Source organism: Triticum urartu, chromosome 4A (assembly GCF_056163025.1).
Source record: "Triticum urartu cultivar PI428250 chromosome 4A, HENAU_Tu73, whole genome shotgun sequence".
Taxonomy (NCBI): domain Eukaryota; kingdom Viridiplantae; phylum Streptophyta; class Magnoliopsida; order Poales; family Poaceae; genus Triticum; species Triticum urartu.
The window spans coordinates 480,380,677-480,452,450 of record NC_141876.1 but is presented as its reverse complement, the minus strand read 5'-3'; the positions used below and the strand labels follow the sequence as shown (position 1 = coordinate 480,452,450).

Below are 71,774 nucleotides of genomic sequence, written 5' to 3'. Positions count from 1 at the left end.
AATACTAACGGTTTAGAATTGTGGCACCAAAGACATTTTTGAAACGTCGCAGAACATATGAGATGTTCCAAAGACTGAAATTGGGATTTCAGACTAGTGCCCACGTCAAGAGGTATGAGACCTCTGACAAGTTTCTTAAGCCTGCAAACTAGGGGAGAAAAGCTCAATCGTTGAGCATGTGCTCAGATTGTCTGAGTACTACAATCGCTTGAATCGAGTGGGAGTTAATCTTCCAGATGAGATAGTGATGGTTCTCCATAGTCACTGCCACCAAGCTATTAGAGCTTAGTGATGAACTATAACATATCAGGGATAGACATGATGATCCTTGAGCAATTCGCGATGTTTGACACCGTGAAAGTAGAAATCAAGTAGGAGCATCAATTGTTGATGGTTAGTAAAACCACTAGTTTCAAGAAGGGCAAGGGAAAGAAGGGATACTTCATGAGACGGCAAATCAGTTGCTGCTCTAGTGAAGAAACCCAAGGTTGAACCAAACCCGAGACTAAGTGCTTCTATAATGAGGGGAACGGTCACTGAAGCAGAACTACCCTAGATCCTTGGTAGATGAGAAGGCTGGCAAGGTCGACAGAAGTATTTCGAATATACATTATATTATTGTGTACTTTACTAGTACTCCTAGTAGCACCAGGGTAATAAATACCGGTTCGGTTGCTAAGTGTTAGTAACTCGAAATAAAAGGCTACGGAGACTAGCTAAAGGTGAGATGACGATATGTTGGAAGTGTTTCCAAGGTTGATGTAATCAAACATCGCACGCTCCCTCTACCATCGATATTGGTGTTAAACCTAAATGATTGTTATTTGGTGTTTGCGTTGAGCATAGACATGATTGGATTATGTTTATCGCCATACGGTTATTCATTTAAGGAGAATAATGGTTAATCTGTTTACTTGAATAATACCTTCAATGGTCTTGCACCTAAAATAAATGGTTTATTGAATCTCGATCATAGTGATACACATGTTCATGCCAAAAGATATAAGATAGTAATGATAGTACCACATACTTGTGGAACTGCCATTTGAGTCATGTTGGTATAAAACGCATGAAGAAGCTCCATGTTGATGGATCTTTGGACTCACTCGTTTTTGAAAAGATTGAGACATGTGAACCATGTCTATTGGTAGATATGCATGAAGAAACTCCATACAGATGGATCATTTGGACTCACTTGATTTTGAATCACTTAAGACATGCAAATCATACCACATGGGCAAGATGACTGAAAGGCCTCGTTTTCAGTAAGATGGAACAAGAAAGCAACTTGTTGGAAGTAATACATTTTGATGTGTGCAGTCCAATGAGTGTTGAGGCACGCAGTGGATATCGTTATGTTCTTACTTCACAGATGATTTGAGTAGATGCTGAGTATATTTACTTGATGAAACACAAGTCTGAATTATTGAAAGGTTTAAGTAATTTCAGAGTGAAGTTGAAGAACGTCGCGACAAGAGGATAAAATGTCTATGATATGATCATAGAGATGAATATCTGAGTTACGAGTTTGGCACACAATTAAGACATTGTGGAAATTGTTTCACAACTAATACCGCCTGGAACACCATGGTGTGATGGTGTGTCCGAACATCATAACTGCGCCCTATTGGATATGGTGCATACCATGATGTCTCTTATCAAATTACCACTATCGTTTATGGGTTAGGCATTAGAGACAACCGCATTCACTTTAAATAGGGCACCACACAATTCCGTTGAGACGACACCGTATGAACTATGGTTTAGAAAAACCTAAGCTGTCGTTTCTTAAAAGTTTGGGGTTGCAACACTTATGCGAAAAAGTTTTAGGCTGATAAGCTCGAACCCAAAGCGGATAAATGCATCTTCATAGAATACCCAAAATAGTTGGGTATACCTCCATTTCAGATCCGGAAGCAAAAGTGATTGTTTCTAGAAACAGGTCCTTTCTCGAGGAAAAGTTTCTCTCGAAAGAATTGAGTGGGAGGATGGTGGAGACTTGATGAGGTTATTGAACCGTCACTTCAACTAGTGTGTAGCAGGGCACAGGAAGTTGTTCCTATGGCACCTACACCAATTGAAGTGGAAGCTTATGATAGTGATCATGAAACTTCGGATCAAGTCACTGCCAAACCTCGTAGGTCGACAAGGGTGCGTACTACTTCAGAGTGGTACGTAATCATGTCTTGGAAGTCATGTTGTTAGACAACAATGAACCTACGAGCTATGGAGAAGTGATGGTGGGCTCGGATTCTGACGAATGGCTCGAGGCCATAAAATCCGAGAGAGGATCCGAGTATAAAACAAAGTATAGACTTTGGAAGAACTACTTGATGGTCGTAAGGCTGTTGGGTGCAGATGGATTTTAAAAGGAAGACGGACAATGATGGTAAGTGTCGCCATTAAGAAACCTCGACTTGTCGTTAAGATGTTTTCCGACAAGTTCAATGAGTTGACTACGATGAGACTTTCTCACTCGTAGCGATGCTAAGAGTATGTTGGAATTATGTTAGCAGTTATTGCATTATTTATGAAATCTTGCAGATAGGATGTCAAAACATTGTTTCCTCGACGGTTTTCTTGAGGAAAGGTTGTATGTGATACGACCAGAAGGTTTTGTCAATCCTGAAAGATGCTAACAAGTATGCAAAGCTGCAGAAATCCTTCTAAGGACTGGAGTAAGCATCTCGGAGTTGGAATGTACACTTTGATGAGATGATCAAAGATTTTGGGTTTATACAAAGTTTATGAGAAACTTGTATTTCCAAAGAAGTGAGTGGGAGCACAATAGAATTTTTGATGAGTATATGTTGTTAACATATTGTTGATCAGAAATGATGTAGAATTTCTGGATAGCATGTAGGGTTATTTGAAAAGTGTTTTTCAATGGAAAACCTAGATTAAGCTACTTGAACATTGAGCATCAAGATCTATAAGGATAGATCAAAAACGCTTAATAGTACTTTCAAATGAACACACACCGTGACAAGATTTTGAAGGAGTTCAAAAATAGATCGGCAAAGAAGGAGTTCTTGGCTGTGTTATAAGGTGTGGGTATTGAGTAAGACTCAAGACCTGACCACGGCAGAAGAGAGAGAAAGGACGAAGATCGTCCCCTATGCTTTAGACGTAGGCTCCAAAGTATTCTATGCTGTGTACCGCACCTAAAGTGTGCCTTGCCATGAGTCAGTCAAGGGGTACAAGAGTGATCCAGGAATGGATCACATGACAGCGGTCAAACTTATCCTTAGTAACTAGTGGACTAAAGAATTTTCTCAATTATGGAGGTGGTAAAAGAGTTCGTCATAAAGGGTTACGTCAATGCAAACTTTGACACTAATCCGGATGACTCTGAGTAGTAAACCGGATTCGTATAGTAGAGCAGTTTTTTTTGGAATAGCTCCAAGTAGCGCATGGTAGCTGCATCTACAAGATGACATAGAGATTTATAAAGCACACACGGATCTGAAAGGTTCAGACCCGTTGACTAATAACCTCCCTCACAAGCAAGATATGATCAAACCCCATGGGTGTTGGATTCATTACAATCACATAGTGATGTGAACTAGATTATTGACTCTATTGCAAGTGGGAGACTATTGGAAATATGCCCTAGAGGCAATAATAAAATGGTTATTATTATATTTCCTTGTTCATTGTCTATTGTTCATGCTATAATTGTATTAACCGGAGACCATAATACATGTGTGAATACGTAGACCACAATATGTCCCTAGTAAGCCTCTAGTTGACTAGCTCGTTGACCAATAGATGGTTACGGTTTCCTGACCATGGACATTGGATGTCGTTGATAATGGGATCACATCATTAGGAGAATGATGTGATGGACAAGACCCAATCCTAAGCATAGCACAAGATCGTGTAGTTCGTCTACTAAAGCTTTTCTAATGTCAAGTATCATTTCCTTAGACCATGAGATTGTGCAACTCCCGGATACCGTAGGAATGCTTTGGGTGTGCCAAACGTCACAACGTAACTGGGTGGCTATAAAGGCACACTACGGGTATCTCCAAAAGTGTCTGTTGGGTTGGCACGAATCGAGACTGGGATTTGTCACTCCGTGTGACGGAGAGGTATCTCTGGGCCCACTTGGTAGGACATCATCATAATGAGCTCAATGTGACCAAAGAGTTGATCACGGGATGATGTGTTTACAGAACGAGTAAAAGTGACTTGCCGGTAACGAGATTGAACGAGGTATTAGAATACCGACGATCGGATGTCAGGCAAGTAACGTACCGATTGACAAAGGGAATTGTATACGGGATAGATTGAATCCCCGACATCATGGTTCATCCGATGAGATCATCGTGGAACATGTGGGAGCCAACATGGGTATCCAGATCCCGCTGTTGGTTATTGGCCGAAGAGTTGTCTCGGTCATGTCTACATGGTTCCCGAACCCGTAGGGTCTACACACTTAAGGTTCGATGACGCTAGGGTTATTAGGAAGACTTGTATGTGATTACCGAATGTTGTTCGGAGTCTCGGATGAGATCCCGGACGTCACGAGGAGTTCCGGAATGGTCCGGAGGTAAAGATTTATATATGGAAAGTTGTTGTTCGGGTTCCAGGAAAAGTTCGGTTTTTTCCGGTATTGTACCGGGAAGCTTCCGGAAGGTTCCGGAGGATTCCGAAGGGGTCCGGAGGTCCGGAAAATGTTCCACCACGTCCAATACAGCAGCATGGGCTATAGGGGGGATCCCTAGCCTTAATGGGCCAGGGGCACCAGCCCCCCCAAGGCCCATGCGCATGGGAGAGGGGAAACCCTAAGGGGAAGGGCCTCCACTTGACTTGGGAGGCACTCCTCCCCCCTTGGCCGCCGCCCCCAACCCTAGATGGGATCTAGGGGGGCCGGCCCCTCTCTCCCCACCTATAAATAGTGGAGGGTGGGAGGGCGTCCATACCCTTGCACCTGGCGCAGCCCCTCCCCTCCAATACCTCTCCTCCTCCGCGTGAGCTTGGCGAAGCCCTGCCGGAGATCTGCCACTCCATCACCACCACGCCGTCATGCTGCTGTTGGACTCTCTTCCTCAACCTCTCCCTCCTCCTTGCTGGATCAAGGCGCGGGAGACGTCTCCATTCCATACGTGTGTTGAACGTGGAGGTGCCGTCCGTTCGGCGCTAGGATCATCGGTGATTTGGATCACGACGAGTACGACTCCATCAACCCCGTTCTCTTGAACGCTTCCGCTTAGCGATCTTCAAGGGTATGAAGATGCACTCCCTCTCTCTCATTGCTAGTATCTCCTAGATTGATCTTGGTGACATATAGGAAAATTTTGAATTATTGCTACGTTCCCCAACAATCGGTACATCCACTATCAAGAACCCATTCCTTTCCTCCAGCCATGTAGACGCGAAGATTTTCCATAAGACCAAAATGTCTCATATACTCATCAAGATCAAAGTCACTATCATCATCCTCATCTAGTATCCATGTTCAACATCGTCTTGTGATTGATCAATTCCTAGAGAGAGTGATTCATTAGATAAATGATCATCACAATGTTCCTCTTTATGAATTCTAATGGCTTCGGAGATGATATTGCTAATGATTCCAAAATCTCCTTTGGCACGTATGAGGTTACTAAGCTCAAATAAACAATCACCAAACTTAGGATCATTGGAATTCATCTTACTCAAGGCAATAGACTTATGAAGAATCTCATCTAAGTTTTGCAGGGAATAGTTTGGAAATTGTTCCTCAAGAAATATCCATATGGTGTAGGCACAATCAAGAGCAGGCAAGCAACTAAACAAATTTCTAGGCAAACCTCTAGTAATAAGATTGACAGTTCTAAGGTTACGAATCATGTCAATAGACTCATCAAGGGTAGGATGCAAAGGGTCAACAAGGGGCGCATAAGGGCTAGTAATGTACTTGTTCAAGTGATATTCATAGAAAATCTCAAGCATCTCATTTTTCCACTCATGAAAGAACTCTCCATCAAGTATAGGCACTCTATGTCTAAGACTCCCCAACGTAGACTCATCCATCTTCCTCCAATGGTGATTAAACCAAAGCAATCGAGAAGAGGTGGCTAGAGGGGGGTGATTAGATACTCAACAAGGAAAAGTAGCAGTTTTTAATTTCTTTAAGTTAAGGTGGAGCTTTAGCACAAGTTTAAACATTCACAATACATTTCAAGCAAGCATGGCAGGAGTATATGAGCAACGGAAAGTAAAGCATGCAAGTTGCAAGAAAGTAAAGGGTTAGGATTTGAGTGTGCAAACACAATTGGAGACACGGAGATTTTTTGCGTGGTTCCGATAGGTGGTGCTATCGCACATCGACGTTGATGGAGACTTCAACCCACGAAGGGTAACGATTGCGCGAGTCCACGGAGGGCTCCACCCATGAAGGGTCCACGAAGAAGCAACCTTGTCTATCCCACCATGGCCATCACTCACGAAGGACTTGCCTCACTTGGGTAGATCTTCACGAAGTAGGCGATCTCCTTGCCCTTACAAACTCCTTGGTTCAGCTCCACAATCTTGATGGAGCCTCCCAAGTGACACCTAACCAATCTAGGAGACATCACTCTCCAAAAGGTAATAGATGGTGTGTTGATGATGTACTCCTTGCTCTTGTGCTTGAAATGATAGTCTCCCCAACACTCAACTCTCTCTCACAGATTTGGATATGGTGGAAAGATGATTTGAGTGGAAAGCAACTTGGGGAAGGCTAGAGATCAAGATTTTTGTGGTTGGATTGGAATATCTTGGTCCCAACACATGAGTAGGCAGTTCTCTCTCAAAAAATGAATGGTGGAAGTGTAGGCACGTTCTGGTGGCTCTCTCCACTAATGGAGGATGGGTGTAGGGGTATATATAGACTCCACACAAAAACTAGTCATTACACACAATTCACCAAACTCGGTGAGACCGAATCGAGAAACTCGGTCAGATCGATATGGTTCAAAATGTGAACATTAGAGTTTTTGGTGCGACCGATATGATCAACTCGGTGGGACCGATGTGCTAGGGTTAGGGTAAAACCTGAACTCGGTTTGACCGATTACACAAACTCGACGAGATCGATTTTGGTAATAAGCAAAACAGAGAGTTGGTCAAGCAAACTCGATGGGACCAATTGAGTATCTCGGTGGGATTGAAATAATTGCAATCGGCAACAGAGAGTTTGCAAGCCCATCTCGGTGAGACCGAGATCCCATCAGTGAGATCGAACTGATTAGGGTTTCTGGCAGTGGCTATGTCAAGTGAACTCGGTGGCGCTGGATAGATCAAATTGGTGGGGCAGAGTTTGACTTTTGGTTTGGGACATATGTGGAAATGAGAAGGTGGTTGAGGGATTTGGAGCATATCACTAAGCATTTTGAGCAAGCAAGCCATTAAGCAACACCTCATCCCCTTTTAATAGTATTAGCTTTCCTATGGACTCAATGTGATCTTGGATCACTAAAATGAAAATGAAGAGTCTTGGGCTTTTGCCAATCCTTGTCCTTAGCATCTTGAAGGGGTTCCACATCCTCTTGTCCAAGCCACTCTAATGTTGAACTCATCTGAAATATATTAGATAAAAGTATTAGTCCAACAAGAGATATGTTGACATTAATTACCAAGATCACCCAGGGAGCACTTGTGGTTTCAACTTTCAAGGAGGGCGTACGGTACAAAGAGCTCACATTGATATTTGGTCGCTCCAGGGCCATGACTCTGAATCGGATGATGGAGATAGCCACTCAGTATGCTAATGGTGAAGAGGAAGATCGACTCTGCAATGGCAAGGGGAAGACGGTCGACCAAGACACCGGGGGTGGAAACCGCAATCGAAAACAGAAACGTAAGGCCGAAGCCACTGGGCAGGCCAAAGCAGCAGTTGTGAATACACAAGGGAAGTTTAAAGGAAAACCGAAGGGACCGTGGGTGCCCAAAAAATTGAAGGATCAGTCCGGACAGGACGTTCTGGATTTGCCATGTCACATTCACACGAAGAAGGATGAAGAGGGTAACTTGATTCTGCCCAAGCATACCACTCGACGGTGCAGACTCCTGATTTAGCAGTTCCAAGAGGGTCAGCCCAGTGAGAAGGACTCTGATAAGGACGAGGATGAGAAAAAGGATGACGGTTACCTGAAGGTCAATGCTACCTTGGTGATTTTTGCTGACGTTGAGAGCAAAATTCGACTGAAAGTCATAAATAGAGAAGTGAACATGGTTGCTCCGGCAACTACGACGTACCTGAAGTGGTCGAAAACTCCCATTACATTTGACCAATTAGATCACCCGGTGCAAGTAGCTACCCCGGGCGGCAAGCGTTGGTGATCGACCCAGTCATTGGGGGCACCCGACTGACTAAAGTTCTCATGGATGGTGGCAGTGGTCTGAACATTCTGTATGCTGAGACCCTCCGGGGGATGGGCATTCCGATGTCCCAACTCAGTGAGAGCAACATGTGGGTCCACGGAGTCATCCCTGGGAAGAAAGCAAAGTCACTCGGGCAGATTGCGCTTGATGTGGTTTTCGGTGATTCAATGAATTTCCGCAAGGAGAAGTTGACGTTTGAGGTAGTGGATTTCCACAGTGCCTATCATGCTATTCTGGGCAGACCCGCATATGCTCGTTTCATGGCCCGTCCATGTTACATGTATCTTAAGTTGAATATGCCCGGACCCAAAGGTGTGATTACTGTCACTAGGAATAGGCAGAGAGCGAAGGAGTTCCTCCAAAAAGGTTCCAAGATTGCTGATGAGCAAATGGCGGTGGTGGAGCTGGAAGAATACAAGAAAAATGCCGATCCAAGTGATTTGTTGCGAGCAAAAAGCCTGCTTCAGAATCCGCATTTCAGTCGGCCGGTGAAACGAAGCCAGTCCACATTCACCCGGAAGACCCCTCAGCTGCTCCGACCCACATCTCAACAACACTCGACAGCAAATAAGAACCCGTGCTCATCTAGTTCCTCCGTGAGAACTGGGACATCCTTGCATGGAAACCATCAGACATGCCAGGTGTACCAGGGGGCTAGCTGAGCACCGTTTACGTGTCAACTCAAAGGCAAAACATGTCAAAGAGCATCTCCGTCGGTCCGCCACGGAAAAGAGGAAGGCGATTGGCGTGGAGGTGGCTTGGCTCCTGGCAGCTGAGTTCATCCATGAGATATACCACTCCGAGTGGCTCGCCAATGTCGTCAAGGTCCCCAAGAAGGATAATTCACTTTGTATGTGTATTGACTTCAAGCATATCAATCGGGCCTGCCCGAAAGATCATTTTCCGCTCCCCCGCATTGATCAGATAGTCGACTAGACTGCGGGATGTGAGCGTCTGTCTTTTCTGGATGCATATTCCGGGTACCATCAGATCCAACTGTACCGATCCGATGAAATAAAAACGGCCTTCATCACCTCATTCGGGTGTTTTTGTTATGTCACCATGCCTTTTGGTCTGAAGAATGCTAGCGCCACATTCATGCGCATGATCCAGAAGTGCCTGCTCACTCAGATCAATCGAAATGTGGAAGCATATATGGATGATATCATGGTCAAGTCATGCAAGAGTTCCGACCTGCTGACTGACCTCGCTGAAACTTTTGCTAATCTGAGAAGATATGACATCAAGCTGAATCCGTCCAAGTGCACATTCAGAGTTCCCGGAGGAAAGTTGCTCGGTTTTCTCTCTTCCGAACGAGGGATAGATGCAAATCCTGAAAAAGATTGGTGCAATTCTCCGAATGAAACGCCACGTGCGCTTGCACAACATTCAAAAGCTTACAGGTTGTCTGGTGGCATTAAGTCGATTCATTTCTCGTCTCGGAGAAAAGGCATTGCCTCTTTACCGAGTGATGAAAGAGTCTGATACATCCGAGTGGACTCCTGAAGGCAAAGTAGTGTTTGTAGAGCTCAAAGCCCTTCTTTCCACCCAGCTGGTGCTTGCTGCTCCAATCAACAAAGAGCCTCTACTATTATATATTGTAGCCACTAGTCAAGTTGTCAGCACAGTGCTCACAGTGGAGCGAGAAGAAGAAGGCAAGGCCTATAAAGTTCAACGCCCAGTGTATTACATTTCTGAAGTCTTGGCTCTGTCCAAGCAAAGGTATCCACATTACCAGAAGCTTGCCTACGGAATTTATTTGACTATGAAGAAAGTTGCACATTACTTCCAAGACCACTCGGTTTCAATCGCCAGCGACGCTCCATTGTTCGAAATCTTAACCAATCGAGATGCGACCGGTCGAGTGGCTAAGTGGGCAATTGAACTTCTTCCTCTGGATATCAAGTTTGAAGCAAAGAAGGCAATCAAGTCTCAAGCAATCGCAGATTTCTTGGCCGAGTGGATTGAGCAACAACAACCGACTCAAGTTCACTCGGAACACTGAACCATGTTCTTTGATGGATATAAGATGTTAAACGGTTCTGGCGCCGGAGTGGTCCTAGTATCCCCAAGAGGTGACAAATTTAGTTATGTCCTCCAGATTCACTTTGATTCCTCCAACAATGAAGCTGAGTACGAAGCACTTCTCTATAGGTTGTGTATGGCCATCTCACTCGGCATCCATCGCCTGATGGTCTATGATGACTCAGACTTGGTGGTTAATCATGTGATGAAGGAGTGGGATGTCAGGAGCCCTGCCATGACCGGATACTGCAATGCGGTGAGGAAGTTGGAAAAGAAGTTTGAAGGGTTGGAGCTCCACCACGTTCCCCGACTCAAGAATCAAGCAGCTAATGACCTGACAAAAATAGGTTCCACTCGGAAGCCTATTCCCAGTAATGTGTTCGTGGAGCATCTCCATACCCTGTCTGTACAAGATAGGGATGAAAATGGAGTGGAAAGTTTCCATTTTTCCAAAGGAAAAGTGGAAACGGAGAGGAAATATGAAAACGGAAACGGAAATTTGCAAAATGAAAATGGAAGTGGAATTTTTTATGCGGAAACAGAAACAAAAATGGAACGATGTTTTCCGGTGGAACAGACGCGGAAACGGAACTTTCCGTTTTCGTGAATATGGAATTTCCGTTTCTACTATAGGCCCATGGCTGCTTTGTAGCCCAATTACCAAACAACACACAATGACACAATGAGCATACTAGATCATTTGAGGACCAACTTTTACTTCCACACACATTCTCAAGTAGACACAATACGGAATTGCCATGTACTATTACAATACTGCCCTATGTCACCAACACAACCATATTATCATGTAGCCATGTTAAAAATTTCTTAAATTTCTTTATTTTTTGTGTGTATTTCTCTATGATTCAAGGGGGTTTTAAGTTCCGGTCAACACACCGTTCTGTTTTCGTGTCCGCTCTGTATTCGCTCCATGTGTGTTTCCGGTAGCATTTGTTTCCGTATTCATTTCCGGGGTTTCTGTATTCATTTCCGCTTCTGCAAAAAAAATGAAAACAAATATGGTAACACCCAGTTCCGTCCGTTTCCACTCCGTTTTCATCCCTAGTACAAGAAGATCCCTTTACTGAGGAACCTCCACAAACAATAAGTTCTACCAATCCGACTGAAGTCGAGGTGCCCGCAGTTGTCGACCTAATTATGGAGATTTTGGTAATCACCCCCGACTGAACAGTGCCATATATTGCATATCTGCTCGGATAGGAGCTTCTAGAGGATGAAGTTGAAGCACGTCAGATCGTCCGCAGGTCCAAAGCCTTTAGAGTAATAGGTGTACAACTCTATCGAGAGAGTGTTACTGGCGTGGCTTAGCAATGTATCTCTCCAGAAGAGGGTCGACTGATCTTGAATGAAATTCACTTGGGGACCTGTGGTCACCATGCGTCCTCTCGGACCATCGTGGAGCAGGATTCTACTGGCCACGGGCCAATGAAGCAGCAAAGGAAATAGTTGAAAAGTGCGAGGGTTGTCAGTTCTACGCAAACAAGTCCCACACAAGCCCGCATCTGCCTTGAAAACCATTCCACTCGTCTGGACGTTTGCTGTGTGGGGTTTGGATATGGTTGGGCCTCTCAGGACTGGCAGGAGTGACTTCACTCATCTGCTCATAGCAGTCGACATGTTCACCAAATGGATTGAGGCAAAGCCTATCAAGAACTTAGACTCAAGCACAACCATCAGTTTCATAAAGGAGTTGATATTCCGATATGGAGTTCCACACGGCATCATCATCGATAACAGCTCAAATTTTGACTCTGAAGAATTCAGAGAGTTCTGCGCTTCTTAGGGCACTCGGGTGGACTACGCATCCATTGCACACCCGCAGTCCAATGGGAAAGTCGGGAGAGCAAATGGCATGATCCTCCAAGGGCCGAAACCCCGGCTCATGGGCGACCTTGAACATGCGGCCGGGGCTTGGGTGACTGAGCTACCGTCTGTCTTATGGGGGATTGAGGACAACTCCCAACCGATCCACCAACCGAACCCCCTTCTTCATGGTATATGGGGCTGAAGCTGTGTTACCGAGTGATCTGTATCACAATGTGCCTCAAGTGGAACTTTATTCAGAGTCTGAGGCAGACTAAGCGCGTCAAGATGCAGTAGACCTTCTGTAAGAAGAGCGAGAAATAGCTTTGATTCAGTCGACTCTTTATCGGCAAGATATTCGTCAGTTCCACGCTAGGAACATCAAAGGCCGAACATTTCAAGAAGGATACCTTGTGCTCCGAGTGGATCAACAACGGCTTCACAAGCTTGCCCACGTGTGGGAAGGCCCCTTCCTCGTCACCAAGGTGCTGAACAACGGAGCTTATCACCTCTACAACTTCGCAAAGAAGATTGACGAGCCACATGCCTGGAACGTGGATCTGCTCTGCCAATTTTATACTTAACACTCGCATCATCGAGTTGTAATAAGAATACCTTCATATTGTTTATCAAGACATGATTCTTGCAGTCTCATAATGATTGTTTTCGCATAAACATATGTTCAAATCCCCAGTGGGTGGCTTAGCCGCGAACCTGTTTCACCTAAGTTTCAAAACTACTCCGAGTGGAGAGTAACCCTCCCACTCGGGGCTTAGCCGCGAACCTGTTTCGCCTATGTTTTAAAACTACTCTGAGTGGAGAGCAATCCTCCCACTCGAGGGCTTATCCGCGAACCTGTTTCGCCTAAGTTTCAAAACTACTCCGAGTGGAGAGAAATCCTCCCACTCGAGGGCTTAGCCGCGAACCTGTTTCACCTAAGTTTCAAAACTACTCTGAGTGGAGAGTGATGTCTGCTAGAACTACGTCGGTATTTCCCCAAAGAGGAAGGGATGATGCAGCACAACAATGGTAGGTATTTCCCTCAGTGATGAGACCAAGGTTATCGAACCAGTAGGAGAACCAAGCAACACTACGTAAACAACACCTGCACACAAATAACAAATACTCGCAACCCGACATGTTAAAGGGGTTGTCAATCCCTTTTGGGTAACGGCGCCAAAAATTGGCAAACGAATGTGATAAAAATATGATAGATATGATAAATGGATCTCGGATAAAATAAATTGCAGCAAGGTATTTTTGTATTTTTGGTTTAATAGATCTAAAAATAAAAGGCAAATAAAATAGACCGCAAAGGCAAATACATTAAGGAAGAGACCCGGGAGCCGTAGGTTTCACTGGTGGCTTCTCTCGAGAAAAAAAGCAAATGGGGGGTAAACGAATTACTGTTGGGCAATTGATAGAACTTCAAATAATCATGAGGATATCTAGGCAATGATCATTATATAGGCATCACGTCCAAGATTAGTAGACCGACTCCTGCCTGCATCTACAACTATTACTCCACACATCGACCGCTAACCAGCATGCATCTAGTGTATTAAGTTTATGGAGAAATGGAGTAATGCAATAAGAACGATGACAAGATGTAGACAAGATCTATCTATGTAGAGATAGACCCCATCGTTTTACCCTTAGTAGCAATGATACATACGTGTTGGTTCCCCTTCTGTCACTGGGATCAAGCACCGTAAGATCGAACCCACTACAAAGCACCTCTTCACATTGCAAGATAAATAGATCAAGTTGGCCAAACAAAACCCAAATATAGGAGAAGAAATATGAGGCTATAAGCAATCATGCATAAAAGAGATCAAAGAAACTCAAATACTTTCATGGATATAAAAAGATAGATCTGATCATAAACTCAAAGTTCATCGGATCCCAACAAACACACCGCAAAAGAGTTGCATCATATGGATCTCCAAGAGACCATTGTATTGAGAATCAAGAGAGAGAGAGAGGAAGCCATCTAGCTACTAACTATAGACCCGAAGGTCTACAAAGAACTACTCACACATCATCGGAGAGGCACCAATGGACATGATGAACCCCTCTGTGATGGTGTCTAGATTGGATCTGGTGGTTCTGGACTCTGCGGCGGCTGGAATTGATTTTCGTCGACTCCCCTAGGGTTTCTGGAATATTGGGGTATTTATAGAGCAAGGAGTCGGTTCGGGAGGCACCCGAGGTGGGCACAACCCACCAGGCGCGCCTGGTGGGTTGTGCTCCCCTCGGAGCAACCCCCAGGTGCTTCTTCGGCCCATTGGATGTCTTCTGGTCCAAAAAAATCCACAAAAAGTTCCGCTGCATTTTGATTCTATGTGATATTGATTACCTGCGATGTAAAAAACATGCAAAAAATAGCAACTAGCACTTGGCACTATATCAATAGGTTAGTACCAAAAATGATATAAAATGACTATAAAATGATTATAAAACATCCAAGAATGATAATATAACAACATGGAACAATCAAAAATTATAGATACATTGGAGATGCATCAGAGAGTAATCCTTCCACTCGGGGGCTTAGCCGCGATCCTGTATTCGGCTAAGTTACAAAATTACTCCGAGTGGAGAGCGGTCCTCCCACTCAGGGGCTTAGCTGCTACCCCCTACTCGTCTAAGTTAAAAACTACTCCGAGTGGAGAGCAATCCTCCCACTCGGGGGCTTAGCTGCGAACATGTTTCGCCTAAGTTTCAAAACTACTCCGAGTGGAGAGCTATCCTCCCACTCGGGGGCTTAGCCGCGATCCCGTATTCGCCTAATTTACAAAATTACTTTGAGTGGAGAGCGATCCTCCCACTCGGGGGCTTAGCTGTGACCCCGTACTCGCCTAAGTTTAAAACTACTCTGAGTGGAGAGCGATCCTCCCACTCGGGGGCATAGCTACGACCCCGTACTTGCCTAAGTTAAAAACTACTCGGAGTGGAGAGCAATCCTCCCACTCGGGGGCTTAGCTGCAACCCCGTACTCGCCTAAGTTAAAAACTACTCCGAGTGGAGAGCAATCCTCCCACTCAGGGGCTTAGCTGCGACCCCCGTACTCGCCTAAGTTAAAAACTACTCTGAGTGGAGAGCAATCCTCCCACTCGAGGACTTAGCCGTGATCCCGTACTCGCCTAAGTAAAAAACTACTCCAAGTGGAGAGCGATCCTCCCACTCGGGGGCTTAGCTGCGACCCCGTACTCACCTAAGTTAAAAACTACTCCGAGTGGAGAGCAATCCTCCCACTCGGGGACTTAGCCGCGATCCCGTACTCGCTTAAGTAAAAAACTACTCCGAGTGGAGAGCAATCCTCCCACTCGAAGTCTTAGTCGTGAACCAGCTTCGCCTAAGTAAAAAAAATCTAAGCACATTGGAAGCGAGAAAACAACATTCGGATAAAACAACCAAGTTTGGATAAATTCGACAAGTTTCATGGTCAGAACCGTAAGCAAAAGTACTTGGGCGCTAGGCTCGAAAGAGTTTAACGGTTACACAATCACTCGGCATTCCGAGGCAAATAAATACGGACCCTTAAAGTTTTTTCACTCGGTGGGAGGAGGACTCGTTCGCTGGACGAAGGTGTCCAAGTCAATGCCGTCAGCTACACGAGTGGCTGCTTCTATGAAGGTCTCCATGAAAGATTGGAACTAGAGTTTCTTCATGTTTGCCACTTGGAGAGCCTTCAGTTTTTCCTCCTTGGCATCCCTACAATGAACTCTGACGAGTTAAAGAACCATGTCGGCTCCACAACGGGAAACATATTTCTTCCATGCTTGCACTCGACTAGGGATTTCATTAAGCCGAACCATCAGCGACTCAAGGTCATTCTGAAGTCTGTCTTCTGGCCACAGCTCTTAGTCTATCTTGGACAATGCAACCTTCAGTCGGGCAATGTACGCCAAGACGCTGTCAAGACGAGCTTCAAGTCGCATCACATTCATTGCGGCTTCATCTTTGACGAGCGACTTTGCGGGGTCCAGGCCTGGTTCGGTCCGCTCAGTCTCCTGCTCAAAGTCCTGACAGAACTCTGCATGAGGGTGAAAAATGAGTCGACAGCAGGATTATATAAAAGCTTTCTGGATTCACTCGGATGGAGAAAGGTACCTTCAAGCATGACATGCAGCTTCTTGGCAAGACCTCCCAAGTAAACCTCCAGCTCGTCTCTCTTCCGAGTGAGCTCATACACCTTGTCAGTCAGGGCCACCTTCTCTTCCTTCAGCTATGCAACTTCTTTCTTCGCCTTGTCGACAACAGTATTCAGATTGGCATTCTCCTCCTCCAGTTTGCCGATTGAAGCTAACTTTCTCTCAGCTAGTTCAGTCTTCTCACGCGCCACCTTCTGCGCCCCCACAGGATCAGTGTCCTTCTCCAGTGCCTACTTCATGGTGTCTAAAGAAATAACATTCTTCAGTTGTGCTTGGAGTTGACGGTTTTCACTACGCACATCTGTTCGAGTGGAGTCACTCGGTTCAAATGAGGAAAAGAAGAAATATCAAAGCACATAGTCAGTAGGTTGTTACCTCCCATGGTCGCCACTTCATCTTGAGCGTCCTTCAGATTCTTCCTGGCAAGCTCCAGGTCAAGCTTGAGTTGGATCTTCTCCTTCTCCAGGACAGCATACTGGGTCCCAAGCTCACAAGACCTCTACGATCAACAAAGAGACCATTCATTCGACAAAACAAGGATCCTTTACTTCCGAGTGAAGAAGAGCAAGTTCAGATTGCTACATTAAAAGAGGTCTAAGACCACCACCGAATCAAACATTCGACGATGGTCTCGGGGACTACACCCAGTGGGTGCACTCAGCGTGCCCCCACTGGTTCAGTTTTCCACTTGGTACAGCCTGCCCGGCCCGAGTGGAGAGAGAGAAAAAAAACCTTGGTTCTCAGACCCCTGCCGACTGCCTGCAGTCAACAGCGGTCTCGGGGACTACACCCAGTGGGTGCACTCAGCGTGCCCCCATTGGATCAGTTACCCACTCGGCATGGTCTGGTCGACCCGAGCGAAGAGCTACAAACAAGCATATTCTAAAGACCCACGCCGAATCAAACATTCGATGGCAGTCTCGGGGACTACACCCAGTGGGTGCACTCAGCGTGCCCCCACTGGACCAAGAACCCACTCGGCACGACCTGACTGATTCGAGTGGAAGAACTAAACAGAAAAAGGAAACACCCAGTGGGTGTACAGATGCAAGGCACAGACCCATGATAGATGCACATTAAAGGTTCCAAAACGCTCATCGACAAACATCTTACGAATAATAAAGCAACAGTTTTCAGGTAGCATGTCCTAGCAGAGCATGGTTCAAACCAAACAAAAGCCAATTGGAAATCAACTTACAATCGTACTTACTCGGACATTGGTCTGGAGAGCGGAAGTGGCGTCGTAGGCAGCCTTGCTGGTCTCATACACCACCTTCAGTCGGTCTATCATCAGACCAGCTTGAATCATTGCTTCCTTGCCGGCTCATGTCTGGTCCTCCGAGACATGATGCAGAGGGAACTGAGTCAATTCCCGGGTTGGTGCTGCAGCTGGAGGGATCGCAGTTTGAGGTTGTCAAGTCAGACCAGAAGTCTAAGCGGTCGACATCGGAGGTTGGGTAGTCGATAGAGGGAGAACAAAAGAAACAACAGCTCAAGACGAGTCACTGATTTCTTGAACAACGGGTTCAGTCGGCGGGCAAGACGCCTGGCTGGAAGGCACTCTCTTGGTCAAGGCCCTGGCCCTTCTTCCTACGCTCTTCGGAGGTTGATCTTAATCATCATCCAGGAGTTGGATAACATCTGTTGGCACTAAAATCACTCGACAGTAAGATTCCAGTCGACCATCAAAACTGTTTACAAAGCGTAAACATGTCTACAATGTCATACCTGCCTGCGAGGTGGCCGCGTCTGTGGTCTCCGCTTCAGCCTGCTCCTCGTCAATCTCCATGGGGGACGTTGCAGAAGTGGCAGCCCTAGAAGTCCACAATCTCACTCGGTCAGACAAATAAAGAAATCCACAACGACAATGAAGGATAAGGAAATGGAACACTTACGCCGATGCAACGGGAACGACCATCCTGATCCTGGGCAGAGCCTTCTGAGGCTTGGGCAGGGCTGTCGGCGTTCTGGGAACGGGGGTCCCTAGACTTGCCTGCCTGCGGCGTGGCTCAAAGGGGGGCCCAACACGGCCCATCTTCATCAACACAGACCCAAGACCCTCGCGAGGGGCCAAGCCTCGCGGGGCGGACGACACGGAGCTTCCTCAGGCACGGCCTCATCAGGCTGGCTCGCGAGGAGGTGGAGAGATCAAGGCGGGGTCCCTCACGAGGTGCCCGTGACGCAAGCCATGACGACCAAAGGCGCCAGGCGGGTGCCAGCCCGCGCAGTGTCCTCCTTTCCTCTTTGGTGCAAAGGGAGCAAGCGCAGCCGCGGAGTACCGAGGCGTCAGGCAAAGGTTGCCATTTCGGTGCAACAAGACCAAGACTAGGAAGACTGCAAGACGGAGGTCATTGTGGAGCTCAAGACGGCGTCACCACCAGAGCTTTGCACAGGCGAAGACTACTTTTGTCAGGATAACTAGTACTAGCTGTCCCCCTTCAAATTAGCCCGCCATTGTTGACTCCCTTCCCGCTCGATATTTGGGAAGAGGACCAGGGCCTCTATAAATAGGACCAGCCACCCACAGGGCAAAGGGGGCGGCGGAAAAAGAGAGAGAGAGAAAGAGAGAGAGTTTTAGGGGGATCGAGACCTACAACAGAAGAGAGAGAGAGATAGGAGGGTGACTGAACTCCTCCCAGCAGTTCATTGCCCCAGCCAAGAACAGACCCTCGCGAGGCTGTTCTTCCTTGTATTGTTCCTCATCATCAGCCCAAGAGGCAGTCCACCACACCACACACTGGAGTAGGGTATTACACCACAATGGTGGCCCGAACGAGTATAAACCCTGTGTCTCTTGTGTTGTTCTTTCCACAGCTTAGATCTTAGCGAGGCGGAGGGGTGCAGGTAGGTAGGAGGCGAAATCTCCGCGCGCACCCCAGTGTTCGAACCTCAAGGGTCTGCCGGAACCCGAAATCCGACATTTGGCGCACCGGGTAGGGGTGCGCCGGAATTCGTCCTCCACCACCCCGTTCTCCTCCGACCATCGCGCCCATGTCTGACGCTCGTCGGGCCTGCGCCGAGCGCCGGGCTGCTCTCGCTTCCCGCGTCGCCCAGACGGCTCCTGTCGGCGGGCGTCCTCGTCGTTCCCCGTCACCTGCCATCAACGCCGCCACCGGCCCGGTGGGGGACGAGCAGCAAGCATCGTCTCAGCATCCGTCCGTGCGGCAAGACGGCCGCACCGCTACTCCCTCGCTCACCCCAGCTGGTTCTTCGTCCCGCGCACTCCGCGCACCCATGGAGGCTCGAGCTGCGCTCATCGCGGCAAACGAGCTCCTGCGCTACCGTCCCGTCGATGACGTCTACGAAGAATGGCTCGATCGCGTCACCGAGCTCGTCCGCGCCGCAGGGGGCTCTCCTACGCCGTCCGTTCCGCTGCACCGCACCCCGCCCCACGCGGGCGATGAGGCTCCGGCGGCGCCCCGGCTGCCTCCTCCTCAAGAAGGTGCCATGGCTCCAAGGCGCATGGCCCCTGGGCGGAACCCGCTCCATCCGGTGCCAGCGCGGCAAGAGCAGAGCTGCCAAGAAGTCCCTTGCCCGCAAGAAGCTGCCCGGGCGCTCCCTACTCCAGCACGTCGTGACCATGCTCCTGCTCCAACACGTCAAGACCCCGTGCTTCTCCCAGCTGCAGCGCGTGGGGACATGCAAGACCAAGCTCTCCGTCACCCAAGGCCTCCCGTGGCCACAGCAGGCTGCCGTGCCTTCACCACCGAGCTACGCAGCGTCGCGTGGCCCGGCAAGTTCAAGCCAGACCTGCCTCCTCGTTATGACGGCACGGCTGACCCTGCGGAGTTCCTCCAGCTCTACGAGCTGGGCATCGAAGCTGCCAACGGAGACGAGAAGGTCATGGCGAACTGGTTTCCCATGGCGCTCAAGGACGGGGCTCGCACCTGGCTCCTGAACCTGGCTCCAGGCACGATCTCCTCCTGGGACGAGATGCACACCCGCTTCATTGCCAACTTCCAAGGTACTCGCGACCGGCCACCCGCCGTGAGCGACATGCACCGCATCAAGCAACAACCCGGGGAGACCCTGCAGAAGTACATCCAGCGCTTCAACAATGCACGCCTCAAGATTCCCAAGGTGACTGAGGAGGCCATCATCTCAGCCTTCTCCGACGGTGTGCGCGATGTCAAGATGAAGGAGGAGCTGGCGATGCATGAAGACCTCTGCACTTCCTTGGAGCTGTTCAACTTGGCAACCAAGTGCGCCAGGGCTGAGGAAGGGCGTCTCTCCCTCCTCGAGCTGCCTGCCACAGACCCAGAAGAGAAGAAGCCCAAGGCCAAGGATGTGAAGCGCAAGGGGGCTGCCGTGCTCGCGGCAGAGCCAGACACCAAGCGGGGCAGAGATCAGCCCGAACCTTCCAAGGGCAGTCGGTACTGTGTGTACCATGACCTCCACACCCACAACACCAACGAATGTCAAGAGCTCCGAGCCGTGCGAGAAGGAAGGATCGGTCGTCGCCCCGACCGCGGTGACCGGGGCTACGGTCGAGGAGGAGGAAGGAACGCAGGACGCTGGGAAGACCGTGGCCCGCGCCAAGGGTGGCGCGATCAACCTCACGAGGATCGCTGGCAAGACCCGCCTCGCGAGGGAGACTGGAGGGATCAGCCTCGGAGGATTGCCTGCAAGGTAATGTAGGCCTCCCTCCGCTACCGCCGCAGCCAAGGAGAAACGAGGACCGCCACCAGGACGAGGGGGCTGGGGGCTTCCAGGAGCCGCGCGCGATCGCTTGCATCCTAGGCGGGGCTCAAGCCCCAGCCTCTCAACGCATCTTCAAGCAGTTCGCCCGCGAAGTGAATGCAGCCCTTCCCAAGCTCGAAGCCGCGCGCCCTCTTAGGTGGTCGGCGTGCGCCATCACGTTTAGCTCAGCAGATCAGCTCAAGTGTGCGGCTACAGCCGGAGTCCTCCCGATGCTTTGTTCCCCAATCATCAACAACGTGATGGTCACCAGGACCCTCATCGATGGCGGGGCAGGGCTCAATGTCCTGTCCGTGGAAACATTCAACAATCTCCAAGTGCCCTACAGCCAGCTTCAGCCAACCAAGCCCTTCTCCGGAATCACCGACGGTTCCACGGTCCCGATTGGGCGTGTCCGCCTCCCTGTCACCTTCGGGGCACGTGACAACTACCGCACCGAGCTCATCGACTTCGACGTCGCTCACATTCGCCTGCCGTACAATGCCATCCTTGGGTACCCGGCGCTGGCCAAGTTCATGGCCGTAACTCACCACGACTACAACGTCCTCAAGATGCCAGGAAGTGGTGGAGTCATCGCGGTGCCCTGTGAAGAGAAGGACGCGGTGTGTTCCCTGGAACGTGCCTTTCAGGCCGCGTCACTGGAAGATCCGGATCGCGGAAGCAGGAGGCTTCCCGAGACCGCCCCCAAGAAGAAGAAGACATCGTCTGGCCCGGCCCCTCAGGAGGCAGGCCCCTTTGGGCCCGTGCCTGCCCAGGGGGAACCTCCTTCCATCGCATAGGGAAGCGCGCCCAGCGCCCTCCTCAGGCAGGGCTCGGGGGCTCTCCCCTGGAGGGCCACCAACCTGGCTAGGGTCACGAGGGAGGCGCTTGGGCACCACATGGAGGCGTGTTTCGAAGCATGTTTCCCTCAAGAAGGAGTAAGGCAAGGAGAGCCAGACCCTCAAGAGTTCGTCAGCAAGGCCATTCAGGAGCTACAGGAGTCAAGAGTCATGAAAGGCGGCCGCCGCCTACCAGCAGTGGCTCCCCATCCAAGCGAGGATGGTGGGCTGGGCGTCTGCATCGACATACCAGGGCTCAACCGAGTTGCCTCTCTGGAGCGCCTCTGGCCCTCGCGAGTGGGGCGCTGCAGAGGTCCACCCCACAGCTACATTTGCATGCCTTACAGCTTGCTGAATGCGGCTGCCACGTACCAGCGCCTCATGAGGGGCATCATGGAGGCACAAGAGGCTAGGCGTTCCGTGGCCCTGGCGGAGATGGAGATGGTCCGCGAGGAGCCACCGGCGCCTCCGGAGCCTCCCGAGGCCCCTGGGCCTGGGGGCTCGTGAGGATTGGCTCCCGCAGCCCACCGAGTCTGCTACACCAACACCCCTTCGTCCTCAACATCATCAGGTGACATCTTTCAAGTTTTCACTTCCAGCTGGGAGCACCCCCCAGGGCTGCACTATTCCCAGGCCGCGTGGGTCCGTCCCTGCGGCGTGTATCCCTTTTATTTCATGTTGTTAGCTTACCTTGTTGGGGGCGCCCCTCGGGCTGCATGATCCCCAAGTCGCTCGGGCCTGACCCAGTGATTACCGCCTTCCCATCAGATATTTGAATGAATCCACTCCTTTGCGGCTAATGTGTTTGACCTAGCTGCCCGCTCAACTGACGCCAACTGACAGAACTGCTCCCAAACGGCATGACGCTTGCGCATGGGTCTGTCCCTGCAACGCCGACAAACCTGGATGGCTGAGCTCTGGCCGCGGCAGCCCCGCATGGCGCCACCTCGTCAAGCCTTCAGTGCCACATTACCCCTCGGAAGCAACCAATGGCTGACTGTCAATTGTCGTGGCAACCCCTCGTCCTTTCTCTGATGGGTCTACAGGATCTCTTAAAGGAGTTGCATCAGGCAAGGCCCTTGCGGTGTCTCCTTCACTCTCATCCGCGCGAACCGCTTGCACGTTAAAGGGGGGGTGCCTGAGCATCGCGACTCAAGGCTCCTACTGGCTCTCCAGCACTCACCCTCTGGCCTTGTCCATGGCATCGCGACCTGGCATACCAGCGACGGCTGAGACTCGCTCGAGGGCCGGGACCCGAGGACGTAGAGCAGAAAGGGGAGCAAAGGCGAGAGGGGAGGGACACGCAAGGACCTCGCCGAGCAACCTCACGCCTGCCGATGCACGGACCCGGCGACACACCAGAGAGCGACCCCTGATTCTCGAGATAAGTCACTACCCGGAAGCGCCAGCTACCGTGGCACCATCCCTGCACCTAATGCAATCCCGTGTTAGCGACGCCGCTCCCCTTCCTCACCGAACGACGGCTGCTTGAGCGCCAAAGGGGACCTCCTGAGCATCGCGACTCAGGGGCTCTTACCGGACTCCGGGTCGCTCACCTCCTGGCCTTGACCACGGCATCGCGACCTGGCATACCAACGACGGCTGAAGCCGCCTTGGGACTGGGACCTGTCGGCGCAGAGCACCAAGCCCTCGTGAGGTTCGAAAGGGAGAACTGAGCTAAGACGGAATGAGCAACTCGCACAATTCTACGACAAGGGTTATATTAACAAAACAGGATCACAGGCACCTTACAAGCCCCCACGGGACGCGTCTTTGATTCCTCACAGGGAATAGATCCTAAAGGGACACTAACTACGCGCGCCCCTGCAAAAGACGCCATCATCAACAGTGGGCCGTCAAGCACCGGCGCCAACCCCATCCAGATCAGAGTCGGCGGCGGCCTGACGAGCCCACCCTGCTCCAGGAGCGGCGCCGGCTCGGGGGCTCGTAGCTGTCGTCGCTCGTCTCCGGAGTCGCGAAGAGCTCGCCGGAGTCGCTGGAACCTCCGACGCCTCCACTGCCTGAGGAGCCGCCAAGGGAGCGGTCGGTGGGCCCAGCCCTCGCCGCAGCAGGGTCCCGGCCACCTCTCCCGGGGCAGCACTCCAACCAGCGCCCGTTCACATCGAAGACCTTGAAGAACATCACCGAAGCACCGTCGTACTCCAAGTGGATCGCGAAGGCGCCTCTTGTCCTACAAACCCGAGCGATTTTGCTCCAGCCTCGAGTCATGAAGACCTCGCCCGGGGAAACGACCGCGACCTCTGCCTCGGTCGCGAGGGTGTTGCAGCCGGCGTGCTGCAGCCAAAGCTCCAGGGCTCTCCCTGCGGGACGATGGAGGCAAAGAAGGGAGGAAGGCGAATCCAAGACTAAGGAGGCATGGCGACGTGGAGCACGAGCTCTCGGGAGGAGCCCTCGGTGTGGACCCCAGGGGGGACGACCCACACCTTCGTGACCCGTCGACGCCGACGGCGGCGCCGCCCGTGGCGATCAGCATCAGCTCCTTCAGGGCCCTCGATGTGGGCGTACAAGGGAAGTGGGAACCGCGGTGGTGCCCGCTCGCACCAAGGCTTCGACACCACCCGATGGGCCCCCTCGTCCGGGCCACGGAGGACGAGCCGTTTCTTCGGCGGGAGCGGGTCTGGTTCCTCTCGGGGAGCCTTTCCCTTCTCTGCCGTCGAGAACCGGCGGATCGGAGCCATCGCAGCAAGACGGAGCAAGGACCGAGAAGAAGGAGAAGCAAGGGGGGATGAACTGGAAGGGCGCGCGCCGTTCCGTACTTATGGCCGGCGAAGGCCAACCGCCGACCTCCACGATCGCAGGTAATCATGACCCACTTTGCATGCAGGGACTTGTCCAATCCGTGCAGTTGCCGAGGCGCCATGGGGAAGTGGAGACACCCACGTCCAATCAACCGCCACGCGGCGCCCAAGGCCGCAGGCTGTTAGGGCCCGCGGCGCTTCGCTCTTGCCCTTCCGCCTCCCTGCACGGCCAAGTCCGGGCGCGCCTTGAGCCCGGGGGCTACTATCGGCGTTCTGGGAATGGGGGTCTCCAGACTTGCCTGCCTGCGGCCTGCGGCCTGCGGCGTGGCTCAAAGGGGGGCCCAGCACGGCCCATCTTCATCAACACAGACCCAAGACCCTCGCGAGGGGCCAAGCCTCACGGGGCGGACGACACGGAGCTTCCTCAGGCACGGCCTCATCAGGCTGGCTCGCGAGGAGGCGGAGAGATCAAGGCGGGGTACCTCATGAGGTGCCCATGACGCAAGCCATGACGACCAAAGGCGCCAGGCGGGTGCCAGCCCGCGCAGTGTCCTCCTTTCCTCTTTGGTGCAAAGGGAGCAAGCGCAGCCACGGAGTACCGAGGCGTCAGGCAAAGGTTGCCATTTCGGTGCAACAAGACCAAGACCAGGAAGACTGCAAGACGGAGGTCATTGTGGAGCCCAAGACGGCGTCACCACCAGAGCTTTGCGCAGGCAAAGACTACTTTTGTCAGGATAGCTAGTACTAGCTGTCCCCCTTCAAATTAGCCCGCCATTGTTGGCTCCCTTCCCGCTCGATATTTGGGAAGAGGACCAGGGCCTCTATAAATAGGACCAGCCACCCACAGGGCAAAGGGGCGGCGGAAAAAGAGAGAGAGAAAGAGAGAGAGTTTTAGGGGGTCGAGACCTACAACAGAAGGGAGAGAGAGAGGAGGGTGACTGAACTCCTCCCAGCAGTTCATCGCCCTAGCCAAGAACAGACCCTCGCGAGGCTGTTCTTCCTTGTATTGTTCCTCATCATCATCCCAAGAGGCAATCCACCACACCACGCACTGGAGTAGGGTATTACACCACAACGGTGGCCCGAACCAGTATAAACCCTATTTCTCTTGTGTTGTTCTTTCCACAGCTTAGATCTTAGCGAGGCGGAGGGGTGCAGGTAGGTAGGAGGCGAAATCTCCGCGCGCACCCCAGTGTTCGAACCTCAAGGCTCTGCCGGAGCCCGAAATTCGACAAGGGCGACCTTGGCCTGCTTCGTGGTTTTCTCAGTCGGCTCTAGGGTCAACATTTGAGTGCGCTTCGGAATCCTCGCACTCGCCGCCGCCTTGACATGGCCGCCTGTAGGGTCTTGTGTTTGCTTGGAACGTCACTCGGAGCGTGGCGGTGACTCGACCTCCTCGCTGCTGTCAGAGTCTTCGCTGATATCCTCACTGTCATCTGCATAGTCAATATCGGCACTCTCACCTTCACTCTCTGCTCCTCCAAGGTGTTGCCCTCCGTTCGGCATAGAGTACATGTTGGTGAAAACCTACAATACATAGGTTACAAGTATCAGTCGGATTCCAGAATAACTGCATATTAAACAAGACATAAACACTCGACAAAACATGCCTGACCTCTCGTTCTAGGCGTCGAATGGCAAGATCCTCTTGGCTCCGCAGGGGTTGTCCTTGTTGCCAGTGATGCTCCGAAGCCACTGTGCCACCGTCTCCTCGCCGACCTCCTTCGGGTGGGTCCGAACTGTGTCTTGTAGGCCCGAATACATCCACATGGGGTGGTCACGAGCTTGCAAGGGTTGGATGCGTCGACTGGGGAACACCTCCAACAGATCCATGCCTGTCACACCGCCCTGGACCAGCACAACAACCGCGTCGACAAAAATTGCGACCTCACCCTTCTCCTTCATGGATACGGTCAATGAACGAGGGTTGTGGAGTCTCTCCAGAGAGAAAGGGGGAAGGCCAGTCGACTGACCAGGAGTCAGGATATCTTTGCAGTAAAACCAAGTCGACCGCCACCCTCTAACGGATTCAGGAAAGGTCATAGGAGGAAAGGTGCTCCTACCTCTCATCTGGATCCCTAGCCCCCCCCCCCACACACACACACACATCTGGATCACGTGCGTCCTCTCATCAGTCGGATGAGCTTTCTTCACCGACTGAGATCGGAAAGTGAAGATGTCCTTAAACAAACCCCAGTGTGGGTGACACCCCAGGAAGTTTTCGCACATTGAAACGAAGGCAGCAAGACAAGAGATGGTGCTGGGAGGAAAATGGTGGATCTAAGGACCAAAGAAGTTCAGGAAGCCTCAGAAAAACGGATGAGGGGGAAGAGAGAGACCTCGGTCGACATGCGTCATGAGGAGAACACGCTTGCCATCGCATGGCTCGGGCTCGATCTCCCCCTCCAGCAACCTCCAAGACCCCTCGGCAATCAGGCTGTCGGCCACAAGATTCTCCATGTCCTCCACCGTGACGGAAGAGCGGATCCAGTCCCCCTGGATCCATCCAGGCGGTAGACCGAATTGCGATGTCGACCCCTTGGTTGCCTTCTTGCCCTTCGCCATTGCCTTCTCCTCGCGCTCTAGAGCCGCGGTCTTGTCCTTCGCGATAGCTGCGGAGCTCGAGAGGAATGGGAGGAGGGGTGTGGCGCTAGGGAAGATGAGGCGAAGAAACATAGAGGAAAGGGGCGAAGGGAGAGCACAGTACCACACATCAGCAGCAGTGCCTTTTATGGCCAAACTTCCGAGTGACTGACCCATGGGCCCGTGCAATCCTGGCACATCCCGTAACATACGCCAGCTCGATACATGGTGAAAAAGGTGGCGCGAGGATCTAGGAGTCCCTATCTACATGCGCCGCATCCCGTCCTGCGCGCTTCCCCAAATTTCAAATCCCGCGAGATTCGGGAACCGCAGAGCAATCGATCACGCCGGAGATATCCAAATCCAATCTACTCAAAGACATACAACACAATTCACTCGAAAATTCCAGAAGCCAGAACTGATCAAGGCAACTGACGAAGGGTTAAAATACTAGCATGCTTTCAGGCCCCTGAGGAAATGTCTCCTAGACACTAAATCGGGTCGAAATCAACTTCAACCCTTCTTCACTCGGTCCTAAATCCATTCGGGGGCTAATGACGATGACATGTACCTAGGGTAGGGTCCTAGGCCTGACCTAGACACCCTACCCAAGGACACTACACAAGATTCCAAGGCCTATAAGGTTCAACAGAAGATACTGATTGAAATCCCCATGAAGTGCAATCCACTCGACAAAAGATTCCACTCGGATATCCCAATTCCACTCGATCATGATTTCTTCACTCGACCATACGAGAATCCACTCGGAGTACAGAATGCCTAAAGTCACCCTAGGATGGCAACAGTCGGGCATTCACTCCGTCGTCATAAACACCATTTAATATGGGCATTACCAATAACGCTCAGGACTTAACTCTCATTGAACCCCTATGTAACTGAGGGCTGCGAGGGGTCGGCGCACTCTATATAAGCCACCCCTCCCCTCTGGCACAAGGGTTCGCACCCCCTGTAACTATTCTACATTCCAATCGACAGAGCCCCCGCGGCACTGAGACGTAGGGCTGTTACGTCCTCTGAGAGGCGCCTAAACTTGTAAATCTGTGCGTACAAGCTCACCGTAGCTAGGACACTGCCCTCTCCTACGTACCCTCTACTTCTACTATCAGACTCGTTCCCACGACAGTCACAGCTCCGAGTTGAGCAGCATCATCGACTCGCCACCGTCGCGATAGTTGGTTGCAGCATTTCTGTCGACCAGTTCTAGCAATGACGATCATCGGTTTCAGCAACGACGCAACAACTCGGTTTCAGCAATGACGCAACAACGCATCGGCAGCATTCTGCTTTGTCATCAGCCAGGCCACGGTTGCAGCACCTCAGTCTGTTGGTTCCAGTAAAATGGCCGCCTCTTGCTTGGTTCCAACTTTCTCGGACGCGTCATCGCATACCACGTGCGCCGTCGCAACTCTTCTTGTCGCCAGTTGCAACAGGCCGCACCGACGGTTCCCGCCAAAATGGTTGGCCAGTTCTAGCAAAGACGCATCAGCTCATCGGCAGCCTTTCGCTTCATTGTCGGTCAGGCCATGGTTGCAGCACCTCAGATCGCCAGTTGCAACGAATATGGTTGGCTGCTTCCATCATTCTCGGTCACTTCGTCGCACGTCGTGCGCTCCGTCTCAACTCTTCTAGTCGTTGGTTGCACCATGTCGCACCGACGGTTCTAGCTCCCCCTTGTCCGGTTGCAACATGCCTTGCTGCGGCCGCATCTCTCCTCCAGACCGGTCGTCCATCTTATCACGACCCAGTTGGAGTGCACGCCGACCGCAACGGAGGACGATGATGGCGTGTAGGTGGATGGCGCATGGCCAAGCCGTCACCGTGGTGAGGCGGCTATGTGCCTACCGATGCCAAACCCGTTCGATTCGCAACGTCCTCATGTGCCATTGCCGCAACTCGCCATGTAGTGTGCATCGAGGTGCAGCACATGATCGCTATCATCCGTACACCGACAACCTCATCTGCCGGCAAATGGCGGACCTTTAGCACACGGTAATACACGGGATGGTGGTGGCGGCCATCGCCGGTGAGTTGCTAGGTGGGCCAGATCGAGACATCGGAGGAGAGAGGTGAGTTACTTGGTGAGAGAGTAACAAAGGGGGAGGGGGTTAGTGGACGACAGCAACACTGCGCGTGAAAGAGATAAGGAATAGGGGGAAAGCGGTGCATGGCCCCACTGCGCATAATGCCCGTGTGCTACCGGCCAAAAATGTAGCCGCTCAACCAGAAGAAATCGTTTACTTTTTTTCTCGAGAAGAGATGAGGAGACGGAGACTGACACCGTATCGACAACAAAGAAAGGTGAAGATCTTGTTATTAGTATAATTATGCTACAATAGCATAATTCTCCTAACTAAAACTGGGTGGTAACCGAGGCCACCAGCCCCTTTGTAGTCGTCCGAATTGTCGTCTGATCTGAGGCAAGTGGTCATGGATATGAGCTGCGTGATCTAGATATCTCCTCCTTCTCACACGGGATCAACACATGGCCATGCTAGATATCCCACACACTTGAGTGTGTTTTGAGATTCCAATCTGGGTACTCATCGAAGCCAGGATCCTCTTGCGCTGCCTCTAGGGCATAACAACGATCCTTTGCCCCCTTCTCGGTGATAAAGACGACCTCCTCACCTGCCTGCTCCTTGTCAAACGTATGCACCTTCTCTTTTGAGAGTGGCACGCAATCCGCCTACAGGGAACCGACACCAAGAGTGGCACATGGTTTAGGAAGATGCACCGATCCAGAGTCACGCGCCGATGGCCACTTCTCGGTGTCGGATTTCTTGTCCATTGTCGCGGCTGGAGTTGTGATGGTGTGCGACAGCTGGTGGATATTTGGGAGAGGGTGAGGATTATGCGGGTAGGATTTGTGGAGGAGGAGCCTGTCGACTTTAAAGCCAGAGTAGACATGCATCATCATTTTTGTTCTTGTGGTCAGCCTAGCGCGGTACTCAACTCTTCACTGAAGCCTAGTCTCCTAGAAGTTTTTCTTTTGAAATTTATAGTCTCCTTGAACCTAGTTCGGAATTTGGATGCACCTATCCTTGACCGGTTTTCTTTAGCTTCCAAGCGACACGTGAAGCATGAGTCTAGGTGCGCCTAATCTTGATGAAAATATGGGTGAGTACCTAGTGGTGACGATGGAACCCTCTGCTAAACATAGGATATTCACTATGATCGACACATTATCGCATGTGGTTTTCAAAAATCTCATCGAGGCACCATGGGTGGTCTAATTGGCAAGAAGAAAGGCGCTCCATGAAGGTATCTTTCAAATCCCCCTATCGATGCACCTCTTTATGAACAGATATATCACTGAGTTGGACAGTCTCAAATAGGTACAAAGAGTATGGTTTGAACTGCTTTTGCATGTGCAGTTTATCACTCGCCATCCTGGAAAACCCTCAGGCAGGGTACTGAAGATTCACGTGGATGACGTATCTCTAGCAACGGGAACATCGGTGTCACTGCTGATGTTTGTCGAGATCATAATGGATTTCCTTGGCTCTTTCAGTAATGTTGTTTTCAGGGTTCAACGATCCAGCGACCCTGGAGGCACTCTACCAGCATGTCGCGAAGCTCAAACCTTGGTGGAGGACCTCTCTATAAGCATGTTTATTACTATGTGACTTCAAAACAATTGTGGGGACATTAAATATGGAACTGGATGTCGTCATGGCCTCATTATTAAAGAAAGTTTTGCTATGGGATAATATTTTACTAGTTGTGTTTTCTGTTTCAAGGGGTGTGCACCTGAAGCACATAATCTTGTCAAGTTTTCTTTGTCTACTGATCCGGGTCGCCATCTATGGCTAGGAATTTCTCATGACCCAATCTGTATCCCCACGAACATTTCAGTTGATCAATAAAGATTTGCATGTGTCCCTAAAGAAAATAGTCTTTGAAGGCTTTCCCTATTCTTTGCTTTGTTCCCAGATCTTTTCCTTTTTCTTGCTTATTTTTCTTTTTTTTATTTCTCTTTTTACCCTTTTTAATTTAAAATTCATGAACGGTTTTCAAGTTCGCTAATATTTTTTGAATTCATGAATGTATTTTCATTCCTAAATATTTTTGAAATTCACAAAAAAAAATTAATTCTTGAATTGTTCAAGTTTACTAATACTTTTTGAAACCATAAACATTTTTTAATTCATGATTTTTTTGTTTCAGAATGTTTTTCTAATTTGTGTTTTTTCTCTTCTAAATTCATGATTTCTTTCTCCGAATTCTTGACTCTTAAATCTATGAACCTTTATTTATTTAAAAACTTGCGAACAACACAACATCAGAAGAAAATAGAGGGAAAAAGAGTGAACAAAGGAAAAAAGCCGATGAGCGAGGCGGGCGTAGTAGGCGTGCAAACGAGCACTGGGCCACGGCCCACTAGCTGATGCAAGCATTATAGGGCCTATTCGTGCTACATGCGCTTACGTGGGGGGAATTCTCCAAATCACTAGTTAGAGGGTACCCCTTCTAATGTCACTTCCACCTCCTCTTGTGGCAACAAGTGGTGCACTGCGTGTGTGATACTTGTCGCAACCCAAAAATTTTGTGCTTTTTTCTTCATTCTTTTTTGATAACATTTTATCTCTTAGAACACATGTCCAAATCACGAACTATTTTCACTGTTGTGTTTCTCGCGTCGAGATCTTTGAAATTAGATTTCATATTAATATGGTTGGACAACTTTCCTTTTCCACAGAAAACAGGAATATAAAATAAGAAAACATGAAAATATAGAAAACATAAAAAATTGGAAGCCAAAAAAGGAAAAACAAAAATACCAGAAGCACATCTGGGCTTTTCAACCTTTTTGGTAAGCAAACCTGTCCTTTTTCACTTTTTGAGGAAGCAAAGTTGTGCTTCACGCGGAAACACGACTATGCTTTTTCACTTCGCGAGAAGCATAGCTACACTTTTCACTTTTCAAAAAGCACAGTTGTGGAAAGCACAATTGTTGTTTTTACAGGATGTGCATTACGTGAGGAAAGAAAAAATATAAAAAAACATGAAACCTAGAAAAAACAAACAAAATCCTAAAACCAAAAAAGAATAAAGAACTATGAAAAACAATTATGCTCCCGCGAAGATCGTCCATCATGTTTCACATGGCGGTGCTGGGACACACAACATGGCGCACGGGGGCTGCTCTGCCTGTTGGGTCTTCGCTTGATGGGGTACGTGTCAGTTAGTCGTTCCCGGGAATTCTCTATTGAGAAAAGTTCACCATAGGTCACAAAACTTGAGCTGGCTGACACTTAAGTACCACTACTTCAAAATACCCGAAATACAGTCCATCTACTTGCGCAGGGGGTTCACTTTGGTCCGTATATACGATTGGAGCTACGTATTTGCTGACTTGGCCGAGTCAGCCTTTGCGAGCTGTGCTTTGACCGCCACTTGTGCAGCACCTGTCGGGGGGGCGTTAATACTAGATGGCTGGAGGTTTTTTTTGCAAATATGCGCGCACCTGGTCGGACCGCACCCCACCTGGTCATTAAACGGCCCGCACCTGGTCGGACCGCACCGGGTCGCTCTCTCCTCCCTCCCGCAACCTCTCTGCTCCCGCACCGGGTCGCTCTCTCCTCTCTGCTCCCGCACCCTCTCTGCTCATCGTCGCTGCCGAGGTCGGACGTTGTTGGCGTCGACGACGGCTCCATGAGCATGTCATCGGACGCTGAGCCGCCGCCGTCCGCGCCGTTCGGGAGGGGCCTGCGCGACGTGCCTCTTGCTCCTTCGCGTCGCCGTGATGATGCCTCGCCGCCCCTGTACGGTACGTCGCCGTCGCCAGCAGCTCCTTTGCTTGATCTGTGCAATTTAGCTCCCGTAAAGAGTTCTTGGCCGCATCAATTGCGCGTAGGAGCTAGGGTTTGGCCGTTCGTTCTACTCTTTGACGGATTGGGTGTGGGGTGGTAGGGTTTTAACAGTTTGTGAAGATCTTTCTAACAGGCCAAAAATAGGGCTGCTTCATGGGGGGTTTGCAGTAGGAGCTAGGGTTTGGCCATGTTTGCAGAGATCTAGAGTGGTTATGGTTCTTTCTCCCCCCAATTTTTCATCAGTCCAGAGGTCTAGGGTTTAAGCAGTAAAGTTTGCTCTTAGTGTCAGAGTGTTAATTGGACCAAAAATTGTTGTAATTTGCAATTACATTGTGTCAGATTGACCAAAGATGGTTGCTTTTCGACCTGTAAGATCATACATTTGTTAATTGGAGCCATGAATCTCTGTTTTTCTTTCTGAAAAGGTAAAAAAGTCTGAATCTTTGAACTGTAGTCTGAAATGTCTGAATCTCTCTGTAGTCTGAAATGTCTGAACTTTTTCAACTTGATTGTTTTCCAGGTCACTTAAGCAACCACTTCTCTGTTGAGGTCATACATGGTGGCTACTTTCTGTGTGCTGGCAAGCATAGGGGTTATCACAAAGGTCACTCCATTTGGTATGATTACTGTGACATAGATAATTGGACACCTAATGTTGTTGCCAGTCTAGTGGAGGAAATTGGATATGAGTTTGAGGGCAGGATCAGGGCTTATTGGTGTGTTCCTGGATTGACAGTGTATAAGAATGGATTAAGAGAGATCAAGATAGGGGACAACACTATGACAGAAAACATGAAGGATTGTGTTCTAAATGGCAACCACTTCCAACAGATATTTCTTGATCATGATGAGAGCATGAGATCATATATTTCTATTGTTCAAGTCCACTCTGATGATGAGGATCCACCAATTGTCAGGTTCAGTGGCATTAGGCCAAACAAGGAGAATGCCCACCAGCAGCAAGCAGAGCAGACACAGTAGTTGCAAGAGGAGCAGGATCAGCTCACTCTAGTGGAACATGAGCTGGCTCAGCATGATCAAGAGCATGATTCTGATCAAGAGCATGAGCAAGATGAAGCAGAGTCAGAAAGTGGAGCAGAGTCAGAAGAAGATGATTTCATACCAAGTCCACCCCAGCCTGGAACTACTTACCTTTCATCTCAGTTTGGGTTTAGGGCAAGGAAATCCTGTAGGTTTTTGAACATGGATGCAGCAGACACAGTAGTGCAGGATTCAGATGAAGATTATATTCCACAAATTGTTGATTCAGACATTGATCTGCAGGATGATGATGACTTGTTTGACAAACATGTTGATTGTGAGAAGGGCAAAGGACCAGCAGTCCAAGAAGAATTTGATGATCCTACTGAAGATGTGGATATTTTTCTGCCATCCTCTGATGAAGATAAGGTGAAGCTGAATTTCAAAAGTTTTAGAGAGGAAGACCTGACTAAACCACAGTTTCAAGTTGGCCATACCTTTGGATCTGTTGAGTTCCTTAGGAAAGCTATCAAAGAGTACACTGTCAGGAGAGAGTTGACATTAGGTGCCCTAGAAATGATAGGAAAAGACTGAATGCCATTTGTGAAGATGGGTGCCCTTGGACCTTGTCTGTATCATTTGATGGGAGAATCAACTGCTTCATGATCAAGAAATACAACCCAAAGCATACATGCATAAAGAAATGGTGTGTTAAGTCATTCACTGCTCCTTTTATGGCTGGAAAATATCTTGATTCTTTCAGAGCAGATGAAAACATGAACATGAAATTTTTTGCAAGGGTGGTTCAGAAAGATTGGAACATGACAGCAACAAGAAGCAAGCTTAGAAGGGCTAAGAGGTTAGTGAAGAAAGTTATTGAAGGAGATGAGTTGGAGCAGTACAACAGCATGTGGGATTATGCACAAGAATTCAGAAGATCAAACCCAGGGAGTTCTTTCTATGTAGGTGTCAGTAATGGCATATTTGCAAGTTGTTATTTCTCTCTGGATGCCTGCAAAAGTGGTTTCATGCAAGCTTGTAGGCCTGTCATTTGTTTGGATGGATGCCACCTGAAGACAAAGTATGGAGGTGTTATGTTGTGTGCTGTTGGCATGGATCCTAATGACTGCATTTACCCTCTAGCTTTTGCAGTTGTTGCGGTAGAGAACACTGACACATGGAAATGGTTTCTGTCAAATCTGAAGAGTGACTTGGGAATTGTAAACACAGACCCGTGGACTATAATGTCAGACAAGCAAAAGGGCCTGATCAAGGAAGTGAGGCAGCACTTTCCTGATGCAAAGCACAGACACTGTGTTAGGCATATATGGCAGAATTTTCAGCAAACACACAAAGGAGATGTTCTTAAAAACCAGCTATGGAAGTGTGCAAGGAGCACAACACCAGAACTGTGGGCTGCAAGCATGGAGGAAATGAAGGTCGTAAGCCTAGAAGCATACAAGTGGCTTGAGCAGCTACCACCCAACACTTGGGTTAGGGGCTTCCAAAGAGAATTGGTCAAGTGTGACATCCTTCTGAACAACAACTGTGAGGTTTTCAACAAATATATTCTTGAGGCTAGGGAGATGCATCTCAGATCAATGATTGACAAGATCAAAACACAGCTCATGGTCAGATTCTACAACAAAAGAAAAGAGGCAGAGACCTGGCCTGGCTCAATATGCCCAAAAATCAGGAAAAGAATTGAGAAGAATATAGAGCTGTCAGCTACATGCATGGTTTCAGGGGCTGGTGATGGCATCTTTCAGCTTGACAACAGGAACAGGACATACATTGTTGACCTGAAGGAAGAAAGTTGTACATGCAAAAGGTGGGATCTTAGTGGAGTTCCATGTCACCATGCAATTGCATGCTGCAGACATGAGAGGATTGATCCTGAGAGTTTGGTGCACTCCTGCTACAGTATAGAAGCATTCAAGCTAGCATACAAACCCATTATCAAGCCTTGCAGAGATAGGAGTGAGTGGCAGAAGATAAATGGTTGTGCAATCAAGCCACCTGTCTTTGAAAAAAAGTAGGGAGGCCTTCAAACAAAAGTAGGAGAAAGCAGCCTTATGAGACTGAAAAGAAAGATGGAACCAAGGTGATGAGCAGACATGGAATCACAATAACATGTTCATACTGCCATGAAACAGGCCACAACATCAAAGGATGTAATCTCAAAAAGGCTGGCATTTTGCCAAATCTAGCAGAGAGAACAACAAGAAGGGGTCCAAGGGCCATTCCTGATGATGTGTCAGATGATGAAATTGTTTTGGCACAACAAGATGATGGCCAAGGTACACAGGAGGAGGTTCAGGTCACACAAGAGGATGGTCAACTTACACAGGAGGAGGTCCATGTTGATGGCCAAGTTACACATGAGGAGGCCCATGTTGATGGCCATGATACACATGAGGAGGTCATTGTCACACAAGATGATGAGGTCATTGTCACACAAGATGATGGAGCAGATGCACCAGTTATTTTTCAGGCAAATTCTCCACTTTTGTCCCTTAATTTTGACCTCTTTTGTCCAGTCATTTTTGTTGTACTGATGTTTTCATGTGATGTTTGTTTTGTACAAGTGCAGGACTTTGGATTTACAATGCTTCATAGGATGCAACAATCTAGACCTGTTCCTAGAGAAGAACCTGAAATCATTTTGCCAGATTCCTCATTCATCTCAAATGCAGCCAGTTCTCACATTGCAGCACAGACAACAACAGCTACAAATGAAGGCAACCTGACCATGAAGTTGCTGAAGATGAAGAGAGACAAAGAAAGACAGATGGCAGCCAGGAGAGATGCAGCACTTGAGGCCATGAATGAGATGGCAGAGAAGAAAGCAGAGGAGGCAGAAGCAAAAAGGCAAGAAATTGCAAGGAGGAAAGCAGAGTCTTCACAAAGAAGAAGAAGAGCAGCACAAGAGAAGAAAGCTTTGGAATCTGCAGCAAGGAAGGAAGCTGTAGCAGCAAGAAAAGCTGCATTGTAAGAAGAGAAGGAGGCTAGAGCCTTTGAAGCAATGGCAGCTAAAGTAGAGGCAGCACTGAAGAGAAAAGAAGATCAAGAAGCAAAGAGAGCTATGGCAGCACTGAAGAGAAAAGAAGATCAAGAAGCAAAGAAGATACAGCAAGAAGAGGCCAAGAGATTAAGAGCTGAGCAGAGGAAGCAGGCAGGACCAAGTGGACATGTGCCCAAGAAGCCGAAGAGAGTGAACATGTTTGATGAGTTTAGATGATTCAGTGCTTTTGCACTTGTAATTTTTTGGCAAAAAACTTAAATGAGACTCTTTGAAACTGTTGGAGTTGGGATGATTCAGTGCTTTTGCACTTGTAATATTTTGGCAAAAACTACAATGAGACTCTTTGAACTGTTGGAAGTGTGAAGATTCAATGGCTTCATACTGCCATTCAAAATGAAAACTGTTGGAGTTCAAAATGAAAAGAAATCCCAAATGAAAACTGTTGGAGTTCAGTGGCTTTATTATTCAGTTGGAGTTCATTGATTTATTCACTATTGGAGTATAGATAATTAACTGCATAAAATTTAAAAATTAATACAAAAAAGGTTGGCCTGGGTGTCGAACCCAGGACCTGTGGTGTGATAAACAGGGTGCAATGTCAGTGTGATAGGAATGGTGCTTTGCTCAAGAGTTACTTGACAACCTACTTATTATATTTCCACTCCCGTCCAACCTATTTAACTGAATTTTTACAGTTCACTGAATTCAAAGTTATCTGAATTTTTACAGTTGACCGAATGTAGTTTGCAAAGATATCTGAATTTAGTTTGAAAAGCTAACAGATTTTTTACAGTTGTCTGAATTTAGTTTGAAAAGCTAACTGGTTTGATTATAGTTAACTGAATCTTAACAGTTGTCTGTATTTAGTTAAGACATAATTCAGTTAAGACAAAATTCAGTTAAGACAAAGATTCAGACAAAAATTCAGTTAAGATTCAAAACCTTAGCAGCTACTTCTTTTGGAATTATTGCCTTACATAACAACAAGAGAATTTTGGATTGTTGCCTTATATAGCAACAAGACTGCATCAACACCATTACATACCAACAAAACACTTTTGGATTACTGCCACTTTTGCATCAACACAGTTCAGCACATATATAGCATCACATCCAGTCTAACACTTATATAGCATCAACAACCAGTTCAACAGAGTTCAACGGACAGAAATTACAAATAACTTATGTGCTTAATATACAAGCACACCTAACAAACTAATATTTTATAACTTATATGCTGAAAATATGTATATTTCAGCATACCTAACTACTGCAACTGCATCTTCTTCATGCCTTCTATTGCAACTGCATCATCTTCAGTTCTTCAACTTCTGGAGGCGCTCCGAGCGGCGAACCTCCATGTCAGCTGCCACCTTCCTCTTCTTCTTCCTCTCTGGCTGTGCTGCGACGTCCTGTGCTTGCAGGGCCAAGACCACCTCCACCTCCTGCTTGACGATGTCAGGAACATTGGGAAGAAACTCGATGTCAATGGGGCGGTGCTTGTCACCCTCCCTGGCGACCGGCGCCACCATGTGGACCTCCGGCTCGGGGACGATGGGCGCTGCCACATTGACCTCTGGCTCGTCGTCAGAGAGCACAATCACCTCCGGCTCCTCCCAGCCAGTCGACCAGGACGAGTCGGCGGTGTAGCCAGAGTCGTCGTCGGAGCCGGAGTCGTACTCTGAGTCGGATGAGATGTACTCGGAGACATCGTCGCGCCCGAGGTAGTCGGGCTGGTAGTGGTCCCAGTAGGCAGTGTTGACAGGTGCGGGGACGGCTAGGTCAACGTTGTGGCGGACGCGCACCGGATCTGGCTGCCGCGGTGCAGTGGCGGACCGGTACATCCACCACCGGGCTCGTTGCCCCGGGTCGTCGGAGCGCGTCTCCTGCATCGCGAAGCGGAGGATGAGTGCATAGTGGATACCGTCGTGGTCGGGGCAGGCGCGGTCCAGCTCGTCGTCGGTCATGACCTTCAAGAGGCCACGCGCAGGTGAAGCAGCGTCGAACAGCTGGGGAACCACTTCCCGATCTCCGTCAGGTCCACGCGCATGGCCTTGTCGTCGCCTGCGAGGTCATCGATGACCCTCTTCCAGGCAGGGCAGTTCTCCATGTCCGCGGCGGTGGTGTGGTGGTCAGCGGCGAGGGTTTTCTTGCGTGGGGGTTTGGTGCGGGGTAACCGAGGCGACGTGATGGACTGAGTGGAGAGTGGTGAGTGGAGCGGTGGGTGGGTGGGCTTAAAGAGCAGACAAGGAAACGGAAGAGGCGTGAGCCATTGGGCCACTAGCAACTGCTAAATAGCTACGATAGTACCTGCCCTTGATCAAAGCACTACTACTTACCACACTGGCATTGCCACCAATGTTCAATACCACAGGTCCTAGGTTCGAGACCTAGGCAAAACTCTTTTTGTGTAATTTTTTTTCTTTAAGAAAAATTTGGTACATGCAAACAAATTCAGTCATATAAAATAGCTATTGCAGACATATAAATTCAGACAAATTCAGTCATATAAAACAGCAACTGCAGGCATATAAATTCAGGCAAATTCAGTCATATAAGACAGAGACAGTTAACTTCATTTTCTTATCTGAACCAACTTCAGTTTCTTATCTTAACCCACTTCAACTTCAATATCTTATCTTAACACAATTTAGTGACACAAATCCAGGAGGAAAGATACAAAGTGGTTTTTTTACAATGACACAAATTCAATCAAATTCATTCAGCATGCCCTTTAGCTTCCTTATCTTCTCCTAGGCAAAACTCTTTTTGTGTAATTTTTTCTTTAAGAAAAATTTGGTACATGCATACAAATTCAGTCATATAAAACAGCTACTGCAGACATATAAATTCAGACAAATTCAGTCATATAAAACAGCAACTGCAGGCATATAAATTCAGGCAAATTCAGTCATATAAGACAGAGACAGTTAACTTCATTTTCTTATCTGAACCAACTTCAGTTTCATATCTTAACCCACTTCAACTTCAATATCTTATATTAACACAATTTAGTTGACACAAATCCAGGAGGAAAGATACAAAGTGGTTTTTTTACAATGACACAGATTCAATCAAATTCATTCAGCATGCCCTTCAGCTTCCTTATCTTCTCCTTGGTGGCCTCTGTCTGTTTGAATAGGTCACCAATCATGTACTCAAGCTTCCTTTTCTCATGCTTCAAGTCATCCCTCTCTTGCACTGCTTGGTCCCTCTCTTTCTCTGCTTTAACCCTGAATACCTGATGAATGTTGGTTACTGACTTGTCTGCAATCTTCTTCTTCTCAAGTTCTTCCTTTAGATCAGTCAGAGTAAGTTGTGTGCTGCCTAGTTGGCTCATTGCCTGCTCCTTCTCAGCCACCATCTTAGCAAAATCAAGCTTGAAATGCCTCAACTCATTCTCCATCTTCTTCTTCTCTTCAAGAACCTTCAAATATTCTTCAGCACTCACAACATTCTGTCTGAGCCTCTGTTTTTTCTCCTCTTCATACATGGTCCATATAGTAGCTAGGCTCATCTTCAAAGCATCAGGCCACTCAGGGTCAACCCACTCAACATATCTGCATTTGGGTACTTCCTAACAATTTAGAACATGCAAAAAAGAGATTCAGTTAACTGCCAGTATTCAGTACTATGCCTGATGATGGAACTTAAGACATACTGCAAAGAGAAAAATGTTTAACAGTGGCAAATGCAAAAAAATTACTAACCTTTTGCGCACAAGCTAGAAACCTTCTGCCAGTATCAACAGATTCAAATGCCACATTCTTCTCACACAAAGATCCATGCCCACATCTAAATCTAGGCAGATCTGTAGCCAAGCCACTCCATTCCTCATAGGATATTGTGGCAGGTGGCTAAACAAAAGAGAGACATTTGAAATCAATTGAGAGAGAAACCCTAGCTGAGAAACCCTAGACTGGATTTTTGTGAGATTGAGGAGCACACTAACCTTGCGGGTCACTGAGTCATCTTCAGAAGAAGTGGGAAGATCATCCCAGGACACCATGGTTGCTGATAGCTGAAGATGAGAAGGGGATTTGTTGGTGCTATTGGACAGAGGAGAGAAGGGATCTGGTGGTGCACGAAATTGAAGATGAATGGTGAGGAAGAAGGGGATCTGGTGGTGGTGGTGGTGGTCAACTGGTGGACCAAAGCTACATGTAGAGTGCAAGTTGCTGGATGGGTGTTTGCAGCAGGTGCAAGTACATGCTTGCTTTTGAGTTCAGTTGTGCTAAGATTCACTTACTTCATTTAGTACAGCAATTAGTTTGAAAAGTTTGCAAAGTTAGTTCAGTACAGCAATTAATTTGAAAGCAATGAGGTTAAGTACAATGAGGTTAACTTTGCAAACTAAATTCAGTTAACTATAAAAATTCAGTGAACTGCAAACATTCTGTCAGAATTAGTTTAACTACACTTCTGACATGAAATACATCTGTCAGTTTTTTCAAAGCAATTAGGTCTAGCATTTCAAAGCAAGTAGGTCAAGCAAGCTTCACATTACTGACATATTATCCATTACAACAACCATTAGAACTAAGCATTACTGAGCAAACAAAAGCAACCATTTCAGTATGCTCAGTTTACACACCTGCACCTACTAAACTAACAACACTTCACTTCTTCATAATTAAGGTGAAACACATCACACAAAGCACTATAACAAAACCAATCATCAGCTTCAGCAGCATCAAAATCTCTCTGCCTAACCCTAAAAGCATAGCAATTTGCTGCTTGGTAGCATACTTATTCTCACTAGAGCTGCCATAATTATCTCTTCCAGCCCTGCCTCTCCCAGCCATGACCCTTCCAGCTGTGCCTCTGCCTGCCATTGATTCAGTCATCTGCCTCTCAAGCTCTTCCCTCTTGTCCTCAACAGCACCAATTGCATCTACAGCAGCATCACCAACCAGACGCCTTGTTTCAACCAGATGATGCACATACTCAAGCTCCCAGTGCCAGAAATCAAAAGTGACCTAATTAATCAGTGGCAAAATTAGTTAACCAACTCCAGAAAATTACAGATTTAATGATTCAACTACTGCATTGCTCTAAACTACTGCATTAGTTAACCAGCTGCTCTGCTTCATTACTAAAGTGAGCTGACACGGCATGAATCTACTGAACTGGCACTTACATGGTGGTTCACGCACTTGTAGAAGATCCATCCATCGTGCTCATCGGCGCTAGACCGGTAGAACCTCACCTGCTCGCCGCAATCCGGGCACCCGATCAGTGGTACAACAACGGAGCGGCCACGCAGCGCTGAGCGCATGGAGCTGGAAGACGACATGAAGGAGGAGACAGAAGAGGCAGAGGAGGGCGTCGGCAATGGCTGTGGCGGTGGAAGGCGACGGTGGCGGCGCGGACGGGAGTTCGCTAGGGTTCGGAGGAGAGGAAGCGGAGAGCGAGAGGATAAGGGTTGCGGGAGGGAGGAGACAGGAGCGACCCGGTGCGGTTCGACCAGGTGGGGTGCGGTCCGACCAGGTGCACGCATATTTGCAAAAAAAAAACTCCAGCTATCTAGTATTAACGCCCCCCCCCCTCCCGACAGGTGCTGCACAAGTGGTGGTCAAAGCACAGCTGGCAACGGCTGACTCGGCCAAGTCAGCAAATACGTAGCTCCAATCGTATATACGGACCAAAGTGTTGGGGAACGTTGCAGAAAACAAAAAAAATTCCTACATTTCACCAAGATCTATCTATGGAGTCAACTAGCAACGAGAGGAGAGTGCATCTACATACCCTTGTAGATCGCGAGCGGAAGCGTTCAAGAGAACGGGGATGATGGAGTCGTACTCGCCGTGATCCAAATCACCGATGACCAAGTGCCGAACGGATGGCACCTCCGCGTTCAACACACGTACGGAGCGGATGACGTCTCCTCCTTCTTGATCCAGCAAGGGGGAAGGAGAGGTTGATGAAGATCCAGCAGCACGACGGCGTGGTGGTGGATGCAGCAGTGATCGCAGCAGGGCTTCGCCGAGCTTCTGCGAGAGGGAGAGGTGTAGCAGGGGAGAGGGAGGCGCCAAGACTTGAGGTATAGCTGCCCTCCCTCCCCCTCCCCTTTATATAGGCCCCCTAGGGGGGTGCGCTAGCCCTAGGAGATGGGATCTCCTAGGGGGGCGGCGGCCAAGGGGGTGGAGTACCCCCCAAGGCAAGTGGAGGCGCCCCCTTCCCTAGGGTTCCCAACCCTAGGCGCATGGGGGGGCCAAGGGGGGGCGCACCAGCCCACTATGGGCTGGTTCCCCTCACCACTTCAGCCCATGGGGCCCTCCGGGATGGGTGGCCCCACCTAGTGGACCCCCGGGACCCATCCGGTGGTCCCGGTACAATACCGGCGAACCCGAAACTTTCCCGATGGCCAAAACTACACTTCCTATATATAATTCTTCACCTCCGGATAATTCCGGAACTCCTCGTGACGTCCAGGATCTTATCCGGGACTCCGAACAACTTTCGGATTTGTGCATACTCATATCTATACAACCCTAGTGTCACCGAACCTTAAGTGTGTAGACCCTACGGGTTCGGGAGACAAGCAGACATGACCGAGACGACTCTCTGGTCAATAACCAACAGCGGGATCTGGATACCCATGTTGGCTCCCACATGCTCCTCGATGATCTCATCGGATGAACCACGATGTCGAGGACCTAATCAATCCCGTACTCAATTCCCTTTGTCAATTGGTACGTTACTTGCCCGAGACTCGATCGTCGGTATCCCAATACCTAGTTCAGTATTGTTACCGGCAAGTCACTTTACTCGTACTGTAATGCATGATCCCGTGATCAACCACTTGATCACATTGAGCTGATTATGATGATGCATTACCGAGTGGTCCCGGAGATACCTCTCCGTCATACGGAGTGACAAATCCCAGTCTCGATTCGTGCCAACCCAACAGACACTTTCGGAGATACCTGTAATGTACCTTTATAGTCACCCGGTTACGTTGTGACGTTTGGCACACCCAAGGCACTCCTACGGTATCCGGGAGTTGCACAATCTCATGGTCTAAGGAAATGATACTTGACATCTAGAAAAGCTACATCAAACGAACTACACGATCTTTGTGCTATGCTTAGGTTTGGGTCTTGTCCATCACATCATTCTCCTAATGATGTGATCCCGTTATCAATGACATCCCCATGTCCATAGCCAGGAAACCATGACTATCTGTTGATCAACGAGCTAGTCAACTAGAGGCTCACTAGGGACACATTGTGGTCTATGTATTCACACATGTATTACGATTTCCAGATAATACAATTATAGCATGAATAATAGACAATTATCATGAACAAGGAAATATAATAGTCATTTTATTATTGCCTCTAGGGCATATTTCCAACAGTCTCCCACTTGCACTAGAGTCAATCATCTAGTTACATTGTGATGAATCGAACACCCATGGAATTCTAGTGTTGATCATGTTTTGCTCTAGGGAAAGGTTTAGTAAATGGATCTACTACATTCAGGTCCGTATGTACTTTACAAATCTCCATGTCTCCATTTTGAACACTTTCACGAATGGAGTTGAAGCGACGCTTGATATCCCTGGTCTTCCTGTGAAACCTGGGCTCCTTGGCAAGGGCAATAGCTCTAGTGTTGTCACAGAAGAGAGTCATCGGGCCCAACGCATTGGGTATGACTCCTAGGTCGGTAATGAACTCCTTCACCCAGACTGCTTTGTGTGCTGCCTTCGAGGCTGCCATGTACTCCGCTTCACATGTAGATCCCGCCACAACGCTTTGCTTGCAACTGCACCAGCTTACTGCCCCACTATTCAAAATATACACGTATCCGGTTTGTGACTTAGAGTCATCCAGATCTGTGTCGAAGCTAGCATCGACATAACCCTTTACGACGAGCTCTTCGTCACCTCCATAAACTAGAAACATTTCCTTAGTCCTTTTCAGGTACTTCAGGATATTTTTGACCGTTGTCCAGTGTTCCATGCCGGGATTACTTTGGTACCTACCTACCAAACTCACGGCAAGGTTTACATCAGGTCTGGTACACAGCATAGCATACATGATAGACCCTATGGCCGAGGCATAGGGGACGACACTCATCTTTTCTCTATCTTCTGCCGTGGTCGGGCATTGAGCCAAGCTCAATCTCGTACCTTGCAATACAGGCAAGAACCCCTTCTTTGACTGATCCATTTTGAACTTCTTCAAAATCTTGTCAAGGTATGTACTCTGTGAAAGACCAATGAGGAGTCTCGATCTATCTCTATAGATCTTGATGCCTAATATATAAGCAGCTTCTCCAAGGTCCTTCATTGAAAAACACTTGTTCAAATAGGCCTTTATGCTTTCCAAGAATTCTATATCATTTCCCATCAACAGTATGTCATCCACATACAATATGAGAAATGCTACAGAGCTCCCACTCACTTTCTTGTAAATGCAGGCTTCTCCATAAGTCTGCATAAACCCAAACGCTTTGATCATCTCATCAAAGCGAATGTTCCAACTCCGAGATGCTTGCACCAGCCCATAAATCGAGCGTTGGAGCTTGCACACCTTGTCAGCATTCTTAGGATCGACAAAACCTTCCGACTGCATCATATACAATTCTTCCTTAACGAAACCATTAAGGAATGCCATTTTGACGTCCATTTGCCATATCTCATAATCATAGAATGCGGCAATTGCTAACATGATTCGAACGGACTTCAGCTTCGCTACGGGTGAGAAAGTCTCATTGTAGTCAACCCCTTGAACTTGTCGATAACCCTTAGCGACAAGCCGAGCCTTATAGATGGTCACATTACCATCCCGTCTGTCTTCTTCTTAAAGATCCATTTATTTTCTATGGCTCGCCGATCAACGGGCAAGTCAGTCAAAGTCCATACTTCGTTTTCATACATGGATCCTATCTCGGATTTCATGGCTTCCAGCCATTTGTCGGAATCCGGGCCCGCCATCGCTTCTTCATAGTTCGAAGGTTCACCATTGTCTAACAACATGATTTCCAAGACAGGGTTGCCGTACCACTCTGGTGCGGAACGTGTCCTTGTGGACCTACGAAGTTCAGTAGCAACTTGATCTGAAGTTTCATGATCACCATCATCAACTTCCTCTCTAGTCGATGCAGGCACCTCAGGAACATTTTCTTGAGCTGCGCCACTTACTGGTTCAAGAGGTAATACTTCATAAAGTTCTACCTTCCTCCCACTTATTTCTTTCGAGAGAAACTCCTTCTCTAGAAAGGACCCATTCTTGGCAACAAAGATCTTGCCTTCGGATCTGAGGTAGAAGGTATACCCAACAGTTTCTTTAGGGTATCCTATGAAGACGCATTTTTCCGACTTGGGTTCGAGCTTTTCAGGTTGAAGTTTCTTGACATAAGCATCGCATCCCCAAACTTTTAGAAACGACAGCTTAGGTTTCTTCCCAAACCATAATTCATACGGTGTCGTCTCAACGGATTTCGACGGAGCCCTATTTAAAGTGAATGCGGCAGTCTCTAAAGCATAGCCCCAAAATGATAGCGGTAAATCAGTAAGAGACATCATAGATCGCACCATATCTAATAGAGTGCGATTACGACGTTCGGACACACCATTACGCTGAGGTGTTCCAGGTGGCGTGAGTTGTGAAACTATTCCACATTTTCTTAAGTGTGTGCCAAATTCGTGACTCAAGTATTCTCCCCCACGATCTGATCGCAAGAACTTGATTTTCCTGTCACGTTGATTCTCAACCTCACTCTGAAATTCCTTGAACTTTTCAAAGGTCTCAGACTTGTGTTTCATTAAGTAGACATACCCATATCTACTCAAGTCATCAGTGAGGGTTAGAACATAACGATAACGACCGCGAGCCTCAACACTCATTGGACCGCACACATCAGTATGTATGATTTCCAATAAGTTGGTTGCTCGCTCCATTGTTCCTGAGAACGGAGTCTTGGTCATTTTACCCATGAGGCATGGTTCGCACGTGTCAAATGATTCGTAATCAAGAGACTCTAAAAGTCCATCTGCATAGAGTTTATTCATGCGTTTGACACCTATGTGACCAAGGCGGCAGTGCCACAAGTATGTGGGACTATCATTATCAACCTTACATCTTTTGGTATTCACACTATGAATATGTGTAGCATTACGCTCGAGATTCATTAAGAATAAACCATTCACCATCGGAGCATGACCATAAAACATATCTCTCATATAAATAGAACAACCATTATGCTCGGATTTAAATGAGTAGCCATCTCGTATTAAACGAGATCCTGATACAATGTTCATGCTCAAAGCTGGCACTAAATAACAATTATTGAGGTTTAAAACTAATCCCGTAGGTAAATGTAGAGGTAGCGTGCCGACGGTGTTCACATCGACCTTGGAACCATTCCCGACGTGCATCGTCACCTCGTCCTTTGCCAGTCTCCGCTTATTCCGCAGCTCCTGCTTTGAGTTACAAATGTGAGCAACTGCACCGGTATCAAATACCCAGGAGCTACTACGAGTACTGGTAAGGTACACATCAATTACATGTATATCACATATACCTTTTGTGATGCCGGCCTTCTTTTCCGCTAAGTATTTGGGGCAGTTCCGCTTCCAGTGACCACTTCCCTTGCAATAAAAGCACTCAGTCTCGGGCTTGGGTCCATTCTTTGGCTTCTTCCCGGCATCTTGCTTACCGGGCGCGGCAACTCCCTTGCCGTCCTTCTTGAAGTTCTTCTTACCCTTGCCTTTCTTGAACTTAGTGGTTTTATTCACCATCAACACTTGATGTTCCTTTTTGACTTCTACCTCTGCTGATTTCAGCATTGCAAATACTTCAGGAATGGTCTTTTCCATCCCCTCCATATTGAAGTTCATCACAAAGCTCTTGTAGCTTGGTGGAAGCGACTGAAGGATTCTGACAATGACCGCGTCATCCGGGAGATTAACTCCCAGCTGAGTCAAGCGATTATGCAACCCAGACATTTTGAGTATGTGCTCACTGACAGAATTATTTTCCTCCATCTTACAGCTGAAGAACTTGTCGGAGACTTCATATCTCTCGACCCGGGCATGAGCTTGGAAAACCATTTTCAGCTCTTCGAACATCTCATATGCTCCGTGTCGCTCAAAATGCTTTTGGAGCCCCGGTTCTAAGCTGTAAAGCATGCCGCACTGAACGAGGGAGTAATCATCAGCACGTGTCTGCCAAGCGTTCATAACGTCTTGGTTATGTGGGACGGGTGCGTCACCTAGCGGTGCTTCTAGGACATAATCTTTCTTGGCAGCTATGAGGATGATCCTCAGGTTCCGGACCCAGTCCGTATAGTTGCTGCCATCGTCTTTCAGCTTGGTTTTCTCTAGGAACGCGTTGAAGTTGAGGACAACGTTGGCCATTTGATCTACAAGACATACTGTAAAGATTTTAGACTAAGTTCATGATAATTAAGTTCATCTAATCAAATTATTCAATGAACTCCCACTTAGATAGACATCCCTCCAGTCATCTAAGTATAACATGATCCGAGTTGACTAGGCCGTGTCCGATCATCACGTGAGACGGACTAGTCAACATCGGTGAACATCTTCATGTTGATCGTATCTTCTATACGACTCATGCTCGACCTTTCGGTCTTCTGTGTTCCGAGGCCATGTTTGTACATGCTAGGCTCGTCAAGTCAACCTAAGTGTATTGCGTGTGTAAATCTGTCTTACACCCGTTGAATGTGAACGTTGGAATCTATCACACCTGATCATCACGTGGTGCTTCGAAACAACGAACTGTCGCAAAGGCGCACAGTTAGGGGGAACACTTTCTTGAAATTATTATGAGGGATCATCTTATTTACTACCGTCGTTCTAAGTAAACAAGATGCAAAAACATGATAAACATCACATGCAATCAAATAATAGTGACATGATATGGCCAATATCATATAGCTCCTTTGATCTCCATCTTGGGGCTCCATGATCATCTTATCACCGGCATGACACCATGATCTCCATCATCATGATCTCCATCATCGTGTCTTCTTGAAGTTGTCTCGTCATCTATTACTTCTACTACTATGGCTAACGCTTTAGCAATAAAGTAAAGTAATTACATGACGTTTATGTTGACACGCAGGTCATAAATAAATAAAGACAACTCCTATGGCTCGTGCCGGTTGTCATACTCATCGACATGCAAGTCGTGATCCCTATTACAAGAACATGATCAATCTCATACATCACATATATCATTCATCATTCATCACAACTTTTGGCCATATCACATCACAAAACACTTGCTGCAAAAACAAGTTAGACGTCCTCTAATTGTTGTTGCAAGTTTTTACGTGGCTGCTATAGGTTTCTAGCAAGAACGTTTCTTACCTACGCCAAAACCACAACGTGAATTGCCAATTTCTATTTACCCTTCATAAGGACCCTGTTCATCGAATCCGATCCGACTAAAGTGGGAGAGACAGACACCCGCCAGCCACCTTATGCAACTAGTGCATGTCAATCGGTGGAACCGGTCTTACGTAAGCGTACGTGTAAGGTTGGTCCGGGCCGCTTCATCCCACGATGCTGCCGAATCAAGATAAGACTAGTAACGGCAAGCAAATTGACAATATCGACGCCCATAACTACTTTGTGTTCTACTCGTGCATAGTAACTACGCATAGACCTAGCTCTGATACCACTGTTGGGGAACGTTGCAGAGAACAAAAAATTTCCTACGTTTCACCAAGATCAATCTATGGAGTCAACTAGCAACGAGAGGAGAGTGCATCTACATACCCTTGTAGATCGCGAGCGGAAGCGTTCAAGAGAACGGGGATGATGGAGTCGTACTCGCCGTGATCCAAATCACCGATGACCAAGTGCCGAACGGACGGCACCTCCGCGTTCAACACACGTACGGAGCGGATGACATCTCCTCCTTCTTGATCCAGCAAGGGGGAAGGAGAGGTTGATGAAGATCCAGCAGCACGACGGCGTGGTGGTGGATGCAGCAATGACCGCAGCAGGGCTTCGCCGAGCTTCTGCGAGAGGGGAGGTGTAGCAGGGGAGAGGGAGGCGCCAAGACTTGAGGTATAGCTGCCCTCCCTCCCTCCCCCTTTATATAGGCCCCCTAGGGGGGTGCACCAGCCCTAGGAGATGGGATCTCCTAGGGAGGGCGGCGGCCAAGGGGATGGAGTACCCCCCAAGGCAAGTGGAGGCGCCCCCTCCCCTAGGGTTCCCAACCCTAGGCGCATGGGGGGCCCAAGGGGGGGCGCACCAGCCCACTATGGGCTGGTTCCCCTCCTCACTTCAGCCCATGGGGCCCTCCGGGATGGGTGGCCCCACCCGGTGGACCCCCGGGACCCATCCGGTGGTCCCGGTACAATACCGGTGAACCCGAAACTTTCCCGATGGCCGAAACTACACTTCCTATATATAATTATTCACCTCCGGACAATTCCGGAACTCCTCGTGACGTCCAGGATCTCATCCGGGACTCCGAACAACATTCGGTAATCACATACAAGTCTTCCTAACAACCCTAGCGTCACCGAACCTTAAGTGTGTAGACCCTACGGGTTCGGGAGACATGCAGACATGACCAAGACGATTTTTCGGTCAATAACCAACAGCGGGATCTGGATACCCATGTTGACTCCCACATGCTCCTCGATGATCTCATCGGATGAACCACGATGTCGAGGATTCAATCAATCCGTATACAATTCCCTTTGTTAATCGGTACGTTACTTGCCCGAGACTCGATCGTCAGTATCCCAATACCTTGTTCAGTCTCGTTACCGGCAAGTCACTTTACTCGTACCATAATGCATGATCCCGTGATCAACCACTTGATCACATTGAGCTCATTATGATGATGCATTATCGAGTGGGTCCAGAGATACCTCTCTGTCATACGGAGTGACAAATCCCAGTCTCGATTTGTGCTAACCCAACAGACACTTTCGGAGATACCTGTAATGTACCTTTGTAGTCACCCAGTTACGTTGTGACGTTTGGCACACCCAAGGCACTCCTACGGTATCCGGGAGTTGCACAATCTCATGGTCTAAGGAAATGATACTTGACATCTAGAAAAGCTACAGCAAACGAACTACACGATCTTTGTGCTATGCTTAGGTTTGGGTCTTGTCCATCACATCATTCTCCTAATGATGTGATGCCGTTATCAATGACATCCCCATGTCCATAGCCAGGAAACCATGACTATCTGTTGATCAACGAGCTAGTCAACTAGAGACTCACTAGGGACACATTGTGGTCTATGTATTCACACATGCATTACGATTTCCGGATAATACAATTATAGCATGAATAATAGACAATTATAATGAACAAGGAAATATAATAATCATTTTATTATTGCCTCTAGGGCATATTTCCAACACAAAGTGAACCCCTGCGCAAGTAGATGGACTGTATTTCGGGTATTTTGAAGTAGTAGTACTTAAGTGTCAGCCGGCTCAAGTTTTGTGAACTATGGTGAATTTTTCTCTTCTCTATTTGATGCATTAAGTCTCAAAGTGTCGATCATTCGCACATACACACTGAAGCTAGCGATTGGTTGGGCCGGCCAATCTATCTACTATCTACTATCTATCTACTATCTACTATCTACTATCTATCTACTATCTACTATCACTACAAAAAAAAAAGGCAGATCCAAACAATCACAATCATCCGTCATCAAGAACTAATGATTCTTAATCCTTTGATGTTTAACAGGACAAGCCACGCTTAAGCCACTAACCCTGCCCACCCTTTCGAGAGAGAAAAACCGCTACGCACAACTCCCCGCACGACCTCTCGCACGCTCCTCCTCCTGCCTCCCGCGCCGCCCACCTCCCATCCCGCGCCGGCCGCACGCCTTCCCTCCCTCGCCGGCCTGCCTCCCGTGCCGCCTTCCTCCCCTCCCGCGCCGGCTGCACGCCTCCCCTACCTCACCGGCATGCCTTCCCCGCCGGCCGCCTCCCCAACCGCGCCGGCCGCACGCCTCCCCTACCTTGCCGGCCCCCGCCTCCCGCGCTGATTCGACCGCCGCCGCCGCCAGTCCTCATGCGACCGTGAGCAGCCCCCCCCCCCCCCCCCCCCCCCCTCCACCCCCCGTCGGTCCTCCTCTGCTGCCCCAAGCAGTTGCGGAGCTTGAATGGAAAAGCTGGGCGGGCCAGACTAAAAGGAGAGCACAATTTTTTAAAAAAATTCTGAAAGCTTTTTGATTCTTCACGCTTCTAAAATCTGTGATGACATTATCGTGGTGGTTGTTTTTTTTCAATTCGAGCAATGGCAACATGATCTTTCTCAATTTGAGTTATGTCATTCCTTTTCCTGTTAAAAACCATATCAATTCTTCTCTTGAGTCTGAATTTCTTTACCCATTACTACCTACGTTGCAATTTGTATAAGATGAGGACTGCATTATGTGGCAAAGATCATGTTGCTTTTTTAATAGCATGTTTAACAACCTGCATCTTATTCCGACTATGCAAATAACTCAAATTGTACATGTTGCCAAAGATCAAGTTCATTTTTTCAGTTCATTGCATGTCATGCAGACTCAAATCAGGACTGCATTTTGCGCCAACAAACATGCATAAGATGTACTCAACTGAAAAAAAAAGAACAGGCTAATTTGGGGGAAAGATAGTAGTGTACGTGCTGCTGTGTATGTGCAGCTATGCAGTGGGCACTTGCGCCAGCAGTGGATTGAGCTGGAGAGAGGACGGGGGGATGAGCTGCCTGCCTGAGAGGAGATGTGTCGCCTGGTTAATAGGCTCTGCAGGTGGGTTGTGCTGGGAACATGCATAGGTAAAAAAACTGTCATATTCCTGGGCGGGCCATGGCCCGGTCTGGCCCCAACAAAGCTCCGCCCCTGGCCCCAAGAACGCCGCGGCCCACCGGTCTGCCTCTTGCTGCCGAGTATATGATCCAATTTATGTTCCATACACAATAGAATTTGATGCTTGTGGTTATGATTTTACGCATTATGTTTGTAGCTGTAATAGACAGTGGTGAAGATCAGTCAATTTTGCAACAAAAGTATATTTCTAGACGAATATTCAAGGCGGTGTTCTGGTTGCATTCGTATACTGCTATTTTCCAAAATGTTTTTATGACAATGAAAGGATTGAACATCAATCATGATCAACTTTAACCTTATTTACACTTTGTTTGGTGACTACAGTACAAATTCACGCGACCGTGCAATGCTGGACAGCTTACACGTTTAATTATAATTATTCTGCTCAATTGCGACACTTTGTATCTCTCGGACTCTATTTGAAACATGCTTCTTTCTGAAACCCTATCAAGGTAAAGACATTCTTCTTTGTCTTTCACTGATTCAAGTAGCAGGGGAAAACCCTCTTACTCTTTACACAGATTTGCTATATATGGGAACCAGGTGGAAGTATCCTCCACATATTATGATATTAAGGTAACAAAAGTAGCGCCCTTCTATTTCCACTCTTACTCAGACTATCCTATTGCACGAAAACTAATTTACCATTTTGAATATTTGGTATGCTATGTAAAATAGGAAGTAGATCGCTACGTACTCTTGTTTTCTATTCGAAATCCTATCAGAAAGAAGCTCTCTTCTCGATGAAGGAAAAACATCCGTGCTTGAGTGCCTATACTGTTGCAGACAATATGTGATTTTCTGTGTTATTTGTGTGATCTTAAAAGAATTTGTATGGTCAGGGCTAATTACTTTTTTTTTAACTTTTCAGCAGGGAACGTGGACGCACGCGGGGTGGCCGTCAGCGAACAACGTCGTGCGTGAGTGCGCAGCAGCGCGGTGGCGCAGAGCCCTCTGCCGCCAGCATACTGCCGGTCGGTGCTCACCGTGGGGCTATCGCCAGCATACTCCGGGGGGTGCGAGGCAGCCATGGGGACGCGAGTGCCGTCGCGGTGGCGGTAAGTTCGTCGGGACAGAGGGAAAGGGAAGAGGCCGAGGGCCTCAACGCGGAGTCGTAGGGCAATGGCAGCGGACTCGGGGAGGCGTCGGGGTCGCGTCCGGCGAACGGCGGCGAGGTGCTGTAGGGCGGAGGCGCGGTCCTCGGGCACGGGCTCGCCGGCGAGGGGGAGTAAGGGGGGATCGGGGACGGGACGGGAGAAGATAGGGTTTGAGCGTCGGCAGGCCATATAGGCCAGGGGCGCAGTTGGGCCGATGGGCCGGCCGACTGGGTTGTGGCCCAGCAGGGAGGGGGAGGACTTTTCCTTTTGCTTTTGTTTTCCCTTTCTTTTTCTCTTTTTTTTACTGTTTTCTATTAATTTGTTTTGTTAGAAAGGAGACTTGCCACATAATTCAAGCACATTATTTCTAGGAGAGACAAAAAGTTCGAGGCCAAAGGAGTTGTCTACCCATTTTTCAAAATAGAAAAGGCCAGATTTAAAAGTTGTTGGACCATTAAATAAAATTTCAGGGGCACTTTGGGAATCCAAAAGAGGTTGGTTCCAACATGACAATTACTCAGTGATTATTTACCACACTTTGAACATTTTAGTTTTCATGTTTGGCAAATTTGAATTTTTGACTTTGAATTTGAGTTTGAACATGAACAATGATTTGGATCAAGTGAGGATTAGCAACAGTAGTGTGATGACATGGCACCATCAACTGGGGATTACTATAGCATGACACTGGGGGTGTTACACCTAGGCCCCCTTTGTGGCACGCCCTAGGCAGCCTCCCCTCCCTCCTCCACCTATATATATGAGAGGATGGGAGGGGGCAACACACACCACGATTCCAAGCCATGTACGGTGCCCCCTCTCCCTCTAGTTCCTCCTCCATCCACATCGGTTGTGCTTAGCGAAGTCCTGTGGAAAAGTTTCACCACCACCATCACTACGCCATCGTGCTGCCGGAACTCATCTACTACTTCACCCCTCTTGCTGGATCAAGAAGACGAGGACGTCATCGAGCTGAACATGTGCTGAACGCGAAGGTGGCGTGCATTCGGTGCTTGATTGGTACGGATCGTGAAGGTGTACGACTACATCAACCACGTTGATAAACGCTTCCGCTTAGCGATCTATAATGGTATGTAGATGCTCTTCCCCTCTCGTAGCTATGCATCTCCATGGATAGATCTTGTGTGTGTGTAGAATTTTTTTTTTCCATGCAACGTTCCCAACACCACATTGATAAATGCTTCCGCTTAGCGATCTACAAGGGTATGTAGATGCTTTCCCCCTCTCGTAGCTATGCATCTCCATGGATAGATCTTGCATGTGCGTAGAATTTTTTTTGTTTTCCATGCAACGTTTCCCAACAAGGTCGTCTTACAAATTGCCTCACCGCCAATCACGGAACTGTCACACCTGGGACGGACTGGGGGCAACTTTGTTAGTTATTTTTTGTAGAATATGCACGAGTGTGCATGTAGTATATTGATAGAAGAAAGGGATGAAGGGCCCTCCACCAGGGTTTACAACAATTACATCGTAAGTCGTTGCCACAACCCTGACCACCCACACTCTAACAGACTACTCGCTATCATCCCACGTCGACATCCTGCCAAAGGAGTCTAAGTCCCCTTCGAGAAGTCTTGTAGTTCTCCATGTTCTCGCCTCATGATCGATGTTCTTGATCACCTGCCTAGTGGAAGGCGGAGCACCATCGAAGACCACGTCGTTTCTATGCTTCCAAAGCTCCCAGAGAGTGAGCGTGATTATAGCTTTCAAATCCTTTGGAGAGCAGGTGCCGCATTGCCTCATCGTGCACCACTCTACTAACTCATTTGCCAATCCCAGAGCTTGGTCAAGTCTTCCGAGCGCAGTACAAATCCGAGCCCACACAGTCCTCGAGGGCACGCAGTTGAGTAGAATGTGTCGTATGGACTCGGTGTGTTGGTCACACAGCGGGCAAGACGGCTAATGTGGGAGGCCTCTCTGGGCCAGTCTATCAGAAGTCCAACAATGGTTCCGCATTGCGAGCCAGGTGAAAAAGCGGCATTGGAGCGGAGCTCTATGCTTCCACACCGTATCTGCGTACGGTATAACCTCTCTTCCCATGAACTTGGTCATGTAAGCCGATTTCGCCGAGTAAGTGCCATTTGCTTCCCATGCCCATCTGATTCTATCTCTTGCGTCACGTGTTAGGTTCACCACATCTAACCTTTGCCAGAGCTCGCGGTACTCGTTCATGGCCTGAAGGGCATGCTCGGGTCCGACATCCCTAGCCCAAGCGTTCCCATGCATGGCTCGCTCCACCGTCCGTGTGTTTCTGATTCTCGGTGCTACCATGTCATAGACGACCGGTGCGAGATCCTCGACTCTACATCCATCAATCCAACGATCCTCCCAAAACAGGGCCTCCTCGCCCTTGCCAACATCCACGAACGTAGCAGTCTGATATATGGCTTTCGCCTCGTCGGAGGTGGGTAAGTTGAATTCCCTCCATGGTTATTGTTGGTCCATTTTTTGTAACCAAAACCACCGAGCTAGCAAAGCACGATTGGGCCACCGTAGATTCGGAATGTCGAGGCCGCCTGCCCATTTGGGCGCACACACTTGTTCCCAAGCCATCGAACATTTACCTCCGTTGGCCTCCTTCTCAGTGCACCACATGAAGTCTCTACAATTTTTTTCCAAGGCCTTCAGAATCTTAGCCGGTAGTTCCATGGCCATTAGAGCATGAATGGGGATGGCGCATAGGACCGAGGTTATGAGCAGAAGGTGCCCACTCTTGTGTAGCGACTTGCCGCGCCAGGTTGGCAATTTGTTGGCGAGTTGGTCTACCAGATATTGGTATTGGGCGGCATACTGCTTGCGAATGGGGAGAGGCAGCCCTAGAAACTTGCACTGGGATGGGCCGATCGTGCACCCCCAATGCATTCTGTGGCATGGTCACTTGCTCCAAGGAGCATCTGATGGGTATTGCCGCGCTCTTGCGGAAGTTGACTCGGAGCCCGGATGCCTCCCCGAAGGCCTCCAAAATTTCCGCGCAAGCATTGAGCTCCGCCGCTCTGGGTTTGATGAAAAGCATAACGTCATCCGTGTAGATGGACATCCGCTGATGGAGGCCTCTGTTTGCCAACGGCTCAAAGATGCCCAACAACATGACTACTTACATGCCTTGGCGAGCAACATCGCGGCTTTGCTTTCATGACCGAAGGAATTCACTAACCCAAATTGTCCACATCACGTCAATCGACCGCCAGGAGGAGATATGAACCAAAGAACCAGGAACGAGAAGAGATGACAAAGGAAAAAACATGTACTGCCACTAGTAGTTCAGTTGACACTTGACACATGACCGAAGACAACAGTAAGAGCAACAAAAGCATGCCAACCACACACACTAGTACATAATTTATCGCGCGTATGAGCATACGGCGGGGCGAATGGCAGACACGACGCGACATCATGGTGGAGTGGTCGATCGGATCCAGCGACAGAGCGGGGGGCAGCCAATGTGCAGTGCCACTGCCATGCCATGCAGCCAAAACCTGAGGTCGGCCCCCTGTTCACGATCGCCGGCGGTGATCGAGTGACCGACTAACTGGCACACATCCACCTACCTAACGGAGAAGTTGACGGGACAAGCAAAAGCGGGAAACGGCTATACACTAGTGCTCCATGCACATGCCACGCACGGCTAGCTGCCGTACATGATGACGAAGCACGGGAGCACGGCCCGGGGGTTGAACACCAGCAGCTCGCCGTCGTCCTCCCCCCCTCGTCCGCCGCCGCCCGGCGGCACGGGCACCATGGAGTCGTAGCCCACCTTGTCGCCGTCCCCGTCTCCGTCGCCGCCGCGAACGACGCGCCCCGCCACGACGCGGCACACCAGCATGGCGCGGCGCACCTGCAGGAACGCGAACTCGCGCTCCACCTCGTCGGGCAACGACGCGTGCGCGGCCCACCCGGAGGAGTAGGTGGCGATGCCGTCCACGTCCGCCTGCTTCCCGGCGAACCCGTGCCGGAGGATGGTGCAGGTGCAGCAGTAGGGGCTCCCGCACACGCCGGCGCCCAGGGAGCAGAGCATGGTGGCGCAGTGGAACCGCAGCCGCTCGTTGCCGTCCGCGATGCACCGCTCCTCCACCACCGCGCCGCTGGCGCCCGCACAGCGGCGGGCGGCGCGGGCGCGGACGAGGTCCCGGTACTCCTCGAAGCGGGAGAGCGCCCGCGGGTTGTGGTGGATCCTGAGGATGCGCCTGACGGCCGGAGGATCGCCGGTGCCTGCTGCGGGCAGCCCCCACCCGGCGAGGAAGATCATGCGGATGATGTTCATGCTGGAATCGAGGTGGGTGAGCTCCGACAGGGAGTGCTTCATCGCCTGGTGGAGCTCCAGCTGCTGCGGCTTGCTCAGCACCTCGCCGCACACCTTGCAAGGGTACAGGTCCCCGCGGGCGGCGAACGACCTGGACAGCTGCCTGGTCGCCAGCGGCGAGCACGGCACGAGGGGGGTGACGCTGAGCGACTGCGGAGACATCGGGGACAGGAACGGCGACGCGCACGGCGAGGACGGCGTGGACAGCACCACGGACGCCTGACGCTGCGTCACGGACTGGGCAAGCGGCGACGACACGGTGGTCGTGACAGTCTCCTCCTCCTCTCCAGCGGGAACAGCATTCTTGGGTCCACCGGAGGAGAAGATGCGGTGTATGTAGCAGCGGAGGCTGGTGGCGAGAGACGAGAGGTGCCTGGCCCTGCGCCTGGCGCCGGCCCTCTCTTCAACACCGGTAGAGGACGACACAGCCGGGGAGAAGGCGAGCGGCGATATCTTCCTCCTCTTGCTGCTGCTGCCGGCAGCGCCAGCGTCGTCCTCCTCGTGCTGCTGCGACGCAGAGCCCGGCGAGAAGCAGCAGCCGGCGTGGCCAACGTGGAGGAACATGACAAAGAAGAGCGACAGGAACCCGCGCAGCAGCGAGCTGCACCTAGCACCGCCCGCCATCCCCGATCGCCGGCAGCTCAGGCTCCGATCAGATCACGCTCATGATCACGCAACGCAACGAGAAGGCTCGGGCTCGAGGATGGAGGGCAGGAAGGTGAGGGCGGGGGTGGAAAGGGGAGGGAAAAGTGCGGGCGCTTAAAAGAGGAGAAGGGAACGTGGGCTCTGTGCATGTGTGTGTGTGTGGCTGTGTTGGCAAAGGACGGGAGGAAGGAGAAAGGCGATCGATCCGGGGACAGCAACAGGGTGTCCGGGCGGGTACGCGCACGAATCAGTAGATTACTGGAGTAGTGGAGTACCTAGGATGCAGATGCACCGCAGCTAAGCTAAGCTGCGCAATTATGCATCACGCAAAGCGGTACAGTGTTACACTGAGCTGGTACAAGTGATGGTGCTCGCCCGCTGTACTCTTCCCAGCATAGCAGCCAGGGCCATGCTCATGCCTCATTACAGCGGGGAGATGGGAGATAGCGATGCAGGAATCGCAGGGACAAGGATGGCCGAAGCCGACGTGCTACCGATCGACGATCAGCTCGAGTCCGATCAGATGATTCAGATCAGATCGGAGTCGTCGGTGCACTGGACGCGATTGGAGATGTGTCGTGTAGGTTCCGGTGGAGCTATCATTGTTCATCGGCCTGATCTGGGCTCCTGTGATCCGGTCCCGGTGTCTCCTCCTCTCTCTCCATCTCCATAATGCACCATCGCGTCTCCCCTCGTCCCGTCTCGCTCCACTGTTATTATTATTGCTCGTCTACAGGAGGCGAGGTTAGAACAATAATACCCAACAGCAACGGCTCGTCGTCAGCGGCGAGCGCGGCGGTCCTGCACCTGCCGACTGCCGTGCTGCAGCTAAACCCCAAACAAAGGGGAGGGACTCTGCTCCCTTCTCATGCTCCGCATACGTGGCTTGATTTGATTGAAAGAAAATAAAGCCCGCCCCTTCCTTTAAAAATCAGAAAGAAAGATGATTAGATTAGAAAAAAAAAACAGCCGTAGGATGAAGTGGGAGCAGGCAAGCTGGATCCCAAACAAAGCATACAGGGCAACGGACGGTACAGAGACAGGGTACAGGGGACGGGACAAGATACGGCCTGTTCCTCCTGCCTCGCTCCGGAACAAACGGCGAAACGTGCAGCGCGGTGCAGATCCCTCTGCTCCGCCGCGGCTCCGTGTCCCCCTTCACCGCCGAACGAAGCTCTGCACGAACGGCACAACCAGCCGGATTTTTAGGCCGGGGAGATAAGATGGACGTTACTGCCGGTCACCACGCCGCTTGTGGGCATAATGGCGGCTCCATGTGTGTGTTCCTGAGGCGTCAAACGCGGCCAAAACAGATGGGAGGCCGCGTCCAGGGCTGCATAATCATCTGCTTCCAGGTTCAGCGTACTCGAGTGAATGGAATCCAAGACGTTGCAGCCTGCAAAGCAATGCGAACACCTCAAACCTGCGTCTAACACAAGAAACGAATGATGCTGGGCACAAAGACAGTCAGTCAGACAGACCGGAGCTCTCGAGATTCGGCGCCATCACGGTGTCCTGGTGGTGGGGCTACGTAGTGCCGTTAACATATTCCTGGTACTACTAAATGGGATTTTTTGTGTGTTAAACAAAAGGAAAGAACACTTCAGCACATGCATGCAACAGTCCAAGGAGACCAATCGAGTGTGGTTCCAGGACCGAATCGACACAAAAGTTAGCAGGCAAACCAAAGAATCCAAGAATCTTGTTTATCATCTTACAGTTCACAGGGACTTACTAAATGGACAATTGTTCAACTCCAGCTCCAAGGCATCCACCAAGATGATAAAGATCAAAGTACATGACGGAATTAAGTAGGCTCAACAGGCAGGCCCACGACAATGCATATGCATACATACCATCAGGTAATTTATGATTCTTCTCACAAAAAAAGAAGGTAATTTATGATTCGGTGATATATTACACCGACCACACAAACTTAGTTGATAATTCAGAACACTACATTTCAACTCCATAAATGCCATGACGAACACTACATTAAAACTGCTCAGGTCGTACATCGAAACTCAGAAGAGTTTCCAGCTAATATAATGGGCTATGTGCACCAGGCAAGTATACAAAATTGGGAGTTGAACAACAAGGTCCAGCACTGAAGCAAAGATTAGCATACCCTGCCTAGCTTTTTATGTGGATAAAAACCAAAAATGCCATGACGACCATTCAGTATTTGCCAAGGACAATCATATGCTCAAACTGGTCTAAAAATAACGAAAAACTAATAAGCTACCATGTGCATACAAGCTTGTGGCTATCTATTTATTTGTATCATTCTAAGCGCTATGACAAATTTTCTTGACACAGCCACTCTGCCAAATAAACTGTGCCGATGTTCCACAAGAAATGTACTTGCTGTATACATATGCTGTTGCAAGTACTGTTTGGGTGCCAGGTTTAATATATTAAATACAGCATTAAATATGAACGAAAGCTGCCTTGTGGGTTCAGTGTACTTCAGTAGTGATGTTACACAATGACCAGCCCCAGTTTCATTCATTTGTACCATACAACATTCCAAAAATAAGCATCCTGACAAAAACCATAAATTATTGCCCATACTTGAATTTCAGCAATTCAACATGAAATTCAAAAGATTATGTAGATGATCGAGCATGCTTGACCAACAGTCGCATTTACACTAGTAAAGAGCCTACTCTGGCAACAAAAGCAAAGGTCACAGCTCACACTATTAAGTTTGATAAAGCTGAGTTATCGATTTAAGAAGGAAGGGAAGACACTTATTATGATGGTTAGTTGATGTTTTCCTTTCACAATAATTACTACTGGTAGGGTAAGCCCTGAAGAAGGCACATTCTTAGATAATGACATTGTCCTAGACCAGAGGCATGAAAATATCCCAGAGTTTGAAACCAGCTTGTGACAAATATACCAATAGCAAATGTTTACTTAGTAGTACATTTTTGTTCCAATGAATATCCCCAGTTTCCCCATCGCTGTATTTCCAAATGATCTTTAATGTGCCTATTCTGTAACTAACTTCTAAGAGTGCCGTGAAAAAAACTCCCTAATGCTACAATTGGCTATATAGAAAACATAAAAGATAACAGTTCAATGGGAGTTCTATGGGAAATTTGTTTGCCAGTAACGTTTTCGATTTTCATTGCCTAACTAAGAGATCTCCCTAACTAATAACCACGATTCTCACCAACCAGATACAGGAGGGCATGTGCTATACAATGATAATATAGATCGTTTGACTATATATAAGGTGGAGCATAATTGGTTACAATTTGCAGTTTTGCACCATTAGCCTTCATCGCATATTCGCATCCCAAGCTTATATATAGGATTAGGGCCTCTTTGATTCACAGGATTTTGAAAATGTAGGAATAGGAAAAGTATAGGATTGCAGTGGCATGTCAACTTGAATCCTATAGGATTAGCAAAGAGTGTTTGATGCCACATGAAAAACAAAGGAATTGTAAAAAGAGGTTGGAGTGGATGTTAGGGCCTCTTTGATTCAAAGGATTTTCACAGGATTTTTGAAGGATAAGAATCCTTCGGAATTTTTCCTGCGTTGATCGTTTGATTCGCAGGATTGAATCCCATAGGATTTTTTCCTATGGATTCATTTGAACTACATTTCATAGGAATTGTAGCATCCACTCCAACCTCTTGGAAGAAATCCTTTATTTTTCCTGTGATACAATCAAACAAACTCAAATCCTATAGGAATCCAATGGGCATGTCATTTCAATCCTACGTTTTTCCTATTCCTGTGTTTTTGCAATCCCGCGAATCAAAGAGGCCCTTAGATTTCCTATGAAATGTAGTACAAAAGATTCCATAGGATAAATTCCTATGGGATCCAATCCTATGAATCAAAGGGCCGACATAGGAAAAATTCCTAAGGATTTCAATCCTCCAAAAATCCTAAATAATTCCTTTGAATCAAAGGAGCCCAGTTTTGTAGGTTTGCACTGGAAAGGTAAATCACTTCTTTCATAATACGACCAGTGAAGTGGACGTGCTACCGATCGAAGATCAGCTCGAGTCCGATCAGATCAGATCGGGGTCGTCAGATCAGATCACCATTTCCAAGTTTATCTATGAAATGAGATTTACTAGTATCCAAAACATCAAATTATATTACGTACAAGATTTATCATAAAATATACTTTTAGAATTTATATTTTTTTATGTGAAGTAACACATTTTCATGGATATTGATGGTCAAAGTACCATCTCGAAGCAGTGTCAATGTCCTAAAAAACTTACATTTTGAATAGGAGGAAGTATATTGGAAGAGCAAATGCAAATCAGTAATATTTGAAATCTGATATCAAGTTTCTGAGTTATGAACTTATAAATTTTGCACAATTTATAATGTTGTAAGGAGTAGGGCATTTTGGAGACCGAGCTCCATGGAGCCCTTTATTTTGAAAAATTCAAAATTCATAAATTTTGGTTTCAAAAAAATCGAGGAAAAAATACACATGTATGCGAAGATGTAAAGTGTATGTGTGAAAAAATTCAGGATGAAATGCCTTGAATTGTGAGCTGCACAAAAAAAACAAAATCATGGACTTTAAAAATGAACAGTACAAATGTTAGAAAGCCTCAGATTTGTCTTTTTTGTGTAGCTCACATTTTAATGTATTTCGACCTGAAAATTTGCACACATGTACATTATGTATCTAGACATGCGTATTTATTTTCAGAATTTTTTGAAGCTGAAAATTTTGAATTTTGAAGTTTTTAAATAAAGGCCTCCATGGAGCTCGGTCTCCGTTTGGCATTTTTGTGTTGTAAGTCATTATCTACGAACTCTATAAGAGAGATGAAGAGATAATCTTGCTATCAGCAGTATGAAGTCCTTCTACCGTTTAAAGATATATAAGTTGTTCTCAACTGATGATGCCCTGGCAGGATAATCATAGAGTGAGCTGAATAACAACATTGCACTATATTTAGGGTGCTAGGGACTTATTGGATAATGATATTGTAAAAAAACCAAGCTCTTAGTGCTAAGGCTAAGGGATTAGAAAAATATGCTTATGCCAGAGAAGGTTACTTCAGTCTAAGACATTTTGCTCACATTGAATACATCTGTAGAGGCAAGAAATGTAATGTTACCACATCAAATTTTGGAAGAGTGGAACACAAGAAAAGCCATATTTTCAGAGCTGAATTTATGTTTGAACTGAAAAAAGAGAGCATGAATGCCATCCTGTATACAAGGGAAAAACTGCTATGCCAGAGAGATAGCACCTGCTAGGCGGGAACTCTCCCACACTTCCACAACTGGCGTGTCTTCTCTGGTCACAAATAAGCGGTCTCCGCCGCCTTCCATCATCTCTATCATTCCACGCTTAGAATCCTCTTCCGTATCCACATAGCTGCTTCTGAAACTATTTTCATTAATTCCTTTTCTGTCAAGTGTCTCCTTTGCTCCCGGTTGCTCCGACAAGTTGCATGTGTCATCTCGTTGTTCTTCCAGTCTGGACCAAACCTCCAATCCATCCTTCCGGCTGACAAACACCTGGGACTTGTAGCAATGCAGGACACTGCCATGACCCCCTCCACTCCCCTTTGGTCCTGATGACATGTACACCCAAGGGTCGTTATCGAGGCGCCTCAGGTCTGCAACCCCAATATCTCCTGATTTTGAGCATACCTTGTAGAGCATCAGCTGCTTGACGTCCACATCTGCATCTGAAAATGGATCTCCAAACCTGCTGCTTCTTCCGGATCCCCCTGGCTCGCTTGTCTCCCAGACCACATTCCCAGATCGAATGTCCCACAGCCTCATGTACCCAGAATAGCCAAATGCGCCCGAGCTCACAGATGAAGCAAACACCAGCCCAAGCTCCTGCAGGTGCACTAGTCGATCCGGCGAAGACGACTTAGCCGCACTCCCACTTTGCCGGCCAATCTCCTGTATGGGCTTCAGAGTTACAGGGTCAATCGCCAGGATGCAGTTCTCCCGGTGTGGGCACTCGAATGTAGCGAGGATCGGTGAATTTGTGTCAGCGGCATCAGCGGGAGGACGGGCGGCGATGGCGATGACCTTCGCTTTGAGGACGCGTAGGTCGGTCGGGTCTGACCATTCGACGGAGGCGACGTGCCAGCCTTCGAGGAGGTCGTACACATGGAGCCCCGGGGAGGAGCTGGACCCGACAACGGCGAGGCTGGAGGGCAGCAGCCTGATGGAGGTGGCGCGGTGGAGGTGGGTGCGGAAGGTGGTGAGACGGTCCAGCGCCGGGGTGTAGTAGGTGAGCTGGCCGGCGCCGTGGGCGAGGCAGAGGGAGCCGTCGTGGTGCGCGGCGAGGGCGGTGGGGAAGGGCTCGGAGGCGGGGGACAGGGTGGACGCGAGGGACGCGGAGAAGCCGAGGAGGGGCGGAGGGGAGAGCGCGGCGAGGAGCTGGGCGTGGAGGCCGTAGAAGAGGGCCTCGTCGAGGAGGACCCGGGCGGAGAAGGCCGGCGGGGAGGAGGGGGCGCGGATGGCGGAGAGGATCCCGGAGAGGAGCGCGGGGTCGCGGTCCACGAAAGTTGGGGTTGGGGATGGATCGAGGGACAGGGAGAGGGAGAGGGAGCTTGCCTCCAGGGCGAAGAGTTTGCCCCCCACGTTTAGCTGCTTCGCCGTGCCGCTCTTGCCTCCTCCGCCTGGCCGGCCGGCGCCGGCGGCGCTGGTCTCCATCGATGCTGGCGCTCACCACTCTCTCTTCTTTCTGGATGCACTCTCGTCTGTCTCGCAGAAACCCACCTCTCTTGCTCGGGCTGTTGTGCTGCCCGACGAGTAGACGACTTTTCCATTCTGGTACTCGATAAGAAGGGTTTTTTTTATAACACAGTAAAAACAAAGATGATACACACGTACTACTCCCTCCGTTCCGAAACGGAGTGAGTACTTTCCATCTCTACAAACATCTTTAAGAGCTGAGCCAATGAATTTTAAGATTAACGAAGTTTTCACAGACATCTCACATTAACGAAAAACATCATATCACTAAAAGGTTAGCGCCGAAGAATGTAAAATAAATTAGAAAATACGAGCATCCGTGCTAAGTTTGAAACTTAAATCTGGATAGATTAGTTCCACTACAAGGACATAATCATCTAAGCTATGCTTAGTACAGGAATCTCTCATGATGATACGAAAGAAGTAACTTTTCTGAGGAGACTCATAGGCATACATCTCTATTTTATCATCACAATAATAAAAATAATTACATTTCAACCACACATAATTCAACATCATTTCAAATCCACAACTTTGAAATTCACATTCGACCATAGCAATCAAAATGTGTCAAACTTAAACATGAAGAAGTTTAGCCACCATAGAACTCCCATAAATGCTCAACAAGGCCTTCAGAAAGTTGTTCAAGCTCCACGTGTCTTCAATTTTTCCATGCACTCTGAGAAATCTATGAAATCCTTGTTCATTCTTTTGAGGTTTGATAAGCTAATATATTCTTTCCTTATTCTTATGGTGGGTGTCCTCTAAGATAAGTGTCGGCTATGCACATCCCTCCTTGGATTTCTATGGGACGATATATTTCCATTAGAAACACGTCGAGCATGATTAGTTTACTACCAACATTTGGCTAGCCAAATGTTTGCATTGCCAAATATTGCCAATACCAAGATTTGTCAAATATTGGTAACTTATGTGAGATGGGTGTGACAACTTCATAATCAATCAATTAGTAGCCAATATGGAATGGCAATTTTTGACACCAAACCATTCGCTTATATCATTCATGAGCACTCGTGAGCGTCTTTGTGATAAACAACACCATCAACCAAGGTACATCTTGCATACCAAAAATTTGCTAGGACAGTGCATCCTCTTATGGAACCACTCGATGGTGCATACAAATAGTGTCGATCCACAAACATTTGTATTCAAGTGATGACACAGGCATTTCTACGGCTCCTTCTGGAGCATCTATCCTAGCGTTGTCCCAAGTTGGTGGTCTTTGTGACCACCACTTCTTTGTATATGTCATCGTCACATGTTATAAACACCTTCAAGAACTTTCCTACAAAGACGTAGATTGGCCCTAGAGCTCACGAGGACTTTAGGCAAGCAAGATTGTTGACAAGGAAGTTGTCCTTTCTTGGAATGTACTTGACCTCAAGTCTGGTGAGTTTCCTTTCACACCTTAGCAAGATAAGCTGACATGGTCTTGTCTAATGTTTGATACTCCTTGCTAACTTGCTTCACTACGAGCCAAGTCCCAGCAATCTGTGAGGGAGTCCTGGACTAAGGGGTCCTCAGGCGTCCAGCCTGTTAGCCATGGACCGGACTGATGGGCTGTGAAGATACGAAGACCGAAGACTGCACCCGTGTCCGGATGGGACTCTCCTTGGCGTGGAAGGCAAGCTTGGCAACCGGATATGTAGATTCCCTTCTTTGTAACCGACCTTGTGTAACCCTAGATCCTCCCGGTGTCTATATAAACCGAAGGACTTAGTCCGGATAGGACACTCATCATCATAGCCATACAAGCTAGACCTCTAGGGTTTAGCCATTACGATCTCGAGGTAGATCAACTCTTGTAATACTCATATTCATCAATATCAATCAAGCAGGACGTAGGGTATTACCTCCATAGAGAGGGCCCGAACCTGGGTAAACATCGTGTCCCTTGTCTCCTGTTACCATCGACCTTAGACACACAGTTCGGGACCCCCTACCCAAGATCCGTCGATTTTGACACTGACATTGGTGCTTTCATTGAGAGTTCCATTGTGCTGTCGCTAAAAAGTTTGATGGCCCCTTCAATCGTCCATATTGACATTGTCCAAGGAGAAGCTTTCCTCCCCGGACATATCTTCGCGTTCGGCGGCTTCGCACTGCGGGCCAATTCGCTTGGCCATCTGGAGCAGATCGAAAGCTACGCCCCCGACCATCAAGTCAGATTTGGGAGCTTGAACTACGTTACGGACACCCGTGGATACTTGATCTTCGCCGGATTTGAGGCCGCGGTAGCCGCTTCCGGTCGCCCCGATGATCATGACCTAAATCTGTCATCAGGCTGCATCCAGGAGATTGCTCCTGTAACCGCTCTAGTCATAGATCCGGAGCAAGCTGCGCCACCCAAGGACGGGAGGATCAACCCCACCTTGGAGGCCACAGATTCCACGGCGTTGGAGCCGCACACAGACTTAACCCCTCATGACGTCTTTGTCACCGGAACTCCGGACTCGTCTCCGAACGAAAGTTCCGAACCACGTGAGCCCACGGACGCCGAACTTGATCGTTTATCGATCTTCGAATTCAGCGTCACAGACATCTTCCAGCACTCGCCCTTGGGCGATGTGCTAAATTCCTTAAAGAACCTGTCTTTGGCGAAGGACTCACAACCGAACTATATCCGGCTTGAACCAGGGGCTGGCAGCGGAGAATTTTGCTTCCCACCCACCACCCACTTCATAGCCACAGTCCATGTAACACCCCGAATGTAACTTTCCCAATTTGTACTCCAACTCTTGCCGTTTCCGGCGTTAAGTTATTTTATTTCCTCGGGTTCGGGTCTTTGTCTCCGTGTGTTGTTATCGTTGTCATGCATCTCATATCATGTCATCATGTGCATTGCATTTGCATATGTGTTCGTCTCATGCATTCGAGCATTTTCTCCGTTGTCCGTTTTGCATTCTGATGCTTCGTTCTCCTCCGGTGGTCATTTCTAGCTTTCTTTCGTGTGTGGGGATTAAACATTTCCGGATTGGACCGAGACTTGCCAAGCGGCCTTGGTTTACTACCGGTAGACCGCCTGTCAAGTTTCGTATCATTTGGACTTCGTTTGATACTCCAACGGTTAACCGAGGGACCGAAAAGGCCTCGTGTGTGTTGTAGCCCAACACCCCTCCAATTTGGCCAAAAACCCACCTAACTCTGCTCCATGTTCTAGAGCGTTCGATTACGATCGCGTGGCCGAAAATCGCACCTCATTTGGACTCTCCTAGCTCCCTCTATGCCTATAAATAGGTCCTCCTCGAAAATCTCGGATCCCCCTCCCCGAAACCCTAAAAATCATCTCTCTCCGCACCGGACGTGTCCGTCCGCCGCCGGACACGCCGCGCCGCCACCCGCGGCCACTGGCAGAGCGCCACATGGCGCGCCGCCACCTCCTCCCGCCGAAGCCCGCTCGGCCCGGGGCCGGCCCCCGCGGCCCGTAGCCGCCCGCCGCCTCGCGCCGCGCCCCGCGCCGCCGCCTCGCCCAGCTGCCGCCGCCGCCTCGCCCGGCCGCCGCCTCCGCCGACGCCGCCACCCCGGCCGCGCCGCCCTCTCCGCCGCCCGGATCCGCCGCTGCCCGGCCTCCCCGGCCCTTCCCCTCGCCGGCTCGGCCACCAACGAGCTCGCCGGAGCTACAATGCCCGCCGCCGCCTCGGTTCGCACGCCGGTCAAACCCTAGATCTGAGGGTTGTTTTTTTCTAAGTCCCTGATATTTTTCAGTCCAAGTGCTCATGTTCACGGCTCCGTAACTTTGCATCCGTAGCTCCGATTCATGCATATAGCATATCAAAATGTTCATCTCAGAGAGTACATCATTTCATTTCATTGCATCATTTTCAGTTGAGTTCATCTTGATGCCCAAAATGCTGTTAGAAGAGGGCTACTTGAGTTAATTGTCAGATCTGCTACTCCATTTAGGTTTTTGTCATTTTTGCCATGATTAATGTGTGCATGATATGCCCTGATGCTCTGCATATGTTTTGTTAAGGGTTTTGTCATCTTTCCAGAGGTGCAACCCATGTATTTTTGTGATGTGTGTGGTGACTTGTGCAAGCTTGCAAAGTGGTGTACTTGCTAATTCTATTTTCAGGCACTTAGCAAATCCACAAGTCCTTGATCTGTTTATCTCGTGTTGTCATATGTTCATGTTGTTTCCTAGTGATCCGTGCCTTTTTTGAGGATGATCAGTAAGGATGTTTTGTTAATATTGTAGTGCTCTATCCATCCATGTCTTTGTTTGTAATTATGGAACACCCTAGCTTGAGTCAATCGAGCTCTACTTTTGCTACTTTGTGAATCTGGGCAGATTGTCAACTTGTTTGCAATTTTGCCGGTGATGTTGTAGTTGATCCATGCATGCTATGCTATTGTTCTTGCCATGTCTAGATTGAATTTTGTGCCTTCTTGATGGGTGTATGCTTGTCTTGCCATGACTTGCACCGTAGTGAGTGCATCGAGCTCATAAACATGCCTACTTGAGTTATATTTCAGCATGTGTCAGTTTTTCACTAAGTCTGAAAACTGATTATGTTTTTGCTATGTTCACATGCTTGCAATTGTATTTTCTGATCCCTTTTGGCTCAAGGTCACTAAGGGACTTTTGTTAATATCTTTGAGTAGCTCCATGCCATGCTTTACTTTGCCATGTTCAGGTCCTGTAACATGTAGTTTTGTGGCTCCAAAGAGTGCTACCTGATCTGAAATTCCAGACAAGTGTTAATTTCACTAAGTCTGAGATCTGTTTGCCATATGCATTTTTGCCATGCTTGTTTGAACCTGTTAATGGAGGAATTGGCCGTAGCTCAGTGCTAGACTTTTGTTAAGCATCTTGTGTGCATCCCTTCCATGTATTTTGTTGTCTTGTTTGGGTGCTGTAGCATGTTCATCTCATTGCATTTAGATGTCTACTTGCTGTAAATCGCAGACCGGTGTCATTTTTGAATCGCTTGCCATTTCCAAACCGTAACTTCGATTCCGGCGTTCTTTATATCGTTTTCAAGCGATTTCATCTCATCTTTCCAGTGGCACACTTGGATTTCCAAGTTGAGGCCAGGTTCTTGCATTTCCTGTCATATCTTGCATTTTGCATCCCGCATCGCATTCCGCATAGCATATCATCATTGCATCATATTGCTTGGTCTTGCACGTGGTTGATTGTATCCTTGTTGCTTGTTTGTCTTGTTTGGGTAGAGCTGGGAGACGAGTTTGCTAACGAGGAGCCCGTTGAGTTTGCTTTCGAGGATCCAGTCAACTCTGACAACTGTGCAGGCAAGATGATCATACCCTCGAAATCACTACTATCTTTGCTATGCTAGTTTGCTCGCTCTTTTGCTATGCCATTGCTACGATGCCTACCACTTGCTTTCAAGCCTCCCAAATTGCCATGTCAAACCTCTAACCCACCATGTCCTAGCAAACCGTTGATTGGCTATGTTACCGCTTTGCTCAGCCCCTCTTATAGCGTTGCTAGTTGCAGGTGAAGATTGAAGGTCGTTCCTTGTTGGAACCTTTATTTACTTGTTGGGATATCATTATATTATCTTGATATCTTAATGCATCTATATACTTGGTAAAGGGTGGAAGGCTCGGCCTCTCGCCTAGTGTTTTGTTCCACTCTTGCCGCCCTAGTTTCCGTCATATCGGTGTTATGTTCCCGGATTTTGCATTCCTTGCGCAGTTGGGTTATAATGGGAACCCCTTGATATTTCGCCTTGATTAAAGCTTTTCCAGCAATGCCCAACATTGGTCTTACCATTTGCCACCTAGCCTCTTTTTCCCTTGGGTTTCCGGAGCCCGAGGGTCATCTTATTTTAACCCCACCCCCCAGGCCAGTGCTCCTCTGAGTGTTGGTCCGACCGAGTAGACTGCGGGGCCACCTCGGGGCAACTTGAGGGTTGGTTTTACTCGTAGGATGTCTCATCTGAGTGTGCCCTGAGAACGAGATATGTGCAGCTCCTATCGGGATTTGTCGGCACATTCGGGCGGTGTTGCTGGTCTTGTTTTAACCTGTCGAAGTGTCTTGAGTAACCGAGATACCGAGTCTGATCGGAACGTCTTGGGAGGAGGTCTATTCCTTCGTTGACCGTGAG

General features: G+C 48.6%; 3 protein-coding genes and 1 pseudogene across 4 annotated transcripts; 1 reads left to right on the top strand and 3 right to left on the bottom strand.

Annotated features, from left to right (window-relative positions):
* Positions 1-34,253: 34,253 nt before the first annotated feature.
* On the top strand, positions 34,254-37,026 carry LOC147976231 (uncharacterized; annotated as a pseudogene).
* Positions 37,027-40,126: 3,100 nt separating this feature from the next.
* On the bottom strand, positions 40,127-41,065 carry LOC147976230 (uncharacterized). The gene is made up of 3 exons (XM_087520785.1): positions 41,009-41,065; positions 40,767-40,913; positions 40,127-40,633 (listed from the first exon to the last, which is right to left on the bottom strand). The coding sequence occupies exons 1-3, from the start codon at positions 41,063-41,065 to the stop codon at positions 40,127-40,129; spliced, it is 711 nt and encodes a 236-aa protein (XP_087376911.1).
* A 16,177-nt stretch (positions 41,066-57,242) lies between these two features.
* Positions 57,243-59,437, bottom strand: LOC125552201 (zinc finger (C2H2 type) family protein). Its single transcript, XM_048715685.2, has one exon. The coding sequence runs from the start codon at positions 58,938-58,940 to the stop codon at positions 57,642-57,644; it is 1,299 nt and encodes a 432-aa protein (XP_048571642.1). The 5' UTR covers positions 58,941-59,437; the 3' UTR covers positions 57,243-57,641.
* Positions 59,438-64,049: 4,612 nt separating this feature from the next.
* LOC125552200 (BTB/POZ domain-containing protein) lies at positions 64,050-65,743 on the bottom strand. 2 transcript variants are annotated; one of them, XM_048715684.2, is made up of 2 exons: positions 64,615-65,743; positions 64,050-64,535 (listed from the first exon to the last, which is right to left on the bottom strand). In XM_048715684.2, the coding sequence occupies exons 1-2, from the start codon at positions 65,635-65,637 to the stop codon at positions 64,299-64,301; spliced, it is 1,260 nt and encodes a 419-aa protein (XP_048571641.1). In that variant the 5' UTR covers positions 65,638-65,743; the 3' UTR covers positions 64,050-64,298. The 2 variants fall into 2 exon arrangements, with proteins under 2 accessions (XP_048571641.1, XP_048571640.1); XM_048715683.2 differs by having other exon boundaries at positions 64,050-65,743.
* Positions 65,744-71,774: the final 6,031 nt, after the last annotated feature.

Coding starts and splice junctions, on each gene's coding strand:
- LOC125552201 (XM_048715685.2), bottom strand. CDS start 58,940: ATGGCGGGCGGTGCTAGGTGCAGCTCGCTGCTGCGCGGGTTCCTGTCG.
- LOC125552200 (XM_048715683.2), bottom strand. CDS start 65,637: ATGGAGACCAGCGCCGCCGGCGCCGGCCGGCCAGGCGGAGGAGGCAAG.
- LOC147976230 (XM_087520785.1), bottom strand. CDS start 41,065: ATGGTGTCCTGGGATGATCTTCCCACTTCTTCTGAAGATGACTCAGTG. Junction 40,914..41,008: donor ATGACTCAGTGACCCGCAAG/GTTAGTGTGCTC, acceptor TCTTTTGTTTAG/CCACCTGCCACAATATCCTA. Junction 40,634..40,766: donor TTCTAGCTTGTGCGCAAAAG/GTTAGTAATTTT, acceptor CTAAATTGTTAG/GAAGTACCCAAATGCAGATA.